Source organism: Pinus tabuliformis, chromosome X (assembly GCF_031772625.1).
Source record: "Pinus tabuliformis cultivar Carrire ecotype Pingquan chromosome X, CPIR1, whole genome shotgun sequence".
NCBI lineage: Eukaryota > Viridiplantae > Streptophyta > Pinopsida > Pinales > Pinaceae > Pinus > Pinus tabuliformis.
This window is the reverse complement of record NC_142308.1, coordinates 560,864,825-560,936,913: the sequence shown is the minus strand read 5'-3', so window position 1 is coordinate 560,936,913 and position 72,089 is coordinate 560,864,825.

Sequence of the window (72,089 nt, the reverse complement as noted above, 5' to 3'; positions counted from 1 at the left end):
ACGTAAAACTTCTGAATCAGGTCGACACCAACCAACAATATTCTGAACATCTACTGTCAATTTACAGAGCTCTAGATAGTCGGTAGCAGAGATAACCCTTCTCACTTAAACAATCAATCAATCAGACAAAAAACTCCTTATGCATTCAATTTTACATTTAGATCTAAGAAGACTTGATTGACGTACAACAGTAAAACAACAACAATGATGAGATAGATCAGTCATTTCTAGCCCCAAGGGTTAGCTCAGTTGGTCAAAATCAATGTCTCGCCGTTCGAGAGGTCACAGGGTCCATTTTTCCCGAAGCCCTTGGGGTTAGGCCTTGCTAGTGGGCTGCGGGGCTAGATTCCTTTCAGGGTCAATCAGACTAGATTTTTTCGTGGATGTAGCGACCACCCATTGACCAAGGTGCTCGTGAACCACAGCAAAAAAAAAAGGATCAGTCATTTCTGAAGAATAGGATTTTCTTTGCATACGCTACTTGGAAGAGTCGAACCTGTGTGTATACGTGCCTTTACCAAGGTGAACCAACGTATAGGTCTACAAATATTAACTCAGAACTTCGCTGTTATTCTAGACTTCAAACATACCCAGATCATGACATTTAAAGAATAAAACATGTGAAAGAAATCAGATCTAGCCCAACCAATATCAGATCATTCAATGATAAGTCATTTCAGGTCTCATGATCTTGATCCAACTTTGAATTCATGGTGCACAAAATATTTCAGATCATATCACAATCATAGCCCCTACAACACAAAATATACTTTAGATAGAGTATTCTTTAGAAACCCTTTCACTTGCACACCTTGGCCCTTTGATCTTCTCCTCCTTATATAGTTTTTGTCCTTTCTCAATACCTCGGACCAAAACCACACTTAGGACCTATGGTATTATTTGACGGGATCAAATAGTCATTACTCCACTCAATATTGTGGGCTAATACCATGGTATTGACCCTCAATATTATTTACTCTTGAATTTCCTTGATTTCCCAACCCATACGCTCTTTTCCTCTTGTGAAAGTGCATGCATACGTAAACAATTTTTTTGTTCTGTGAACATGCATGTATACATTGCTTTGAGAAGGTGAACCTGCATATACATCTTAAACTATCTAAAAACACCATTTTCCTTCAACTTCTTGATTCTGTTCAGTAGACCTTTGTTCCAACTTCCTGTTTCTTCTGTACCACTGCCCTGTTACCTTTGAATTGACCTGTTACACTACAAATTTCCTTTTATCAAATATGAACTGACCTGTGAGCGAGTTTCCATCAAGGACAACACATGTATCATAATGCCAACAATCTCCCCCTTTGGACTTGAGGACAACCATATTGGTGTTGATTACTGTAAGCTCTAGAAACTATTAGAGATATCAAGCAATCACCAAAATACACTCTCCCCCTTTGTCATCAAGGGCAAAGTGCGGACCAAGATATTCTCCCCCTTTGAGATACACTAAGCTGTCCATGCTCCCCTTGAGTACATGCAAAGTCTGCAAAGATAGAAAAGAATAACATGACTCTATAACTCAACTAAGTGAGTGTGACCTCCCTAAGACCAATGACTCATACATACATCAATCACCCAACCAAGTGGAGATATACCAAATTGGATTCATCCACCCAACCAAGTGGGGATATACCAATTGTTTATACATGAGCGAAATATTAATTATTACACCATCCTTCCCATGCATAGTGGGGATACAAATTACATCATATGTCCAATAGGACTCATTCAAAAAATAGACTATGACAAAAGGAGACATATAACACCCTAGATCTTTACATGACTTATGCAACAATTGGTATAAATATCTGAAACCATAGCTGAAGTTAGCAACCATAATGCCAACAATGTAGAATATTTGTGAAGGCTAAAGCTCCCACTAAACTTGTGCTTCTCGTGCACTGTCAACAAATCATTCATCAAGGCATCTTCATCAGTCACATAAAAATCAATGAACAAAGCATATCGGTAGACTGTAATCATCAATATCAGACTGAGCACCCATATCAGATTCTAACCCATTGTTTTTCTATCATAAAAACATATACACTCCTGCAGCCACAGAAACTCACGTATATACGTGACTATCCTTCATGAAACTCGCGTATATGAACCTTCCTCTGCAAAGCTGGACTTAAGAGTAGGATGATGCAGAAACTACTCCTAGATTTTGTCTGAGATATTCAAATGTTTCTCTAGGAAGTGGTTTGGTGAATATATCAGCAACATGTTCTTTGGAGGGAACATACTCCAATTTAACCTTTTGTTCAAGCACTTGTTCTCGTAGAAAATGGTATTTAATGGGTATGTGCTTGGTCTTTGAGTGCATGATTGGATTTTTCGAAATACTGATGGCACTTGTATTATCACATAGAATGGAGATGGGTGGAGTACATGTGATTTGAATGTCTTGCAATGTTTGCATCATCCAAAGTAGTTGTGTGCAACAAAATGCATCAGCCACATATTCTGCTTCAGCTGTAGATAAGACAATTGAACTTTGTTTCTTGTTGAACCAAGTCACTAACCATGATCCCATATAGAATGCACCTCCACTAGTGCTTTTTCTATCATCAACATTTCTTGCCCAACCTGCATCTATATATGCATGAAGAGTAAGATTTGTATCTTTAGGATACCATATACAAAAGTCTTGAGTTCCTTGAAGATATTTGATTATTCCTTTTATTGCTTGAAGAGGTGATTCCTTTGGATTTTGCTTAGAACCTTCCAACAATTCCTATTGCATGCATGATATTAGGTCTAGTACTTGTCAGATAAAGAATACTTCCAATCATAGATCTGTGTTCTGGTTGGTTCATTGCAGGTGATTCATCGTTAGAACTAAGACTGCATCCTATTACTGTTGGAGTACATATGGTTTAGAATCTTCCATTCCATACTTCTTTAGAATTTGCTCGAGATATTTAGTTTGTGAAAGAAAAATACCATCTTTTGTTTGTTTTACTTGTAGACCAAGAAAATAAGTAAGTTCGCCAGGTAAGGACATTTCAAATTATTGCTGCATAACCGAAGCAAAGTTCTGACTCATAGGTTTTTCATTTCTACCAAATATGATATCATCTACATAAACAACAATAATTAACAGTTTATCATTTTCACCCTTTGTATATAAGTTGTTGTTTGCAGAAACTTTTGTGAACCCTTGTCGTTGTAGATATTTGTCAAGGCAATAATACTAAGCTCTTGGAGCTTGTTTTAGTCGATAAAGATCCTTTTTGAGATTGCATACAAGTTTTGCATCATTTCCTAGAATGAATCCTTTTGGTTTCTTAATATAAACTTCTTCTTCTAAATCTCCATTAAGAAAATATGATTTTACATCCATTTGATATACTTTGAATTTTTGAAAACTAGAAAGAGCAAGAAACATTCTTATGGCTTCAAGTCTAGCAATAGGTGAAAAAGTTTCTTCGAAGTCTATACCTTCTTGTTGAACATACCCTTTACAAACAAGTCTTGCTTTATTTCTAATAACCTCTCCATTTTCATTCAACTTATTCTTAAATATCCATTATTTTCCTATAACATTTTTATCATGAGGTCTAGGAACTAATTCCCAAGTATCATTCTTTTCAATTTCGTCAAGTTCTTCATCCATGGCCTTAACCAAACATTTATATTTACTAGCTTCATTTACATTCTATGGTTCTATGGAGGATAGTAATGCTAGGTAACTTGAGGTACCTGTAAGAGTTCTTCTTATCTGTACTCCACACCCTTTTTCTCCTAGAATTTGAGATTCTGGATGATTCTTTTGAAGATACATGGACGGAGTCTTTTCCCTATCTGTTGTCTCTTCTTCTGGTGCTTCATTGGTTTCTTCCTCTATATCATTTTGATTTGATATGGGAAATCATTCACCATCTTCCTCATTTTCATATTCCTCTGTTGATTTCATTTGCTCCAGATTTCTACATGCTTCATCAATTACTACATTAATGCATTCAATAATTTTTCGAAGTCTTTTATTATAACATTTGTATCCTTTACTTCTCGATGAATAACCAAGAATAATTCTTTCATCTGCTCTGGGTTCAAACTTACCAAGTTTTCCATCAGTCCTTTGGATGAAACATTTACTTCCAAAAATTCGAAAGTGTTTTACAGTATGAGGCTTACCATACTAGAGTTCATATGGAATTTGATCACTATTTACATGAACATTAGCTTTGTTGAGAATAGTCATGGTAGCAAACATGGTTTTACCCTAGAAGGTTGCAGGAGTTCCAAATTCATCAAGCATAGCTTGAGCCATTTGTTGAATTGTTCTATTCATTCTTTCCACTATGTCATTTTGTTGAGGAGTTCTAGCGACTGAGAACTACCTTTTTATTCCATGCTGTTCACAAAAGTCAAATAATTCATCTGATATGAATTCTCCCCATCGATAAGATCTAAGACATTTGATATTTCGATCTAATTCGTTTTCAACTAAATATTTGAAGGCTTTAAAATTTTCATATGCTTCATCTTTATGCTTTAGTAGACCTATCCAACACATTCTAGAAAAATCGTCAATGAATAAAATAAAGTATTCTTCTCCACGAGGTGAATTTTTCCTTGTTGGTCCACATATTAAGTCAGTATGGATGAGTTCAAGAGGCTTACTTATTGATCTTTCTTTTTCACTGAAATGAACTCTGGTTTGCTTACCGACTTGACATGGTTTGCATATGGTATTTTCTGGAATGCTGATGTCTGGAAGATCATGGACTACCTTGAGCCTGCATGCTTTTCTTATTTGAGAAAATCTTAGATGCCCCAATCTTCTATGCCATAACCAATTTTCATCTATTTTGCTTAGATAGCATTTTTTTTGTCCTCCTTTGAGTATGTATAAATTATTTGGATTTCTTGTACCTTTTATTACAGTCTTTCCTATATGAAGCTCATGAACCACACATCCGTTTGATCAAAAAACAAATTCATTTCCTTGATCACACATTTGACTGACACTCAACAAGTTATGTTTTAAACCATCAACATACATGACATTTCCAGCTTTCCTTTTCTTTCAAATAAATAGAACCTTTACCTTTAATGACGGCTAGTGTGTCATTTCCAAAGGAGACATTATTTTCCTTTTCTAAAGCATTATATGAATGAAGTTTCTCTTTATCACCTGTCATGTGTTTGGAGCATCCGCTGTCAATTTACCACTGATTCTCTTGTCCTTCTACAAACAGAGCTATGCCACATCTTTCTGATTGAAATTCCTTCTTTCTCCATACCTTGGAATTTGATGATGTTTGCTCCTTTTGAAGTGTTGGCCGAAATTTTCTCCTGCATTTAGATTCTTCATGACCAAAGTTATTACAAAGTGAACATTGAATTTCATATTCAAGAGGAGAAAAGTTATTATAGGAACTTTTCTTGATTCCTGTTACGCTCCTTTGATTTCGTGCTTCTCTAGTCATGATAGTTCTGTAAGCAACACATTGAGCATCCTTATGCCCAAAGTTATGGCATGAAAAGCATTGTCCATTAGAGAAGTTTTTGTGATCATAGTTTTAGTGTGGCATTGTTTACCTTCTAGTTGATGCTTCTATTGATGTTCATCATTGGAGTAAATTGAGCATGATTTACTTGATGAGTACTTTTAGGCTTTTGCTAATGATTGACATACTGTTCACTAGTCTTTGTTGCATCAAGATAACTTCTGGTGGAGGTTGACAACTTTTGTGATTGGGATGATTCTTCAGTATATCCAAGACCTATCTTTATAAGAGGAGAACGTTGAACCTTGATGATTTCATTTAAAGTTTTTGATCCTTTAGCAAATCTAATATTAAGAGATTTTATCTTCCCTAGTTCTTTTCTTAGACCCACCACTTCACATTCTAGTTTTTCATTGTGCTTTTCTCTTTCAGTGAGTTGATGTGTCAACGTGTCTATGATCATATTCTTTTCTTCCAAATATATTTTGAGTTTTGTGATTTCTTCAAGAAATTCTTCCTCTTCTAAGGCATCCAAAAAATGATCATTGTCATAAGCCATGAGTAGTTTATAATCTTGTTCAGTTTCATCTTCATCACTATTAGATAATCCATCAATATCTTCATGAGTATAGTAACTTCTTCTATTAACAACTTGTTTTCTGTTTCCTTTTGCAAATTCCTTTCCTTTTTCATGATTATCTTTATGAAGACATTTTGTAGCATAATGGCCAACTCTACCACAAGCAAAGCATTTGAATGGTAGCTTACCTCTGAATCTTCTAGAACCCCGTTGAAGCTTCTTGAAATTTTTTATCTCATCTTATTATTTTGAAATATATCCTCATTCATTGCACTCTTCCTCTTCTTTTCCCTTAAATGCTGAAGCTTTGAAAGCGGCTTCTCTCATATCTGATGGACCTCCTTTCCTCATTTCAAAGGCAGTTAGAATTCCATGAAGTTGAAAAACAATAATAGATTGAAGAACCTATTTTTCTTCTAGGGCAGATACTTTTGACTCAAATTTAGAAGACAAATATCTCAAAATTTTCTCTACTAAAGTAGCCTCCTTTATCTCTTCACCTAGATTCTCCATACAATTAACAGTCTCATCTACAGGTAAAAAGTAACTAGCAATACCTTTAAGAGTTTCATACTAAATTCTAAGTGTTTGGAGCTTAGCACGTTTTACCTGGGAGTCTCCTTAGTAGCTCTGAATGATTTTGTCCCATATCTCTTTGGCTGTCTTGAGCTGCATGACTTTGACGAATTTTGATTCTCACAACCTTCCCAATAAAGTATTGACTGCTTTGGCATTGGTTTCATATAACTTCTTACTTGTTGTATATGTAGGTATTGCTGCAGGAAATTGATATCCTCCTTCCACAATTTCCCAAACATCGGCTCCAAGCGACTAAAGATAGGCTCTAGTTCTTATTTTCTTTTGTTTGGCCAAAAAATTTAGATTGTGAATTTTTCAGAGGCATTTCTCACAAAAGTGTAACCCATCTTCATGTTTTCACTCATATGTATTTTATTATTTATATATATATATATATATATATATATATATATATATAAAGAGCTGGTTGTTGAACCTTCACATGATTCATCCTTTTCTGGAACTACAAAATCTTTACATGTCGAGAATGTTTCTTTTCTATATATATGTCCATTTTTACTAGCTAGCATATACCGATTTCTACCATAAACCTGATAGAATACTCCTAAATATTTCTTATAGTGACAATACATAAGAAAAAATGGAAGATCCTTTAATAACAAGAGGTTGAATGCCCTCCATCCTAATATTACTTTTTCTTACCAAAGACTTTATCCTTGGTCAACATTCCTTGAGTTGTTGTGCCTCTAATTTTATTCATCATTGATTCCTCAGTGATGTCTAATTTTTTCTACTTGCATTTTATCTCTCTACAAATGTTGTCTTCAAGATTTTTTATTTTAACTTTGAGGAAGGTCATTTTTCATTCGGTGATTTCTTGGATTTATTCTATGTTTTTATGTATCAATTCATACCTCTTATCTATTAATTCTATATCCACCTTCCTTTCCCTATTGACTAGACGGACTCTTTCTCTCATGACAATCAACATGTTTTCCATTACCTTAAAGAACCTTTCTAATATCTAATCCTTATTTTCCTATGAGTGTTCAAGCTCAGTCATATCATTATGCTCGATTGCATGCCTTGGTTCCAAATTGTTCTTTGAAAAAGGTTGTTACCCTTCTTCTGATCCCTCTATATATTGAATTCTCATAGGAATGCTATCCAAGGACAATTACATCCCCGTGATAACTAGTCGAGAGGACTTAATACAATGTCCTCTGAAATCATGCCGCTTGTAATGCAGATCACATCTTTAGTTCAGTCAAATGTCACCTTATGCTGAGGGGATGGGCCCATGACAAGTTGCAAGTGCTCCTGTGGCCACCATGCCTTGCCTCGAAAGAAATTAAGATGGTACCACTTTCGAGTCCATATGTTGCTAGTCGTTAAGCATTAATAAAAAATTTCAATCCCGAGGCACACCATTAACGATCATAGAAGATGAGATATTTGGCAGTGTCATCAATCCTTTCTCCATATTAGTGGATGATTATTATTTTCTAAGAAATGTTTAGGCCGATTTTTATGATTGGTTTTCCAATCTCCCATCCATCCCCTTAAACAATTTTCATAATCTCCCTTATATTCATATTTGTTGGCTGAATATTTGTTTTGACGATTCATGGTAGAGGGGAGTATATTATAAACTCTTGGGCGTGTTCCAAAGGTCCTTGTTGTATTGATGTTCCCTTTTTCGCTAGAACATTAGCCATCGTGTTCAAATTCCTATAAATATTATAAGAATCAATTTCCTCAAAATGTCTAAGTTGTGGTGCTATATTTTGTTGTATTCAGGTGAGAGGGATGGCATAATTTCCTTTAACTTGTTTAACCTATCTAATTACTATCATTGAATCACCAGAAATTATTAATCTCCAAATTCTTTTGGCTTTAGTTATTTCAAGTCCTTATGAGAGAGCCAATAATTATTCTGGATTATTGGTTGAAATGCTAAAACCCTAAGCATATTGTGATTCTTTTTGGTCGTTGGGGTGAAAAATAACCCCTCTAGCTCTTTCCAACCTCATATTTCCATTCAAAATTCCATCAAAGAAAATCCAAAATTGATCTTTGTTCAAGGACAATTTTAGAAATTTAGTTGGATCCTTTTTAATACAATAAAATTTATAAGAGTTGGTCAATGGTTATGATTTCTTGGAAGATTTTGAGTCTTATCGAATTCAATCCATCCCTTCTCCTTTAGGGATAAATCCTCAAATTCATATTTTTTGAATCCTCACACTGAAATGGTTTCAAATAGAATATTTAAATCCTTTGTTTCCATTGAAATAGAAGTTGGATTGTCCTCTTTAAAGATTTCACCATTTCGAACTAACTAAACTGCCCAAAATAAATATTTTGGAAGGGCCTCCCAACAACACACCTATATTGTAGAGGTTTTCCTTTGCTAAGGAATTTTTTTCTCCATAATTCGAACATATCAATCCATTTTACATGGATTTCCTTAATCTTGCCAACCTTTTCAAAAGCTTTCTGCCATACAACCAAAATAAACGGGCGTTTTGTAAAGAGGTAGGGATGTAAAATTAAAGATTTTTTTGCAACTGTGATTTTTTTTCAATTTGGAAATGATTTAACCACTTCACCATTAATGTTAGAATTTGTGTATTAAATATTATTATAATTTAAGGAATTTTTAGTCTTTTATAACATTATATTAAATTTAGACACTGAAATTTTAATTTTAATTTTTTTAATTGAAGATAATTTTTTTTTTTCAAATATAGTTTTTAATATGTCATATTTTTTATTAATCTTAAGTGAAAAATATAATTTAATTTCATGAATCTTTTCATTTTTCTCATACAAAAATAATTATAAAATTACTATATACAATGGAACAAATGTTATAGGAAATTACATGCGCGCCAATTTGGTTTTGTATAGACTTACATTACTAGATATTCAAATGGGACTATTGAATTTTGAGAAGGAAATGCATCATATTTCTAATCAATTTTCTCTGCTTATATCTTATTTCTTTCATATTCAGAAGCTCTGTCCACCTTTACAGGAATATTTGTAGTTTTTGCCTCTAGTAGGGGGCAACAACATCTTAATCTTCAAATTCAATATTATTATATTCTTCTTTCTTATTGGAACTATTTCCTTGATCAATTATCCATATCGCTAACCAAGTTATCCATATCTTTGACCAAAGGACAAAGATGCAATATAATTATGGGTAGTGTAAGTTGTAGGAGATAAAACATTCACGATTTCATTTTTAAACCCACAAACACCATCTACATTGTAAGAGGAACCAATTTCCATCCTTGTAGATTTATAATAAGCGAATGTAGATGCATGAGAAATAAGGGATCTAATTTCATCAATATTGGTGGGGAAAGGACTTTTCTTCTTCAAACCTGTGAGGAGATTTCAATAAATTTCAATTGAAAAAATCAATTAATAAAAAAAAAATTCAAACATGACACTACAATCAATTAAATGAAAGGAAAATATACCCTTAGTATGCTGAGCAAATATGGATAGAGAACCAAACATAGTAGATGAGACACAAATAAAAGATGAAACATTTGGAGGAAATGAAGGGGAATAAGATGAGGCCACTTTAAAATCATTTGAATTTTCTTTTGTAATAGTAATTTGCTTGATTTTCTTTGCAAATCCAAATAACACCTTTGTAACAACTACCTCTTTTTCTAAAATTTATCTAGACACCTACATAATTAAAATCACAATGTAAGACCCCCTCCCAGGCTCACCCAAAGTAACCATGTCAATCGGGGTAAACATGAGGATATATGCTCCTATTATGAGATTTGACCTCCTATGTCACCTTAAGCAAGTGGAATCAATGGAACATCACCTACAATCATCCAACGTCATCAACACAACCCTAAGGAGATAAGTCAGACACTTATACAACATGTCCCTGGGTCCCACTGCTATTCTGCAACTCTTAGGCCATAGCTTATCTCATGTTATGGGAAAGGGAGCGACCAACAACCCAAATTCGCTCTCACAGGCATACCTACCAGCGACTGTGGACCAAAAGTGCTAGTTTTGTTCCAACGACCCTCGGATTTAAGCCACTTTTCTAGCCGAGAATCATGACCTCTGCCCAGAACTTGTTGTAACTTCCAGAATTCATTAAAAATACGATAACAATGTTGATCAATGAAAAATCACCCTCGGGACTAGGCTTGAGCATCCCCAACCAGGACTGTCATTCTGTCAAACACTTGGCATTAATGCAACCTACATTTCTAGGATACAAGACAGAGCATAAATGACTGAAACAACTAATGAAACATAACCAGAAGGATCACCTCCTTCTCCATTGAGATACTACATCATCAATTAGGTCTTGCATCCATTCATTTAATAGTTACAAGTAAATATATGAAATAACCATGACATAATCCAGTGATTCGATAATGCTTATAACTAGCATAAAACCATATAAATATCATATATATGACATCAATTAAATCCACATATAAATCAGTGAAAAATTAAGAGAACTTAGCTTTTATTAATCAAGGGAAAATCCGACCAGGTTTGGGACTTCCACGTACCACCCGACCATAGACATGGCTGAACCAAATCTCTCTTTCAGCTTGTCACCCTCGTGCCATATTCCAAGCATGGATTTGGGATCTCATAGAACAACTAAGGGAATCCAGAGGTTAAACCACCTCCACCCTCATCAAACCATGATCACACCAAAACCGGTGCTCCGATCACAACTTAACAGAACTTGGAATTCCATCTAGAATCCATCACTATCCTTGAGGAATCTTTCGTCTCCTTGTCTCTTAGGATTTATTGCAATCCAAACCCGACTCAATAAGCCCTAAATCGATACTTCTCCCTCGAGCTTTACCATGTATCCTGCCAAAAATCGGTGAAGGGATTCCTAGGCCTTTGGGAATGAACCTTGTGACCACCTCCACCCCGTATTCTGAAATCCATTCGGAACACCAAAGCTCAAAAACCGAAATAAACATCCCAACATACCATGGAATTCATAAAATGACTAGGCTAGGTTGAAATCCATTATCATAACCCAACAAAACCATGCCACTGGCAGCAAGAGAATCATACACCAACATGCAAATCCATGCATGTCCAAACCATCTAGGAAACCACACATGCAAAAGGTTAACTGCAATTATTCTTGTTGAAGCTACTTGATTCTACTTTCCTTTCCCTTTTCCTTGCTTTCCTTCCTTTCCTTTTCTTGATTTCCCTTTCCCTTGCTCCAAACTAGAGTGCTCCAAGAAAAATTTAAGTGGACAAGAGTGAGGGAGAGAGAGAGAATAATGAGAGAGATCCAAAATTGAACTGACCAAAGGTTGAATTGACAAAATCCATCAACTGATCCTCATAATCCTTTTTATGAGTGAGGCCTTTATTTTCTACGTTTTCCATTATTTTCCTTCAATTTTATCCTCAAATGCAACCTATGACCTTTCACCTTACTTTTCTCCTAATTTCCTTTATTCTCATAAATAAATGTGCCGAAAATGCCTTTTCTCCTTTTAATGGCTTTGCCAATTTTCCTTAGCCAGAAGTCACATCCAGTGATTCCCACTAGGATATATTTTCCCAACATTTATCTTGGAATACGTTTCCCTTACCCGTGGTCTTATTTTTCCTTTATTAACTTGTATTACATGAACTTTTCACCAGGATTGTTACAAACCCCCCCCCCCCCCCGCCCCCTTGGGGAACACCTTCCTCAGTGTTAAACCACACCAAGACATCAACAAAACCACTTAAAAGAAAACATACTACCTATGGGGCTGTACAACTTAGCTCGTTGTAGTATTTAGAATGAAGAACCTGCTCAAAAGTAAAACATCATGACAATATGACACTATAAAAACCATAACAACATGACACCCATACCACTTATTGGAGCTTTATAAATTATCTCATGGTGGTATTTACATCCATATACATATACATACATATACCAAAACATCAACAAAACATATGCCAAACATATACCAACATCAAACCAAAACTGCTTTGCCTCAACCGGCAAACAATGAAGGATATATGGCCTACATTTGTTATGTCATCTCCCATGTAGCTTCTTCAGGACCAAAGTGCTTCCACTACACTTTAATTTTCTCTATGGCTCTATTCGTGAGCATGAGATGCTTCCACTACAATATGCACTGAGGCTCCGACTAGAACTCTACTTCTTGCTCCATATGCAATATAGACCAATGAATAACATGATCAACATCCTTTATGTACTTATTAAGAAATGAAATATGGAAAACATCATGGACTTTCAATGTTGGAGTCAGTGCAAGTCGATATGCCACTGGTCCAATCCTCTCAAGGATCTCAAAAGTCTTGCAATACCGTGGTGCCAACTTGGAACATGAACCAATCCTCAAAGAGATTTTCTTGGGCTTGATGCGCAAATACACATGCTCCCCAACCTAAAACTGTTTGAACACTGTGTTCTTATCTACATAAATCTTATGTCTGTCCTGTGCTGCCTTAAGATTCTTCTTTATAACTTGCATTTCCTACTCCATATCTGCCAACATGTCTAGTCCAATAAGTATCGTGTTCAATGGATCACTCCAACTGATGGGAGTTTATAACTCCATCCATACAATGCCTTGAAAGGACTCATCCTGAAGGAATATTGATAACCATTATTGTATGTGAACTCAGGTAATGGAAAATACTCCTCCCGTTTCCTCTGCTGGTGCATCACATACATCCTCAGCTTATCTTCCAAGATCTTGTTGACCCTATATTTCTGACCATTTGTCTATGGATGATAAGTTGTACTGAAGGCCAATTATGTAGTCAAGCCTAAAAATAGCTCCATCCAAATCTTGGAGCTGAAATTTTCATCCCTATCTGACACAATCTTCTTTGGAACACCATGTAGTCTCACCATCTCTCTGATGAACACCTATGCTACCTCACTAGTTGAATATGTAGTCTTCACTGGAATGAAGTGAACTACCTTACTTAACCTGTTAACGAGACCATAATAGAGTCATGTTTCTTCACTGTCCTCAAAAGAACTGTGGTGAAATCCAGAGAAATGACCTCCCATTTCCATTTTGGAATCACAATAGGTTGTAGTGGACCACCTGAATGCTTGCATTTTACCTTTACCAGCTGACAGTCTAAATATATAGCCATGAAATCTGCCACTTCCTTCTTCAAATTCGGCCAATAGTAAACTTCTTCACCGTCGTCAATGTCTTCTGATATCCTGGATGACTTGAGTACGATTTCACATGAAACTCCCTCAAGATATACTTCTTGAGCTCACTTCAATTCGACCCATAGATCCTGTCTCGAAACCTCACCAAGCCATCTATCATGAGATGATAGTCTGCATCTTGATCCCATGTACTTGTACTTGCACGTGGACATGTGCCTAAACCTGTCCTTGCACCTATACTCTCTTATAACATGTTCATGATCTCCATGTATTTTTCATCCCGTTGTCCTGCCTGCAAGATCCTATCCTGTAACTCTGTCGCATAGGAGCTTATAGATGCTATATGACTTACCTGTACCTTCCTACGAAGAGCATTTGCAACCTGGTTCCCCTTCCCTTTGATGTATTTGATATCTAAGTCAAACTTACTAAGGGTAGCTAACCATCTAGCTTTCCTAGCATTTAGATTTGTCTCGTCAAACAAATACCTCAATCTACTGTGATCGCTTATCAATGTAAACCTCCTACCCAGAAGATAATGTCTCCACATCTTCAATGTATGTGTAATCACTGCTAGCTCAAGATCATGTGTTGGATAGTTCTACTTGTTCTCATTCAATTTATGCGACTCATATCACACTACCTTTCCTTCTTGCATGAGAACTCCACCAAGTCCCCTCTTGCAAGAATTTGTACAACTACAAACTCCATGTTTAGATCTGCAATCTTTAGCACTGGTGCATGAGTCAACAACTGCTTAAATTTCTTAAAACTATCTTCACATTCCACCATCCATTCAAACTTCCTACCTTTCTACTGCAATGATGTTATAGGATATGAAATGTGTGAGAAGTTCCTGATGAACCTCCTATAGTAACCTACCAATCCCATGAATGCTCTCACCTTATCTACATTCTTAAGAGTTGCCCATTCCATGATGGCCCTTATATTTTCTGGATCTACTGCTATGCCTTCCTTGGAGACAACATGTCCCAAGTAGTGTACCTCAGTCTGAAAGAAGATACACTTGCTAAGCTTAGCATACAATTGATGCTCTCTTAGCAATCTCAACATTACTGCTAAATGTTTGGCATGTTCTTCCTCATTCTTAGAATGTACCAGTATGTCATCAATGAATACAATAACAAACTTGTCCAAATAAGGATGCAACACACTATTCATCAAACACATGAATGTAATTGGAGAATTAGTCAAATCAAATGGAACAACAACAAACTCATAATGCCCATACCTGGTCCTGAATGCAGTCTTGAAGATATCCTCTTCCTTGATGCGTACCTGATGGTATCCCGATCTCAAGTCGATCTTAGAGAACATTGATTCTCCCTTTTGTTGATCAAACAAATCATCAATCCTCAACAAAGGATACATATTCTTGATCGTTACCTTATTCAGCTGCCTGTAATCAATGCACAATTTGAGAGTACCATCTTTCTTCTTTATGAACGACACTGGTGCACCCCAAGGTGATACAATAGGTTTGATGTATCCTTTGTCCAACATTTCCTTTAGTTCCAACTTCAACTCTACCAACTCAGGTGTGCTCATCCTATAAGGTGCTTTGGATGTTGGAGATGCCCCTGACACCAACTCAATAGAAGATTCTACCTCCTTGTGAGGTGGAAACTTTGGAATTTCCTGAGGGAATACATCCTTAAACTGCTACAAAACTGGGTACCTGCTTAACACCTCTGCATCCTCAACCTCCTTACCCTTTTCAATGGAAATGTTTACTGCAAACATCAGACAACCTTTTCTTCCACTATGCTTAGTCTACATAGCGGTAATCATCCTCATTGATGTAGGCTTCTTCCTTCCCTGCAAGGTCCTCTTTTCTCCACTATCATCCACACACTCAATGGCCTTGTCGAAGCAATCCACTTTGGTTCTGTGAAGGTATAAACAATCCATACTCAAAAGCATACTATACGATCCCAATGGAAATACATTCAAATGCGTTGTTGTAGGCTTACCATTTAACTAAAGTCCACAAGCTCTTACCCAATGGTGAACTCACTTCTTTCTACCTGTAGCCAACTGTATCAACCAAGATTCTGCATGCACTTCTTTTATCAAACCAAACTTATCCACTAGGTTAGGATTAATATAACTATAGTTAGATACATGATCAATCAAAATAGAAACAACTTGATCACAAAGCTTACGTAAATCCCAATGATCGATGCTTGATGATCCACCTTCCTGTTATCCACAATTTCATAAATCTGAGGAATGCTACAACCAACATCACTAATTGTATGTGCCTCCTAAGCATTGTAGATCTAGGATATACCACCACTTTGATACTGTAGATAATCCCTCTTACAATGATCCTTACCACATATCGAAGACTGTAATGGTTTCCTACCACTGCTTCTAGTCTGCTGCTCTCCATGTCCCTTCTCAGTTGTATCGAATCTCTTGTAAGGAAGTAGATTACCTTTCTCACTTGAATCTTGAGGTATTCCTCTCTTTAGTGGCCATTTTCCTTTAGCTTTGTCATTTCTCTCCAAGTTATCTTTCGGCTCAACTTTGTGCTTCGACTACTCATAACAATGCTTCAACTTTTGGATGGCCTCCTCCGACATCTAGGCTCATCGAACTCAATCTCGTCTTTGTATGCATCTTGAAATCCACTGATGAATCTTTGAACCTTGGACTTCTCCTCTCTGAGGTAAGGCACATATCTCAACAACTCCAAAAATCTGCTAGTATACTCCTCATCTGTCATAGAACCCATCCGCAACTTATAAAATGCCTTAGCTTTGTCATCATAATACCTCTCAGACAAGTAATTCTTCTTGAAGAGCCATTGGGACGCATGCCAAGTCAAATCATCATCATTTATGTCCTTTACATTCTTCATGTCTTCCCACCAAATATCTGCTTTAATACCTTTGAGATTGAAAAGGGCTATCCTCGCTTTCATGTTTTTTGAGTAATCATGCAATCTAAAGAATTTACTCATGCCAAGCAATGAAGCCTCTACACCTTGAAATTTATTCATATCTCCATCAAAGGTAGGTGTAATTGCCTTCTTGAACTCATCCGGAAAGTATCCCCTATCATTCCTCATGTAAAGATGATAATGATCACGATCATGATCTATCAGAACCAAAACTAGAGTAATACATGTGTCTGTCACCCTTCCTATTCGGAGTGTCCAACATCCTACCATCTCTGATAGTGTCAAATATATCCGACCTATTCTACTATGATACCTACTACCATATGTCCCATTATTTTTGTCCTCATGTCCATGGCTGATTCGAAGAGGTCCCTACCGCTGCAAATTTGATAAACTCTGAAGTAATATCGCATTCACATATACTTGTTTCTCTTCTACCTACATGATTTTGTCATTGTCTTCTTTGCAACTCCTTATTTATTCCTTTCGGCTTCTCAATGTTTTTTCCAAGTCAGAAGAGTGCCCCACACCATGCTTCCCATCTGATGCATAAGGAGCTTCTATTTGGTCTACCACCTTGCTAGCTATCTGATCTCTTTTCTGCAAGGCGTATTATGTCAACTAAACGAAATCACCATAAATCAACATACCTTATTATAACTTGGGGAGGATACCTTGTCTACAAGATCATCAAATCAAGGTGATGCATGTAAAACATAACCATAATAACATATAGACATATATCAATAAGTGCATCAACGCATAACCATCATACTAACTAGGGACTAGTCATCAATGCAAAGCCATATCAACAATGGATGTTATGACCTCATGCACGAAAACAAACATTACTCCAGTATACACATTGCCTCATGCAACTATCCACCAGCATATGCAAGGCCTAATCAACTACACATATGCATAACCACATGTAGTCAAGCATAAGCAATCAATTCTTGTAATCAACCTACAAGACTGATGCATGTAATCAAATAACCAAGAATGAAACCCTATGTACAAGGATGCAATCAAGCTGCATATAATTGTATAACCAGTCATATAATCATGATGATGCATTCCATAAAACCGACATCAAGTTCCCCATGATAACCTTACTACTACCATGATGAATATGATGTAGTGCAACAAGCACATGGAATGCAAGTGTAAGAGCCACACATGTAACTAACATGCTATTGGATTGAGGTGGATTGGACCCAGTTTTAGAGTTAGCTGCATAAACCAACAAAACTCTATACTACCGGCCCTTTCAGTAACAACCCGCTTAGCACAAGATGTAGTCTCGCCCGAGGCAGTATTGGGGGATGTTAGAACAAGGTTTATGCATCTAGAAGGCTATGTTTCATGGGGTTAGGGAGTTTCTTTAGTTTCAGGCCTGATTTGACCTTCGCAAACCCTTATCCATGAAATCCCAAACTTAAAGTGATTTTCAGCTAAACAGAGTTATGAACTTCGCATAAACGTCTAGTCATGTATAAACTAACATATTACAATAGAACCAGATCTTCGCGGAGCACTTAAGAATAAAATACAGATAATGATATTCAATTGTGCATAAATACAGAAAACACACAAGTATATACATTGGACAAAAAGTTGCTTCAAATATTCTTTATTACTTCAGATGTTCCTTATACAAACTTCCTAGATCCTATGCACATAGCTGCATGGGCCCGCACACTCAACTGTATACTTACCGAGGTCTCTACGCAATCAGCTGCAAGAGCCTTCCCTTATGCAGCGAAACTACATCTTTACATAATTCAGAACTTTAAATTAATTAAACCCCTGTTTAATTAAACTATCAGACCCCAATCTCTTTAGCGGAACTCAAAACAAATTAAAATCTTGTTCAAATCTTATCGCGTCCAAAAAATATGCTAACCAACATGCATCTTCTGGAGCGATATCCATCGGATCTCATCCATACATAATGAATGGCTGGGATCGATCCAGAATTCAACTAGATTAAATCACAGTCCATAAGATATCACGTCCGAAATTTAAATTAAAACTCGTGCATCTTTCGACGTGATTACCGTCAGATCTGACCTCTTTAAGCGGATGGTCACGATTAACTGAGCTATTAACTCAGTTCTATAAATTATCGCGTCCATTTTTGGAATTAATGACTCCGCTTGTTGGCACGCGATGATTGTCAGATCACTTCAACGGTCACGATCGATTCATCAATTAACTCAACTTTATAATTTTCTCGGGTCCGTTTCCTGTGTTAAGGTGCGTGCACATTCACCAGCGAACACCATCGATCTTCTCTCAAATAGATCATCATTGATCCATCCTGTGATTAATGATGATTTGTTAGTGCATTCAATCTTGTTCCACTTTCAACCGGTAACCAACAAGTTAAAGCCTTTGTCTAGACGATCATCAAACAACAAACTCCACTAAAGGTTTTAATTTCACACACACAATTTCTCGTATTTAACAGAGGATTCAGCCTATGATTTAAAGAATCAATGAAATCAAATCACATAATAAAAGATCACACACAAACAAAATTTGAACACAAATTCCTTTCATTCATAATAGTATTTACGTATACATTCAGAACATCTCGTGCTCTGATCTATTCTCACCACTACTTAGTTCTCTCTAACACTCTCTAACTCTCTTTTTTGACTCTCCTCGCAGGCTTACATTTATAGATTAATTACATAATTATGGATTATACTAAATCCATGATTTTTCCATAATTTACTCAACTCATTCCTATTCGAGGATCTCGTAATCCTTAAGATCTCTATGAGATCTACAAATATCAATTATCCATGGTATTCTCACATAGTTGAGAATATTTCACAATTGAACCCTCACACATAGATTTCTCACTCAATCTATACAAGATTCCTAAAAATAATTAAAAACATCACCCCCTAAATCAACCAAATGAACAATAATGTTATGAGAGGATGCTCCTACATCAGACCCCCGATGTAGAAAAAAATCATAGACTTCTGTCTATAAGGTCTGTCACTTTTCTGTAGTAATGTGATAGCTACAAGTTTGAATGACTTGCTACCTCTAGGATTACAAACTATGTTTTGTTGATGGTCCTTCAAAGGAATAAATTCATCATGTAGTCTGGCATTAAATTCGCAGAATAATATCTTCAAAGAATTATTAAACATGATTCTTGATTTTACATACCTCATCATCCTCTGTTATGGAAATATAGACTTGTGAATTGCATGTGGAAACTTGAATACCCATTTTCCTGGTTTCCAAATTTTGAATGAGTCTCGAACTGGTTCTCTGTCTACACCTATAGTTTTTCAGGTAATTTTGTCATGCTGAGATTAGTAAGAACTAAATCTGAAAGTTTACCATCATCATTACTCGAACTATCAACCAAATTTTGCATATATGTAAATAAATTTTCTCCATCGTGCTCTAGGAGTAATTCCTCTTTGTTAATCACATCAACACAGTTTATGTTCTTTATGGTGTCCTTTCCTTCTTTTGTTACAGTTTCTCTGGTCTCAACTTCTTTGGATTTTGCCTCTTTAGCTATTGTTTCCTTCTCTGCAAACTCAACTTCATAGAATGAAAAATAATCATCCTAATTTCCTTCAGGTTCACAAAATATTTATTGATCATAACAATGGTCATTAGCTGTCTCTATAGCAACAAATTCCTTATTTAGTACCATACATGCATTCACTGAAAAACTATCAGTTTTACAAATATCAGACCTTTCGGTCTCTTTTGAAGCTTCAAGCACCAAATTCCCACCATGGAATTTCTGGGTTTCAAAAAATCCTCTTTGTTGTGAGTCAATTCCTATGAGTCCCTCCTTCTCCAACAAAGAAATATGGTTTTTTTCAAGTTTGTTCATCAACATAGCATTCCATTTTTGTTGCAATAGATTCCACTTGACCTGTTTCCTTATTCTCCATCCATGTCTTCAGTCTTCATTCTCTTTCTCTTGAAACCATTCCTGTAGTATATTCAACTCTTCTCTCATCATTGCAATACTTATCCTATGCTCTTCATGACTCATCTGACGTTTATTTGAACCTTTTCTAAGTTTCTCCATGTTCATTTTCACTAATTCTTCAAACTCAAATCAATAATCGAAATTCAATATAAGAAAATATTTACCTCAATCAAATTCTAAAACTGACTCCTCTTCTTTTCCCTTTTCTTCCACTGCACCTCTAATTTTCCTTGTCATATGCTTTCTCGGTCTCTCGTAACGACATTCATGAACTACAACAAACCTCTACAGTAACAAGTCCTCCTTGCTACATGATACCTCACTAACATTCTCTCCTTTGAGCTTAGTGTTTTGGCATCTCTCTGGTTTTCTCCTCTGGAACCATATGAGCACTCTATGCTCTAGGCTACTGCAAATCTTCTCACCTTCCTCTATTGTTACTCTGCACAAAAATTATAAAGGCTAACACTGACAAGTCTGCAATATAATCATACTTCACGCGGAATCTTCTTCTATTTTGATACCACTTTGATGCAGCGAAATTGCATATTTACGTAATTCGAAACATTAAATTAATCAAAACCTATTTAATTAAACTATCAGACCCTGATCTCTTTAGTGGAACTCAAAACAAATTAAAATCCCATTCAAACCTTATCGCATCTGAAAACTATGCTAACCAGCACACATCTTCCGGAGCGATATCCATCGGATCTCGTCCATACATAATGAATGACTGGGATCGATCCAAAATTCAACTAGATTAAATCATAGTCCATAAGATATCGCATCCAAAATTTAAATTAAAACTCATGCATCTTTCAAAGCGATTACTGTCAAATCTGACCTCTTCAAGCGAACGATCACGATTAACTGAGCTATTAACTCAGTTCTATAAATTATCACGCCCACTTTTGGAATTAATGACTGCGCTTGTTGGCATGCGATGATCATCAGATCACTTCAATGGCCATGATCGATTAATTAATAAACTCAACTTTATAATGTTCTAGGGTCCATTTCCTATGTTAATGTGTGTGCACATTCACCAGCGAACACTGTCGATATTCTCTCAAATAGATCATCATTGATCCATCCTGTGATTAATGATGATTTGTTATTGCATTCAATCTTTGTCCACTTTCAACTAGTGACCAACAAGTTAAAGCCTTTGTCCAGACAATCATCAAACAATAGACTCCACTAAAGGTTTTAATTTCACACAAACAATTTCTCGTATTTAACAGAGGATTCAACCTACGATTTAAAGAATCAATGAAATCAAATCACATAATAAAATACCACACAGAAACAATTTTTGAACACATACTCCTTTCATTCACAACAATATTTACATATACATTTAGAACATCTCATGCTCTGATATATTCTCACCACTACTTAGTTCTCTCTAACACTCTCTAACTCTCTTTTACACTCTCCTCGCAAGCTTACATTTACAGATTAATTACATAATTATGGATTATACTAAATCCATGTTTTTTTCCATAATTGACTCAACTAATTCCTATTCGAGGATCTCATAATCCCTAAGATCTCTATGATATCTACATATATCAATTATCCCTGGTATTCTCACATAGTTGAGAATATCTCACAATTGAACCCTCACACATAGATTTCTCACTCAATCTATAAAAGATTCCTAAAAATAATTAAAAAAAACACCTCCTAAATCAACCAAATGAACAATAATATTCTGAGCAGGATGCTCCTGCATCATTCCCCTTCTCCAAAAATACAGAAAGATTGTACAGACTAAAATATATCAAAATCCCATTCTACTGATTGATTGAATTCTCAGACTCGCTAAGACACCCTTTTATATACTTTTTCTCATTACAATACCATGGTCTAAAAACCATGGGCATATCTCAAAACAATACAGAAACTAAGGGCATTTGATCTTCCCAAAGACCGTTGACTCCTAGTGACCTACGCTACTTGTGCTCCGCTCCTCAAAATGTGGAGACTTTACAATATCTTATCAAAACTTGACCCAGGGAGCCCATCCCAATAGGCCCCAACACAAACATGTGACTCATCCCCAAGTCACTCTGCTGGTATATCCTCGATGTGTGCTTTGAGGCCGTTGAATTCAGACTTCAAGTTCTGTTGTACTCTATGTGGCAGCCTGCTGAACCTCTTCGATCAAATTTTCTATAGTTGGCCTTGCAACTACTAAACTCATCATCCTTTGCGTCTGCTAAAGGGCTTTTAATGTTCTTTGGACGTTCGACAATTGATTTGCTTCGTCATTCCATGGTTGCGTCCTTGCTGAAATGATAGAAGCCTTCTGATGTAGATCATCAATCTGGGTCTGTATGAATTTCCCTTCTTGGAGTCTAGTGAACATCTACATAGGTGTTAAGGTCAGCGTTGTTGACCTGGTCTCATCAAATTGTAGTTGTTTTTCATGGATATCAACTTCAAGTTTTTGCATATGTGGGTCCTCCTACAACGAGGCCCACATTTCCATTTTACTTTAAAAAATTTAGCTGCAGTCGTTAACTACAATGAAAATAATTTCCATATCATCTCTAATAGTAGCGTCGTGCTTCTCTTGGACTTCTGGAGGGCTGGTAGGCTGCAGCTTCATTTGAAGCTCATAGATCTATAGTTGTAGCTCAAACAACACCTTTCCTACCTCAGCCTTAGCTTCCTTGATGACTGCTTCCATCTTTTGTAATTCTTCAGCCGAAGCTACCTCAACATGAAACTGAAGCTCTGGAAGCTCACTACATTCCTGTGTTATTTTTTCTCCAGCTGTTGACTGTGCGCAACGACCTCTTCCCATTCCTTGAGCGTCTGCACCTTTTCCTCAAACATTTACTTGTTGTTAGTCTTGACTTCACTAATAACGAGTAATTCCTGATGTTCCCAAACTCTGAGCTCATCCAAGACTCCTTGATGAAGCTGATGCAATGTCTGAATGGGGAGCACTATAAGGTTAAGGCTCGAGTTCTTCATATGTAGGAGGCACTCCAATTCTTATAAACTGCCAACATGTAATTATCCCTACGAAAAGTGCACTTCATGGAGGTATGTGGGAAGTTTTTCTTATAAGGTTGTCACACTCACTTGCTTCAGGCTCACTTGACCCACGCTCACTTGTAGAACACTCATCTGTACCTGAAATTCCTGAGGCCCTGTTGCACCTTCGTCAAGATGGACTGGTATTTCTCTTCTATGTGCCCCCATATGTCTTTTGTCATGGATGGGACATTATCTTCAATTTTATCAAGATCCCCCTCCATAAGGTCCATTGGCTCTATGCTGGTGGACTTGTCTGATTTTTTTTTTATTCTGCGCACCGCTACCACTCCACTTCTTCCTCTTCTTGATAATGAATAGAGACTCAAAGTCCTCCATGCCCATAGAAGGGTCTTTGCTACCCTCTTCCTACTCAGAAGTTTCTGTGCACATTGTGTGCTCTATCTCTGACACAATGGTTTCATCCAAGTCAATCATGACCTTCTTGTGCTCCTTATGGAAATGTTTCTTGGGATCCTTCTTGGAACCCTTCTTGGGATCCTTCTTCTCAGCCCGTGTTTCTACAATGGTCTTGCTTGTAACTCGCACTATCATTTATTCGTCCAGGGCGAGCCAATCACTTGACCACTTACTGATGATAACCAAGATATGTTCTTTGGCTACCAGATAGGGTAGTGCATGCCACTCTTCCATCAAATCCTTGTTGGCACAGATATAGACATTGTGAAAATCGGCCTTGAACTTTGCAACATCACGATACTGATCAAATAGGGTAGGTGATAACCGTGGTCATTGATTAATCACCATGCATAACTTTGTTTCGAACAAAACCCAAAATATCTTATTCTCCATGGCCCTTGTAGGGTCTTTGGATGCCCATAATGAGGCATATCGAGTAGCTTCACAGATATTTGGGTCCACCGTAGGGAACTGCGATTCCTTTGGTGCTTTCCAAGCGATTAACGCAATTAGAAGCAATAGCCATGCATAATGGAATGATGTTCCTTCCTCCTGTGTTTCATGGCAGTCATCCATGAATTCTTGATATAGATAGCTTACCCAGTTGAACTCGATCCCCTGGATTCACTATGAAACTAAGAACACAATAGGGGCCGACAGATCATCTACGCAGCACTTCCTCATAATCTTCCCTACCAAAATAGGTGTGGCAAACCACACAACCTCATTGTTGATAGAGCTAAGAGCGTAGCGTCGGGACTGCTTGACTAGGCCAAAGTCACTCTTCATTTGAGTTGATAGTTTGTTCTCCTCTGACTTACCTATAGAAGAATCATCTGAGTTTCCTCCCTGATAGGGTAGCGCAGTTGTTTGATCAACATCTCATCAATAGGGATGCTTTCTCCCAGCCATAGGCACCCATCATGGACCAACGCCAAAAACTGGTGCACACAAATAGTGTTGATGATACTACGCCCAAAATGGGGAACATACTGCATGTTTAACAAACTTTCCCACTCAATTCCAGCAGCCCACTTCGTAGACTCAACGTGTGTGACACCTACTTCTTCATAATATCCAAACCTTGAGAGAATAAACTCGAATATGAACCTTGTAGTAGTGCTTTCACTGTAATCCTTTACGAGCTATGCCTCAGCCCACCTGGTTAAGTACTCCATCGCAGTGATAATATAACGTTCTCCCATCTTTTTCCCTGGTGGCTGGATAGGTCCAACGAAGTCAATTTCGCATTTATCAAATGCTTGTAGTGTGACTTGTGGATTTAATGGAAGTTCCTCACTTCGTGATGGTCTCCCGGCCCTTTGACATACATCGCATGCATTTCAGTATTCCTTGGAATCTTTATGTACCATCAGCCACCATAATCCTGGTCATAGGATCTTCTACGCAGTTTCCTTTCCTGCATAGTGTCCTCCAGTGACACCACCATGTGCTTCATCTAGAATGTTGTGTCTTTCATATTCAGGCACATATCGGAGTAGAACGTCATCCGACCCCATCTTATATAATTGCCCTACAGTCAAAGAAAAACATGCAGCCTTGAAAACTATTTCCTTCTTCCGCTATGTCATATAACCTTCAGGGGCTACACCAGTAGATAAAAACTAAATAATGTTTATAAGATGCTCATCTGCAACCCTTATAGCAAAGAGCTATCCGTCAAGTAATCCTTCATAAATTTTTGTAGGATCTTCACCATTTTCTATTTGAGAAAGGTGGTCCTGTCCAACATTAAACTTCTAAGGCTTCACTATCACTTCAAAATCATATTCTTGGAAAATGAGAAACCATCTACAAATTCCACCTCCCCCCAAAACACAGGCTTATTGATTAGATATGTCAAAGCAGAATGGTCTGTGTACATTTTAAATTGTGCATCTAGCAGATAATGCCTGAACTTCTGTAGTGCATAAACCATGGCCAATATTTCGTGCTCTATGGTTGAGTAGTCTTCTCGGCCTTACATAGTTTTTGAATGGTAAAGGAAGTCAGGTGATCAACATCTCCTTCCCCTGGTTGAGTTAAGATGACTCCCAATGTTATACAAGACGCATCCACATGCACATGAATTTCCTTCTTCTAATTCGGGAATACTAGGATCGACGGCGTAACCATCTTCTCCTTTAGAGTATCCAATCTCTTCTGACAATTATCGTCCCAAAAAATGTAGCATCCTTCTTTAACAACATCTCCATGGGTGCAATGATATGCGCGTATTCCTTAATAAACTTCCTATAGTACCCAGTATGACCTAATGTCACACATAGCTGCTTTATGTTCCTAGGGTACTCCAGATTGATAATTATGATGATCTTAGCAGGGTCTACCATAAATCCCTGCTTACAAATAACATGGCCAAACAATATTCCATAAGGTACACAAAAAATGCATTTTTTCAAGTTCAAGGAGATTTGATACTTCCTACATGTATCTAACATCAGGCACAGACTAGAGACATGTTTCTTGACCAACCCAAACATTGTCCAATCATCAAAGTATACTTCAAAAACTAATGAATGAATTCCTTAAATGTTGCGACAACCACCCTTGAGAAAATCATAGGAGAATTTTTTAGTCTAAAAGGCATGATTGTATATTGGAATGACCCCCATTTTGTAGCGAAGGTAGTCTTACTTCTATCCTTCGGCGCAATATTAATTTGGTGGTAGCCTGAGAATCCATCTGTAAATGAATAAGCTTCCTGTCTACTAACATTCTCAATAACTTCATCTGTAAATGGCGTAGGGAATGGATCATGTACGCATGCATCATTTAACTTTCGTAGATCTACACAGATCCTGATATCACCCTTTGTTTCCTTCTCTTGGACCACCATAGGAATGACCCATTTGGATTCTTCTGTAGGCTCAATTATTCTATTTGTGAGCATCTTATCAAGTTCCTCCCTTACCTTTTCCTTGTATTTGGTATTCAACCAATATGGGCACTGCTTAAATGGCTTCGCATCAGGTTTCACATTGATATTCATCATACCTAAATATCCTACTATCCCTTTCAAGTCAGAGAACTTAGTTGGAAATAAATACTTATATTCATGTAATAATTTAGCGACCTTATCCATTGTATCTTCATCCCAATAGTGCCAATGTTTGCAAATTTTGGTTTTGCTTTTGAACCAATGTTTACCTATTTTGTGCACATCGGTCAATAAATATCAAGATCCCCACATTTGTTCCACCAACTTCACGTTGTCCCTATGATTGAGGGATATTACTATTCTGTGGATCCTCATCACTTTCTTCCATCGTGACGTTGTAACATTCTAAATCATGTTGTAGTTGCGTACACCAGTTAGGCTATACCCATGTGATAGGCTCTATGGGTGTTCAGAATATTGCTACTTTAATTTCCTAAAGTGCCTCATCGATGCATTCAAACGCATCTTCGAAACTAAATGTCAGTGAGAAAATTTCATTCATCTCTTCCCAATCAGTGGTCCCGTGTCTCATCTTTGTCTCTAAATACCAGTTCCTTGGGATAACATCCAAGGTATGAATAAAGATATGCACCCACTCAGGTTGAGGTATCTCAGCCCATGCCTTAGTCCATCGCAGAAGATGTTCGTGTGGATCATCCTTCCCTATGTATTTTTTAGTGAGTTGGGTGTTCGTGTAGCCAAATCTTAATCACATCATTTTACAATATTCCTTATGCTTGGAAAAATTATCCTTGTACGTACCCCACCACCTTGCAGGCGTACCTCTCAATGCTAGATCTAAGGCCTGGAACTGATGTTCCTCTGGTACATCCATTTCAAAATGGTCAAGAAATATATTGAAATCATCTAATCCATCATAATAGGGTAACTTATGTACCTCAGTAGATATACATCATAGCGACTTTGTAAGTTGATTACATCGTGGCGTAGAGACCTCATGCAACCGATTCTGCTAGTTTTCTAACTCTTTGTCTAAGTCTGATTGGAACGAACTATCATTCTCCCAGTTGATCCTTCCATCGGAAATGTGATTGATCCAAGCTTCATTTAATGCAGTTAACTTACATATGTACGGAATGTCTTCAACTTCATAATAGTCACACTTTGGTTTTTTTATTGCACACCTTTAGTTGGATCCAACAGGACAATTACTCGAAGCTCATTCTTTTCAAATACCATGCTTCGCTTCTTTAAGTTAATGATTGTGTTCATGTCAAAGTCCCAATCAATCGTGAGTAACGAAGCATTAGGATTACTTTCATTGACGATCTCAATAACTTCAAAATTAGCCTATGTTTTTGCGCCTTCAATATCTACAATTACTCCATGCAGGTACCCCATTGGAATTGTCTTTTACTGATTCACCATGCGTAGCTGCATTGGCGACCACTGTAACTTAGGATTTCCCATACGTTCCCAATTTTGCTTCGGTAGTACATTAGCATTAGAGCCCAAGTCTAGGATTACATGGTCCATTTCGAAATCACCAATCTGTGTAGTCAATCGCGTCTCCCTACTAGTTCTCTTCGTGCTTCGATTCACCTATTTGACTGCACGATGTTATGGTAACGATTTATCTTGCTAGAATAGTTATTTATTAGCTCTTGCAGTCCTTCTATTACCTTCTAATCCCGTAATAACTTCATGCAGGTATGTAGAAATAATTTTAACACCATGGGATATGAATCTTGTGTCGCAGTAGGTTCTTCACGTTTCTCCTTTCGTGAGACTATCGATATTTGGTTTTGAGACATAGAAGCACCTGGATCCATAAAAATCTTTCTTTCCTCCATGAACTTCTCTTTTTCTCTATCTAAATCAAACCCAACATTCTTCTCACTTACTTTTTGAAACCATGAATCTAATTATGGTTGTTTTCCTTCGATCTTATCTTCACCAATGGCTACACTACTTTGTGTGACTATATTGATATTTGGATTGTCTTCGTGCAGCTCGGATCTCATCATCTAAATATTTTGCGTTGGCTGTTGGTTCTTCTTCTCCTGCATCTTCACTATTAAGACCAATCAATCTTCTATAACATGATCAAATTGATGACAATATTGACAAGAAGGGTGTGTTGGATTCTGACAGTCGCAAAAGTGTCATAGTTCTTCGCAGTTGTAAAAGATAATATGGCCTCGACCTCTTCCAGCTCCTCCTCCTCGTCCCCTTCCTCGTCCTTGGAATCCTTTGTGAGATGTAGGTGAGAATTGATCATTCTACACACGATTTTCAGCCTGCATTCTACACAATGGAGTTTTGTCCATCATTAGTTCATAGCTTCGACAATTCCTTTGATCATGACCAACTAGTTTACAAAAGTTACAAAAAATTTTCTTTGGAGACTGTATAAATTTCTGTAATAGGGAACAATTATCTATTGAATGTTGTCTTGATACTTGGCATATGCTACACCATGTACTTGCACCAGTGCTTGATCCATCAGAAGATTCTAGCTTTAGTGGGTTAGGACCTCCCATAGCTCTATAATCCCGGAATACAGGGCATTGATCCTTATGATGACCTTCAGCCTTGCACTTTGTGCACCAAACTTCAAGATGTCTCTCTAACTTAACCTCCTTTCCCTTCTTCAGATCTTGTCGCTCCATATGTAGGCTTTCTAGCTGTGACTAGATCTGTTGAACTCCTATATTTGTATCCTTGATTGGTGAAGCTTCTAGCTTCATCGAAATTTCCAACGCTTCGACCTGAGACCCAATCTTCTCCAGAGATAATGGAAATCTTAAGTGAGGTAATAGTGAATCTATATACCATTCCCTGTGTTGTTCATCTGAAATATGAAGGTTAGCTTGACTCAGTAAGCACTTTAGTCACTGATCTATATCCCATGCAGACTCACTAACCCTCTGCTTGATCTCCTTGATTTCGGTCACACAATGAGCTTGCAACTTCGGCTTCCTAAATTCTGCATTCAACGCATCTTTTGTGTTAGCCAATGAAGAAGCTGGATGACTCATACTATATCTAATGTACCAAGTAAACACTATGTCCTGCAATGCGGTAACTAGTTGCACTTTCTTCATGTCATCATCATTGATCTATTTCGCTTTCCACATAGCCTTTACGACCAATGAAAACTAATCAGGATCCTCTTATCCTTGACCCCTGAATATGGGAATTTTCACTATATTTTCCATACTGAATAGCAGAGGTGGAGATGGAGGTGGAGGTGGAGTTGTAGGTGTAGGTGTATGAGGTGAAGGTGAAGGTGGAGGTGGAGTGGATGGATGTGGAATTCCAGAAGTACCCTGATCTACTGTCTCCGCTGCACCTCTGGGCATGCTAAGACTACTTCTTTCTTCTTCACTATCACAATCTCCCAATAAAGGATTGTATTCACTTTCGATAAATTTATCTTGATCTACTCTAAATCGCTTTCCACTTCACGTAAATCTAGTCTGAACCCTCTTAAACATTAAGGTAAAGGCTTAATTCCTTTTTCACACAAAATCATTTCAATCAGGGTTTGTAGTGATTTTAGGTACATACCTCTTAGACCTTTGAATAATTGTCATTCAGTGATGAAACTACCCAAGATATTATCAATCCAGTAATCAACAACCCTTGAAACCTTATAATCAGATCCTTCAAGAGGTTGGACTAATTCTGGAGTCCATGCAATAGGATCGTCATGCTTTCAAGTAGGTTTGCTATCCACTAATTTGGATAGCCACACGTGTAATTCACAAGGGAACGTTGAAAAGAAAACATCGTGCACTTCTGTGTAGAGATATCTCTGTAATCACTTTTCTTTTTAACAAGCACAAATTCCTATTCTCTTGAGCTACAAACTCGTCCAACTTCTGATCTATCAATTTCTTCATTTCCTTCTTAGTTCGTATCCACTTATGCCACATCACACATCCCTTAGATAGATCCAAGTCCCAACAATGGAACCATTTGTTGGCTTGAGGAGGCTTGGACCGAGGTTAAGAGTTAGCTGCACTAACCAACAAAACCCTACACTACCAGCACTTTTGGCAACAACCCACTTAGCACAGGCTGCGGTCTCACCTGAGGCAGTATTGGAAGATGCTAGAACCAGGTTTCTACATCTAGAAGGCTATGTGACATCGGGTTAGGGCGTTTCTTTAGTTTTAGGCCCGATCTAACCTTCGCAAACCCTTATCCATGAAATCCCAAACTTAAAGTGATTTTCAGTTAAACAGAGTTATGAACTTCACGTAAATGTCTAGCCATGTATAAACTAACGTATTACAGTAGAACCAGATCTTTGTGGAGCACTTAAGACAAAAATAGAGATAATGATATTCAATTGCGCATAAATACAAAAAACGCACAAGTATATAAATTGGACACAGAATTGCTTCAAATATTATTTATTAATTTAGATCTTACTTATAAAAACTTCCTAAATCTTGCACACACAGCTGCACGGGCCCACGTACTCAGTTGTGGACTTACCAAGGTCTCCGGGGACTGAGCTGCAGGAGCCTTCCCCTTCACCAAAAATACAGAAAGATCATAGATACTCAAAACATATCAAAATCACATTCTACTAATTGATTAATTTCTCAGACTCACTAAGACACCATTTTATATACTTTTTCTCATTACAATACCATGGTCCACAAACCATGGGCGAATCTCAAAACAATACAAAAACTAAGGGGCTTTGACCTTCCTAAAGCCCTTGACTCCTAGTGACCTACACTATTCGCGCTCCGCTCCTCAAAATGCGGATAATTTACAATATCTTATCAAAATTTGACCCAGGGGATCCCATCCCAACACATGCATCTATGACCAGTACATTCATCCATATCTGTAGCACTAGATATGACCCAAAGAGAGTGCAACTATGCTCTGATACCACTTTGTAACATCCCCTCCCAGGTCCACCCAAAGTAGCCATGCCAACCAGGGTAAACATGAGTAGAGATGCTACTATGATCAGATTCAACCTCCTATGAAACCTTAAGGAAGTGGAATCGATGAAACATCACATATAGTCATCCAACATCATCAACAGAATCATCAGGAGACAAGTCAACCACTCAGATAGCTTGTCCTTGGATCCCACTACTATTCTGAAGCTCTTAGGTCATAGTTTCTCTCATACTATGGGCAAGGGAATGAGCAACAACCCAAGGTCACTCTCACATGCCTACCTGCCAGTGAATGTGAACGAAAAGTGCTAGTTCTTTGCCAGTGACCTCACAATTTAAGCCACTTTTCTAGCCCAAAATCTTGGCCTCTGCCCAGAACTTGTTGTAACTTCCAAAATTAATTAAAATCATGATAGAAATACTGATCATCAAAAATCAACCTCAGGACTAGGCATGAGCATCCCCAACCGGGACTAACATTCTATCAAACACTTGGCATCAATTTAACCTACAGGTCTAGGATATAAGACAGATAATAAATGACTGAAAAAACTTATGAAACATAACCAGAAGGATTGCCTTCTTCTCCATTGAACTACTACATCATCAATTAGGTATTACATTGATCCATTTAAGAGTGACAAGTAAATATTATATGAAATAACCATGACATAAACCATCCATTCAACCATTCTTATAACCAACATAAAACCACATAAATATAAGAGATATGACAACCATTAAATCTACATATAAATTAGTGCAAAAGTAAGAGAGCTTAACTTTTATTAATCATAGGAAAATCAGACCAGGTTTGGGAGTTCCACGTGCCACCCAACCATAGACATGGCTGAACCAAATCTCTTTTTCATCAAGTCACTCTCGTGCCATATTCCAAGCATGAATGTGCGATATAATAGAACAACCAGTCCAAGAACAACCAATGGAATCTAGAATTTAAAACAACTCCACCCCCATCAAACCATGATCACACCAAAATTGGTGCTTTGATTAGAACCGAACAGAACTTAGAATACTATCCAGAATCCATCACTATCCTTGAGGAATTTTCCATCTCCTTGTCTCTTAGGATTTACCACAATCGAAACCCAGATCACTATGCCCTAAACCGAGATTGATCCCTTAGGCTTTATCGTGTATCCCACCAAAATTGGTCAAGGGATTCCTAGGCCTTTGGGAATGAACCTCAAGACCACCTCTGCCATAGATTCCGAAATCCATCTGGCAAACCAAAGCTCAAAAACTGAAATAAACATCCCAACATAGCATGGCATCAGGAAAAAGGCTAGGCTAGGCTGAAATCTATTGTCATGACCTAGCAAAACCATGCCACTGACAACTAGAGAACCATACACCAACACGTAAATCCATGCATGTCCAAACTAGCTAGGAAATCACACATGCAAAAGTTTAGCTACAAGTATTGTTGTTGAAGCTGCTTGATTCCGCTTTCCTTTCTCGTTCCTTTCTTACCTTCCTTTCCTTTACTTTCTTTCCCTTTCCCTTGCTCCAAACTAGACTACTCCAAGAAAAATCTAAGTGACCAAGAGTGAGAGAGAGAGAGAGAGAGAATAATGAGAGAGATCCAAACTTCAACTAACCAAAGGTTGAACTAACAAAAACCATGAACTGATTCTCAGAAGCCTTTTTATGAATGAGGCCTGTATTTTCTTCATTTTCCATTATTTTCCTTCAATTTGCTCCTCACATGCAACCTGTGATCTTTCACCTTATTTTTCTCCTAATTTCCTTTATTTTCATAAATAAATGTGCCAAAAATGCCTTTTTCCTTTTGATTCCTTTGCCAATTGTCCTTAGCCAGAACACACATCCAGTGATCCCCACTAGGATATATTTTCTCAAAATTCAGCTTGGAATATGTGTCCCTTACCCGTGGTCTTATTTTGCCTTTATTAACTTTTATTACATAGAATTTTCACCAGTGCAAACCGATAGGCTACTAGCTGAATCCTCTCAATAATGTTGAAGGGTACACAAAACCGTGGTGCCATCTTGGCACATGATCCAATCTGTAAGGATCTCTTCTTCGGTTTGATGCTCAAGTACACATGTTCCCTAACCTGGAACTCCTTGAACAACATGTTCTAATGTGCATATATTTTATGCCTGTCCTGTGATGCCTTTATATTCTTCTTGATCACCTGCATTTCCTGTTCCATGTCTACCAACATGTCTGGTCCAATCAACACCCTGTTAACTAGATCCCTCCAACTGATGGTAGTATTGAAACTCTGTACATACAATGTCCAAATAGATTCATCTTCAAAGATTCTTGATACCCATTGTTGTAAGCAAATTCTACCAGTTGAAGGTATTCTTCCCACTTCTGTTGCTAATGCATCACATACATCCTCAACATGTCCTCCAATATCCTATTGACCCTATCTATCTTTCCCTCTGTTTGCAGATGATAAGTTGTACTAAAGGCCAAATTTGTGCCCAAACCTACAAAAAACTCCTTCCAAACCTTGGAAGTGAACTTCGCATCCATGTCTAACACAATCCTCTTCGGAACACCATGCAATCTGACCACATATCTGATGAAAACCTGTGCTACATCACTATATGATAATGTAGAATTCACAATAACGAAATATGCAACCTTTGTCAACATGTCCACAATAACCATGATGGAATCATGTTGTCTCACTATCTTGGGATAACCTGTGATGAAGTCCGTGGAAATGACCTCCCATTTCCATTATGGAATTGCAATTGGCTGTAGAAGTCCACTTGGATGTTCACACTCTGCCTTCACACGGTGACAATCAAAACACCTAGCCACAAACTCTACTACATCCCTCTTCAGGTTCGACCAATAATAAAACTTCTTTACTAAAGTTAGTGTCTTCTGATAACCTGGATGACCCAAATATGGGTTGGCATGAAACTCCCTCAAGATCACCTTCTTGAGCTCACTGTTATATGGAACATATATCTTGTCTCTGAATCTCACCAATACATTTGTTGTAAGGAAACAATCCACAACTTGTGCACTTGCACCTGTACCTATACCTGTACTCTGCTGCAACCTATGCATAATCTCCATATATCTAACATCATGCTGGCTTGCCTGCAAGATCTGATCTTGTAAGTCTGTCCCATTGGAGATCATAAGTGCTAAGTGATTTATCTATATCCGTCTGCTAAGAGGATATGCCACCCTATTCTCTTTACCTTTGATATATCTGATCTCAAAATCGAACTCATTGATCATAGCCAACCACTGAGCCTGCCTACCATTTAGATTCGATTTGTCAAATAGATACCACAAACCACTGTGATCACTCATCAATGTAAACCTCATGCCTAGAAGATAGTGTCTCCACATCTTCAACGCATGTATAATCACTTCTATCTCAAGTTCATGCATGGAATAGTTTTTCTCATGCTCATTTAGTTTCCACAACTCATAGAATACCACCTGTCCATCCTGCATAAGGACTCCACGAAGTCCTTTCTTACAAGAATTTATTCATACTACAAACTCTTTGTCTGGATCTGCAATATTTAACACTTGTGCATGTGTCAAAAACTGCTTGAGCTCCTTAAAACTAGCCTCACACTCCTCTATCCATTCGAACTTCTTACCTTTCCTTTGAAATGATGTGATAAGATAAGAAATATGTGAGAAGTTCCTGATGAACCTCCTATAATAGCCTGCCAACCCCATAAAAGATCTCACCTCATCTACATTCTTAGGAGCTTCCCACTCCATGATGGCCCTTATATTTTCTTAATCTACTACAATTCCCTCCTTGGAGACAACATGCCCCAATTAATGCACCTAAGTCTAAAATAAATTATAGGTGTTGAGCTTAGCATACAACTGATGCTCTCTCAACAACCTCAACATTATTGCGAAATGCTCGACATGTTCTTCCTCATTTTTAGAATATACCAATATCTCAACAATGAACACAATAACAAAATTATCCAAATATGGACACAACACAATATTCATCAAGCACATAAATGTAGCTAGAGCATTAGTTAAATTGAATGGAACTACAAGAAAATCATAATTCCCATACCTGGTCTAGAAAGTTGTCTTGTAAATTTCCTCCACTTTAATGTGTACCTGATGATATCTAGATCTTAGATCAATCTTCGAGAACACTATTTCTCCCTTCAATTGATTGAACAATTCATCAAGCCTAGGCAACAGATACCTATTCTTAATGGTCACTTTGGTCATGTGCCTCTAGTCAATGCATAATCTGAGAGTTCCATCTTTCTTCTTCACAAATAATATCAGCGTTCCCCATGGTCATACACTTGTTCTAATGTATCCCTTTTCCAACATTTCCTTCAACTAAAACTTCAACTCTACCAACTAAGGTGTGCTCATCCTGTAAGGTGCTTTCGATGCTAGAGCTACCACTGGCACCAACTCAATAGAAACATCTACCTCCTTGTGAGGTGGAAAATATGTAATGTCCTCAGGATCTACATCCTTGAAAAATTATAGAACTGTGTATCTGCTCAAAACATTTTAATCCTCAACTTCCTTACCCTTGTCACTAGAAATGTGCACTACAAATAATGTACACCCTTTTCTATGACTACGCTTTGCTTGCAAAGTTATCACCATCCTAATTGATGTGGCTTTCTTCTTTCCTTGCAAGACTCTTGGTTCCCCATTTTCATCCAAGCACTCAATATATTTGCCATAACAATCAATCATGTCTTTGAATGCAACCGGTAATCCACTAATGAACCTTTGAATCTTGGCCTTCTCCTAAGTGAGATAAGTCACATACCTTAGTAGCTCTAAGGACCTGCTAGCATACTCCTCATCTGTCATCGATCCCATCTTTAGCTCATAGAATTCTTTTTCCCTGTCATCAAAGTATCTCTCTCACAAATACTACTTCTTGAATAACTACTCAAACTCACTCCAAGTCAACTCTTCCTCGTGAATTCATCTGACATTCTTCACATCATCCCACCAAATGTTCTCTTTAAATTTGAGACTGAATGTAGCTACTCTGTCTTTGATGTTCTTTGAATAATCATCTAACATGAAGAACTTCCTCATGCCAAGAAACCATGCCTCTAAATCACAAGGTCTATTCATCTCTCCATCAAAAGTAGGTGCCTTTTCTTTCTTAAAATCATCTAGCAATTATCCCCTACCACTCCTTCTGAATGGATGATAACAATGATGATCATAGTGCCTATCTTAATCCTAACTAAAATAGTACCAGTTTCTAACCCCTGTCCTATCTAGATTGTCCAACAGTATGACATCTCTGATCATTTCATCTTTATCTGACCTGTGACCACCATGTGATCTACTACCATATACCCCATTAGTTCCGTCCTCCTGCTCATAGCTGACTCGATATGTTCCCTGTCACGAAAAATCTGATAAACTCTAAAGTATCATTGAATTTACCTTTGTTTGTTTCTCTTTTTCCTGCATGACTCTATCATTATCTGCCTTACAACTCCTTATTTATTCCTTTAAGCTTCTTAGTGTATCTTCCAAATCGGAAGAGTTCCCAATACCATATTGCTCTTCTAATTCATAGGGAGAGTATTTGTAGTCTACCATCGTGCTAACCATTTGATAATTTTTGAAGAATCTTCGGCGAAAATCACATAGAAAAACTTTTGTCGACGCGTTTTGAACCATCGAGTGTGGTTCATCGTCAGGACAAGTTGAATGAGCAGATCTCATTTAGCCGTTATCCAATCAATTCTAGATGTTGTTTTTTAGTCGTTGAGTCATGGGATTCTCTGCCCTATCTATTTAATGTGCTAAATGAGATCTGCTCATTCAACTTGTCCTAACGATGAACCACACTGGATGGTTCGAAATGCGTTGACAAAAGTTTTTCTATGTGATTTTCGCCGAAGATTCTTCAAAAAAATTGATATGGATCATAGAAGTCTCAATTCAACATTTGATATTTCTTCCTACAAGGTATATCATATCAGCTAAACCGAATCACAATAACCCAATGTACCTTAGTATAGCTCGGGGAGGATACCTTCAAATCAGCATGATACATGTATAACATAATCATGACAACATATTGAAAATCATATGACCATGTAATCATCATTCTAGCTAGGGTCCAGTCATCAATGCATGACCTTATCAACAATGCATACCATGACCTCATGCATGACGAAAACCATTACATCACTATACACTTGACCACATGAAAACATGAACATGCATAAGAAACATGTAATCAACAACACACATGCATAAACACATATGATCAAGCATGAATGAGTGATACTTGAAACCAAACCTACAAGAATGAAACATGCAACCAAGCATACAAGAATGAAACTTAACATAAAAGAATTTAACCAAGCATACAATAATGATATATGTAAGCGACATATAAAAATATGTAACCAGTCATACACTCATGATGATGCACCCCACAATAATAACATCACCTTCTACATGTCAACATCACTACAACCATGATCAACATTATGCAAATGCAACAATCACTTGGAATGCAAATGTAAGAGACACACATGAAACTGACATGCATGCATGACCAACACATAGCCCATCCAGTCTGAAGGGTGAACCATGCTTTGATACCACTCTGTTACACCCTTCTCCCACATCTACACAAGAAACCATACAACTGAGGTAAACATGAGACGAGAGGCCACTATGATATGATTTGACCTCCTAACTCACATTACGGAAGTGGAACTGAGGGAAACACACCATACCAACATTCAACATTAGAATTAGAGCCCTCAGGAACCAATCCAACCTTTGTGCCAACCAACCCTTGGGTCCCACAGAGCTTTTGGACCACTTAACCTCTCAATGCTCTCATGCTATGGGCATGCTAGCATCCAGGTACCTCTAGACTTTCTCACAAGCCTGCAAGCTAGTGTCTACGGACTTTTTTGCACAATGATGTGCCAGCATCCCTAGGATTTGAGCTACTTTTTCAGGCCCATAGCCCAAGTCAATGTCTAGAATAGAATGGCATCTTCAAAACAATAAGATAATAGCGAAATGATAGTGAAAAATAAATTACTTGAATAAGACCTTGACTAGAAACAATGTAAACTTTGAAACAAGAACTCATACTGCTACCCGTTTTGTAGAGATAGCAAAAAAGTGACCCGATTTTGAAAGGGGTGATGCAGAACACGTGTTTTTTAGAGCATGGTTTTTGGCACTATAAATTTTTTTTATGTACATTTCATTTTAGAATGGTAGTGTTTTTTATGCTGATTTAAAAATGTGGTAATTCTACACCAGGCCCTTTTTTTAAAAGGGTTTTTTTTTTTCTAATGTATGAAATGTAAATAATTATTTTGTAAATTTAATAATTTTTGAAATGGTCTTTTTCTTCATATTTTCTTGTTTTTATTTTAATTTTAATTTTTTTGTAGTGAAGTTTTTATTGTTTTGCATATTTAAAGAAGAAGGTCAATATTTTGAATTTTCGATATTCTACAAATTTATACACCGTTAATTATTTTTTCATTCCACAAGAAATAATTGTTTCTAAAAAACAATATTTTTTAAAAATGGACATAAAAATAGCCATTTTTAACATAAATATAACTAAAAAACTACACATCTTGATAATTTTTTGCTACAATTGACATGCGAAAATCACAATTTTTATATGAAAATTTTCACTAAAAATGGTTAAGTAATAGTTTTTTTTATGAATTTCATGTCAAAAAAATAATAATAATCATTTTTTTCAAAAAATAATGACTAACTTAAAAATTAATGCGAAAATCACATATTACAAATATTGAATGCATAACAACCTTAATTGAGTGTATATTCTTATAAAATGTCAAAGTGAAAACATTACAAGTATAACTACTTAATAGTTACAAAAAATGATCTTTATTTCCAAGCATAACTTAAATTTAATCAATAATGTCACATAATCCAAACTCTTCGCCCTCTAGAGTTTCATCATTGTCTTCTTCCACAATATTTTCTGCCTCCTTTTGCTTATTTTCGTCTTTTAATGGATCTTTGATGTCTACGAATCTCCTAATGTATGTCTTTCCAAACATCCCATGTAATGGTGGTTGGGGTTCCTTTGCCTTTTTTGCCACATGTGATTCACTAAAGTCCCCTTTCTTCAACCCAATTTCTTGCATTGCATCTGGAAGAAATTGAAGAGCATTAATTCTTTGCCAAATGAAATTGCACTGTATTGGATCTTTTTTAATTACAATGCAATTTCTTCTTTTTTGAAGGCAACATGCTAGTTTTGTACCTAATTATCAAGCACAAAAGAAATAATGAAGTAAATTAGTACAATGACATATTAATTAAAAAATAACATATTGAAATTTAATTCCATATAATAAAACTTACCTGAGCCAGAAAATAAATCCAGAACCCAATCTCCTTCATTTGAACATATGTCTGTAAGATAGTTAATCAATAATTGTGGTTTTTGATAAATGTTAACTATCTCTCCTTTTGCTTCTTTGTCTTCATATGTTAGTTTTCTCACAACAGCATCATAAGTCAATATTTGGCTATGACTCTTTCCATCTACCTGATTAAAAATCATAGATATATAGCTATCATCTTTTGCCCAACTATCAATATGAATGAACTCACAATCATTTATAAATAGTTGATCTTCACGGTTAATAAGATTTGAATTTTGCTTGTAACATGAAATAGTAAAAGTTCAATTAACTTGTACATAAATGAATTTTTCAACATTAATCAAATATACATTTTAAACGTCTTACCATGTAAGTTGCATCTTTGAATTTGTTTTCTCCTTGAAGCTTGACAATATCATTGCCAATTGTGTGTCTGAATGAAATGTCACAAATCTCCATAATGGTGATGACGTGACTTATACAAATCCCGCAACCACTTTTCTAAGAGCTTGATAAGTATAAGGGTCACTATCATAGTCAATGTTTGGAATATTGAAACCATGGGGAATATCTACAATAACTAGGGCATAATCCCTTTTAGGTATGAGTTTAGCAATGCCTTCACAGTCGCCTTGTATTACTTGATATTGAATAGTGTCTAGCCAAATGAAATGAGTAAGAGTTGGATCAAGTTCAATTTTCTTAATACGTTGCTTCCTCAGTCTTTCAATCTTTATTTTTTCAATAAAGGTTCTGAAGCTATCTGGTGCTCCATTATCATCCTTCTTCATCTTTTATAAAATAAACAGATATATTTGTAAGTTATAAATTAAAAATAGTACACAGATGAAATAAAAATGAATGTATAAATCAAAATACTTTTTTAAATGCAAGATAAAAAGCTTTTAATGTTGATGTAGAACTTGAATCTGGATAGTTGTGTACAACATCATCCCAACTATCTTCATTCAACAGTTTATCCATTTGTTCTTGAATTTTCATGTAAACTTTGTGACTGCATAGATAAAGTAACAAAAAGTTAATGTAATGATATGTATAACAAATACTACCAAGAACAACATGTTTTATTTAAAAGAAAATTATAATCTAGAAATAAATAAAAGTAATTCAACAAACTTACTTTTGAAATTCCTCAGATATTTCCTTCAATGATAATTCTCTTGACCTCACACGAGATAATATTGTTTTGACAATTTTTTCATCTTTCACTCCTTGCATTTCTCTCCAAGGTGTGATAGTCATATCTTTTGGAAGCTGTTTCATTTCAGGAGCTGATTTACTGTTGCTACATATCAATGGCTTAAAATTTTTAACCTTTTGGTTTTTAATGCCAATGTTTTCCCACATGCTAAAAATCTCATCAATCAACTTCCAAACATCTCGAGTTCTAAATGCCAATTGGAAAATGTTATCAACACCTTTGAATAAATCACTAAATTTGTTGCCTTTTCCACCTTTTGAATTGGTTTTCTCTTCAATTTGATAGCCTATTTTCATACAACATTCCTTTCAGAAATCTGCAGAAACATTTATCCTATCCCCACCACATTTTTCTTGAAATTCACTGTGAATAAATCTAACCCTTTGGATGAAATTCATAGACATCCTATATTCATTATCTGAATTATGATCACATGCCACTAACTTTGCTTCTGTATCTGATAAACCAGCATAAATGATACATTTCATTGTTTCAAAATGTGGGTTATTAGGATATTCCTCCATCAATTGTCTTTGAGCTTCTACAAAATGGTTCCCCCCAAGCACATAATAATTATATTCAAAGCATTTTGAATTATCAAATGCTTCTTTGTTGGGAACTTGAAGTGGATCAACAAGAAGCACATAACTAACCACATGAGCATATGGATTGTACGTCATTAATGTCTTCAAGTTGTGAACATGCAGATGATGTGGCTTTCTGACTTGATATTGACATTGTCCTTCACTTGCCTTATAGGTTTGTCTGACATTAAGCTGAAATGTACGACCACCATCAATTAAGTTTCTCTTTATCAAATTATGTCGAATGGCATTTTGTTTTGTTTTGAGAATGCCATCCTCTAAATCAGCTCCTGGTGTAACGATTTCTTTGCTTTCTTTTGAAGTTTCACTAGGTTCTTGACTGCTGGTAATGACTACTTCAAAATCTTCAACTTTATTTTTCTTTGTCATAACATTCTCAACAAATTTATTCTTGGGCATTGTTACTTTTGGTCTTTTATGGCTCTTCTCAGTTCCAATGTCATCTTCAGTAATGGCAACATATGCTTCACTGTCAGTTTCAACTTCATTGTCCTCAAAAGTAACTTGTCTACCCTTGCTAGATTTATCCACTAGAGGCCTTTTTTTCTGATCCTTTGGATGTAGTTTTGTAGCATCATCAATTACTACATTTTTCTTTTTTTCCATATCTTCTTCTAACACTGAGTAAAAACTGCTGACAACTTTCATGATATCATGCTCTATGAAATGAATGCCTCCCAACTTAATTGAAAAACTTTCAACAAAATTCTGCCAAACAAAATATCATATGTCAATAAAAACAAAGTTAAAAAAATATAGCGAGACACTTTCAAGAACGCAAATACAAATATAAATAACAATACTTACGATGTTTTGTTTCATCTCATTTACAATTTGTTTACACAACTTTGTAGATACCTTTCTTGTGTCATACAATGAATATCATAGTCGGCATTTAATCCTTTCATGTGACTTGGGAGCTTTTGTATGTAAACAACTTCAGCGTCCGGTACCGAACACATATCTATGACTCTTCCCATCACCTCATAAATTCCATTATCATTCAGTATATCAATTCTTGATGGAAATTTCACCTCTTTTGAATTCTTCCAGTATGAAATCATCTTCTTATCATTTGAGGCACTTGAAAGATTTGTAGCCATGAGCTCAGGTGGAGTTCGTTCACCAATGTTTTTGAAGATGCACCTTTAATAGTCTTTGGTCCAGAAAGATTCATAGAAATCTTGTTTGATGCCATTTTCCTGAAAAATTAGAAACACATAAATCAGTAAATAACGAAAACATATTAACTTAAATCCACAATGAAAATATATCATAAATTTTTAATTTGTATAATCAGATAATTGAAATTAAAAAATTATTAACACTAAGAAAATTGCCTGCCACCGCGCGGGTAGGCGGGCCGTCGGGGTGGCGCAGGTGGGCGAACGGGTGGGTGGCACCGAGCGGGCAGGCGAGTGGGCACCATGTGGGTGGGTGGGCTGGCAAGCAGGTGCGGGCGCTAGGTGGACGGGCAAGCAGGTGGGCGGGCGGGGGGGGTGGGCATCGGGTGGGTGAGCGGGTGGGTGGGTGCCAGGTGGGTGGGTGGGCGGGCGGTGGGCACCGGGTGAGCGGGTGGCAGGTCGGCGCCAGTTAGGCGGGTGGGCAGGCGGGCGCCGGGTTGGCGGGTTGGCGCCGAGTCGCCGAGTGGGCGGGCAAACGTGTGGGCGCCGGGTGGATGGGCGAGTGGGTGGGCGCTGGGTGCTCGAGAGGCGGGCGGGCGGGCGTGCCGTGGGGTGGCACGGGGTAGGGTGCCATCCCTCACCCTGCACCTCCCTAGCAGCTCGCCCGCCCGCCCGGGGTGGCCGAGCGATTCTCATAATCGCTTGGCCACCCTGGACGAGTGGGCGGGCCGCCAGGGTGGCACGGGGTGGGCTGCGGAACCCCACCCCAGACCACCCCGGTGGCCCGACTACCCACCCTAGGTGGCTGGGTAATTCGCTGCCCCTCACCCCGCGCCATCCCGACGGCCCGCCTGCCTGCCCATGGTGGCCGGGCGATTCGGAGAATCGCCCGGCAACCCTGGGTGGGCAGGCTGGCCGCCAGGGTGGCTCGGGGTGGGGGTGCCCAGTTTTACTAGGCCCACCATGCTCACGATGGACGTATTGGTTAATTTGGCTCATAAAAAGTATTAATTTAAAAAAAATAAAAATCTAATTCATTAAACTAATTTAATATGAAAATTTTCAAGGAAAAAAAATTAACTAACCTTTTAATTGTGAGAATTATTCATTGAATATGTTGTTGATAGCAATGTAGCTGCTCCACAAATTCACTCGAAGTCTTTCAACGAACGTCAGAAAACCCTGATGTAATGTGAGTAATAGTGATAATGGAATTTAGTATATAGGTGAAATGACAGAGATGTTTTACTGTATAGTGAATGCAGGATTAATTAGTTTTAAAAAATTTTAACATGTTCATTTTTTTATGGCGATGAAGGAAAATATGATAAAGTGAGGGGTGAATGTGGGATTAATTTATTTCAAAATGTATTATAAAAATTAAAAAAAACATTCAATTGTTTAGTAAATATTATATACTTTGACTATTAAAATAATTTAGGTAGAAGTTGTAGTTTACAATTTTAACTTTAATGATTTGTTTCATAAAAAAATTTAGTTTACATTTTTCATTAAATTGTAGAATAAAATAATGAAGAGAAATAAATCTCACAAACTTTTAGGAGGGAAATATTTTTGTGAAACTTTTTGGGGGGAATTTTTGGAGGGAAAATTTCATTCTCTAAGCTATATAATATCTTTAGGAGACTCTCCATTTATATCATTCAACATCTTCTATTTGAAAGGGATGGATTTTCTTGAAAGTGAAGTTTCGATTTATACAGCATCAATATCTTCATCGCGTAACAACTCTATTCATATGGATGAATATAGTGGGAATTCTTCCACTATGAATAGAAAGTCAATTCTTCCACTTAGTCCTGATCCTAAGGACTATGAGATCATTACCGATGAAAGAGGGGATGGAGAATTTCAAATAAATAAAGAGTCACAAATTCCACTTAGTCCGATTTCGAAGGACTGTGAAAATAGCAGCACTTGATGATGAGCTTGATAACAAATTTCACTTAGTCCTAATTCTAAGGACTATGAGAGCAACAATGATGAAGAGCATGATGGTGAAGTTCAAAAGAATGGAGTGTCATGGTGTCCACTTATTCCTAATTCTAAGGACTATGAGAGCAGCAATGTTGAATAGCATGATGACGAATTTCAAAAGAATGGAGTGCCACGGTCTCCACTTAGTGCTAATTCTAAGGACTATGGGAGCAGCAGTGATGAAGAGCGTGATAATGAATTTCAAAAGAATGGAGTGTCAAAGTGTCCACTTAGTCCTAATTCTAAGGACTATGAGAGCAGCAATGCTGAAGAGCATGATGATGAATTTCAAAAGTATGGAGTGTCATAGTGTCTAGTTAGTCCTAATTCTAAGGACTATGGGAGCAGTAGTGATGAAGAGTAGGATGATGAATTTCGAAAGTATGGAGTGTCACTGTGTCCAGTTAGTCCTAATTCTAAGGACTATGAGAGAAGCAGTGATGAAGAGCAGGATGATGAATTTCAAAAGAATGGAGTGTCACGGTGTCCACTTAGTGCTTATTCTCAGGACTGTGAGAGCAATAGTGATGAAGAGCATGATGATGAATTTCAAAAGAATGGAGTATCACAATGTGCTCTTAGTCCTAATTCTAAGGATTATAAGAGCAGCAGTGATGAAGGACAAGATGATGCACTTAGTCCTAATTCTAATGAGTATAAAGGTAGTAGTGATGGAGGACAGGATGATGCACTTAGTCCTAATTCTATGGACTATGAGAGCAGCACTGAAAATGCACATGAGGAAGAATATCCAATAAACATCGAGTCAAATTTTCCATTGAGTCCGAATTCTAAGGACTATGACAATAGCACTGAAGAAGGAGAAGATGAAGAATCTCCTCCAAGTCAGTATTTGAAAAGCACAACTGATTATAGTGTTGATAACATTCCTCTTAATGATGATGAAAATCCTTATACAAATGATGATCCAATGATGGAGATGTTGCCAAGAAATATTGTATCGAGGAGTAGGAGTAAACCTTTTCGTATCAATGCATGATGTTCTAGTTATACAAGGGGTAGAGCAGAATATCTAACGAGAAGAAGTTCTATCAGCGCACTCATTTCAAGTGAATGTTGCCAAAAATATTGCTTGAAACATATGGACTTCAAATTTGCATTAGAGAGCAGGAAGAGATATTTGTCAATGAATAAAAGCATGCAAAATTCATATTTAGTTGGGTGTATGAAATTTACATTGTCAAGTTATGATTATCATATTAGGACTTTATTTATCTATAGAAAAGCTTTCAAAATGTTTCATTCGATTGGGAATTTTTGTCTCTCGAGAATTTAAGAAAATTTGGAAAAGGATCCCACATTTTATTCAGAAGTATGTCATAAAAGACAGTTTGGGCCATTATCAAATACTGCAATGTCATGGATGAAAGATTTCTTTTCAAAGCATGAAGAGTGTATGCCAAATAGAGAGACAATACATATTCTAGATAATTTTTAAAGACGAGAAATCTACAACTTATACAAAGAATATGCAGAAGGTGCTGAGGGACATGGCCAGTTTATTACATATCAATATTTTATGAAGGTATGGAAGAAAGAATTCAACAATGTCTGTATTCCTAAGAAGACAAGGATGGGGATTTGCAGTACATGTGCTTCTCTTAAATAAAAAAGGGACAAATGTGAAGGGTTAGAAAGAGGTAAGCATTCAAAACTTTAACTTTTAAAATTGTATATTCATCAAATATGAAAACATATTTCTTAATGGCTTTCTTTTATATTGTGTAGATTCAATTGTCAAAGAACTTCAGGAGCATCACGAACAACAAACAAATGAAAGGAAAAAGTTGTAGAAGCATCGAAAGAAGTGTTATGATAATCCGAATAAATATTTGGGTTTGATAATTGATGGTATGGACCAGAAGAAAACACTTTTACCACATTCTGTTTGCACACCCAAAAATTTACAGGAGGAAAATTTTATTCAGTATCACTTGGTCGGTTGTATGGTCTTCAATGGTAAAATGTTGCCAAGGGTGTACTTCACAACTCCAAATATTCATAATGATGCAAATCTGACCATAACCATAATTCATGATGTGCTTTATCATTGGTTTGGTAATCTTCCTAAAGTTTTGTATCTAGAATTGGGCAACACTTGCCGTGAAAAAAAAAATCAGGTTGTTTTTGGATATCTAAACATGCTTGTTGAATTGAGAATTTTTCAGAAGGTAAAGGTTGGTTTCCTTCTTTTTTGGCATACTCATGACCATATTGATCATATGTTCAGTCGTTTTTCAGTCACATTGAGGAGGAAGGAAGTTGGGAGCTTGCCATCATTAATTGAATGTATTAAGAAATCATACATGCCAGAGCCTACTTTGGATGTGTTGGAAGAAACTGTTGACATGCGAAGGTTTATTCTAGGATCATATAGTGAGGGGAAATGCATTGAACAACTTAATGACATTAGCTTCCAACATCAATTTCATATCAAAAAAAGTGATGGGAAAACACTAATATGGGGCATTAAGTATTCAACTACTTCATAATGGGCACCATCATCAGGCTTGCAATTTTTGAAGTTCATTCCAGATCATCCAATATTTGCATCAAAAATATTGTTATTACAATCAGTTGGTGAAGTTCATAATGCACGCAGACAAAATAAAGATATAAATTATTCTGATTACCTAGAAGAAATTAAAAAATGTATTAGATATACATATGAGTACTTTGACATTGCTGATTTAGTTTGGTGGGAGTCATTTTTCAATAATCAAAGTGATATCATTTCAACAACAACAAATGAAGATATAGCTTTGAAAAATCCATTTATTTGGTCACCAAATGTGTTGAATGAACATGAGGAAATAAACATTGTTGAACAACGACAATCTCAAGGTATTATTAATTCTTCACAGGCAGAGGAAAGAGAGATGTATATTGGTTCCAGAAGATCTCGGGCACAACGTGAAGCCATGGAAAACCTTTACAGGGGTTTAGTACAGGATATTAAGGAGGGTTGCATGATCGCAGTGCTAGTAGATGGAGATCCCAATGGCTATCCATTCTCGGTTGCTAAAGTTATAAAGTTCTTTACAGAAAATGAGGATGTTACAAGTGTTGAAGTACATTGGTATGCCACAAATACACACCCATTTAATGGTGTGTATAAGCTAGAGATGGTAGTTGACAAAAAAAATGGTGGAAAGAGAAAAAGAAAGGGCACAAATATAAATCATCACCGCATAGACATATTAAAATTGGAGGATGTTGACATACTTGTTTATGACATCAATTTAACAAAGAGAGGAACTCTTCACTTCAATATGATAGAGATTTTGAAAAGGTTGTTACCAGAAGGAACAACGTTGAGATGGGAGTTTGCTGAAACTAGTCGTAGATCTAGAAGAATTTTGAAACTTGAAATGGTGGGCATGCATGTGGACTCAGATGGGGCACTAGTTGATGAAAGAGAAGAATATGGAACATCTTCGTCAGCATCCAGTCACTCATCTAAAGATGTGAATTCTGATGGTGTGCAAGAAAATATGAGTGATTTTGAATAATTGTTTAAGACAGTTTATATAACTGATGTATGCATCGTATCTTGAAATAAAATTTTTGATTTCCATATGGTGTTAAATGAGAAGTTATGAGTCATTTTTATGTTGTTGGATTATATTTCTTAATTATGATAATTTTTATTTTTTAGAATATCTACAATGAAACATTAAATTAGAGATATAATGTATGTTTCATTCAATATACAAATAATGACTTTTGAATTCATTTAGTGATGTAATTTGTTCATAATGTCATGGTTTTTTTATTTTATGGTTGAAAAAATTTCAATTTCTTTTGTATCTAGCATGTTATGGTTGAGAACATGTTGAATTTATACTTAGGAAAGAAAAATGTTATTCTACCAAAAACATTAGTGTGTTCTTTTCCTCATAAACAACTTTGTTATCCACACTAAAAATTTGGTTTTACTAGAATTTTTTTTAAATTTTGAAGATTGACCCTAAAAAAAAATCATCGTTCCAGTATCATCCCTTTTTCGTTTTCAAGCTGTATTTTGCACAAAATTTTCATTTTCACTACCATTTTTAAAACATGTTCAAAATTGTCCTTAAAAAGGAAAACCATCATTCCAGTATACACACTTTTCGTTTTTAGCACTGTTTTTGATGTTTTTTTTCGGCGTTTTTCGGCCAGAGTTCCCATTTTGAGTTTATAGTTCCCATTTCAAAGTTTACATTGTTTAGACCCCTACTAGCCATGACAGGAATTTCGTCAAAGATATCACAAATATGTAATCTATAGGTGTAAATAATAGATCTGAGCATAGGGGTCTCATAGTTAGCTGAGAATTGCTAAGAAACATTGTTGCCTCAACACATCAACTGCCATTTCATCCATTAGGTCATAGATACATTATTCATTCATTTAACAATAGAAACACGATGAGAGCCATGCATAACTACTTTCATAAAACATATATATAACCAACATAATAGCAACAAAAATACCAATGAAATTACAACCATATAAACCAATATAGTACTCATAGAGATACAAGGAGAAATAACCTCATATTGATAATGAAAAATCCAAACCCAGGATGAGACTTCCACGTTCCATGCAACCATAGAATGGTTGAGCCAAATCTCTCTTAAGTCATTCACCCCCATGCCATATTCCAAGCATTAATGTGGGATCTCATAGTACACATCAATCCAAAACTATTTAGGGCTTCTAGAGGTCAACCACCTTAACCCACCAAATAGTGATTCCACCTCATGGTCAGATATTAACAAAAACATCATCAGATCTATCTCTATCCCAGCCATCCAAAGCTCCAAAATGTTTGTTCCAACCAAGGCTCCAAGACTAGTAACTCAACCCATTGTTGTCACTGAGCTCGGGCTTGAGAGCATCACTATAAGCCAAGGCTACAGGACTAGTCATTGAACCTAAGATGTTACAAGGCTCCAGAGGTTAGTCCAAACAAGGCTCTACACACTAGTAACTCAACCCAAGCTAAGGAAACATGAGAACCAACCAAAACAAAATAAGGAAATAAACCCACAATATCCATGGCTATCCAGGAAATGGCAAGGCTAGGCAATCCAATATAAATCCATGCAATCCTCCATACTAGTGACAGATCATGACCAATAATCCACATGCATATGCCATGCATGCCAAAAATAGTGAGAAAAACATACAGGTAACTCGGTACCTGTAAGAAAATACCGTTGTTGCTGTTGATCCTGATGTCATCTTGCTCTTTCCTTCTCTTCATTTTCCTTCTGCTCCAAAAATACAAGTATGCCACACCCTCCAAGAGTGATCCAATAAAACTCTAAGTGTCCAAGAGTATGAGAGAGAGAGAATAATGAGAGAGCTCCAAAACTAAACTGACCAAAGGTAACCAACTGATCCTCGTAAGCCTTTGTATGAATGAGGCCTCTATTTTCTTCATTTTCCATTATTTTCCTTCATTTCATCCTCACATGCAGCCTGTCACCTTTCACCTCCCTCTTCTCCTAATTTTCATTATTTTCATAAATAAATGTGGCAAAAATGTCATTTTCCTTTCCAAAGCCTTAACCATTGCCTTTGCCAATTTCCTTAGCCATTAAAAACTCACAAGTGATCCCCATCACTACGATTTTGCCCAACATTCAACTTGGAATAAGTTTCCCATCAAAAGTGGTTATTATTTTTCCTTTTTTAAAATTTATTACATGGAATTTTCACTAGGGTTGTCACATAATTTGTGACTAAAGGTGGGGTGAAAAACTATTTAAATTAGTATTTTTCCCAGTCAAAGGAAATGTCACATTGCCAAGGATAGTACCATTGACAAAAGAAGTATCATTTATACAAACATTACAATAAATAACACAAAAAATATTGGCATATAGATGACAACAATTTAAGAATAAATATCCTTGATTTAAATGTAGAACTATGAATCCTACATTTTTTCTATTTTGAGGTGGCAGTTGGAGTTTGAACATAAATTTATGGCTTATTAAACATTAGACTAGTTGAATTAAAGCAAAAGTTGTTTTCGAGATGGTTTTTGGACACCATTTTGTGGCAAGTATGAATCTAGAGGCTTTGGCCAGAGATACAATGTGATGAGGAGGTAAATTTGGGAGAGAGATTGTACATTGAAATTATGTGGCCATAAGGTTGTGCAAAAAGATAAAAAAATGCATGGATACCTTCTTAAAATTGTTACCCTAGGCCTTTCTTCTTTGTTTTAATATTTTGATCAACTGTATATTCGTATATTTAACTTGACTTTTACATCTCTTATTGAATTTTTCTCATCCATTTTCCCATAATTTGTTACATATCTTCCTTTGTTTATCATATTTTTAATCTGTGCAATGAAAATCCTAATTTTATTTTTCCTTGAATTAAATTGTAATTCTATTATCGTAGCAACTTGTAATAGTTAACTAAGTTAATTTGACTTAGTTGGCTTAGTAAATTCGATTTGGAGTCTATCTAGAGTCATGTAGAGTGATCCCTAAATTTTAGGGGCCCAGGTTGAGTTCTTATTGAGTTGTAATTATTTAATTTAGTTAAACTAGTTCTAATTGTTGGAGGAACTAGTGAGAGGTCGAGTGAATTGTATTAGATTTAATTCCCATGTAGTGTTTAATCAGATAACTAATAATTCACTCAAAAATAACTCATGCATCCCAGTTCATAGGAAGACCCAATTGAGATTAGAGTTTAGGGACACTGTAATATCAGTTGTAAAATCAGCTAAATTAAACTGATGATGCATGCAATCACAACAAGGCATATGGATGGATTGCACAGTTATGAGTGAGGAATTTCCCAATTAAATATGGGCTAATTCCCAAGGGCACAACGCAAGGAAGTAGGAGCTTTTCAGGCAACATATTTGGCTAATTTTTTGGCTTGAGCTGATTTGTGAAGCAGTGAGATAGTTTTTACTTGTGCAAAGATTGTTTGGTTTGAACAAGCATTGTACTTTCTTCTCATATCTTCTGGTTAATGCAATATACAGATAGCAGGTTTTTTCACTATTGCTTTCCCCATAAAAATATTGTGTTATGCGTGATTGAAATTCTTCCTTTTCTGCTTTGTGATTTCATCGATCAATTTTTGTTTCCGCTGATGAGTAGATTAGATTCAAGTCTTTTGTTCTAGCATATTACATAAGCAATTTGAATCTACAGTAAAAATCTACATAGTATCAGAGATGAATTCACTCTAGAAGAGGAGAATACGATTTTGTGGTTGCAGGAGAATTCGAATTTGTAGTTCATACTTCAGAGCAGACAATATGTATTTCTACGGTTTGAGACTTGAGTATGCCTTGGCGGGTAGCTTGAATTACATAAATTGGATGAACATGATGGAGGCAGTGTTAGAAGACAATGGGCTTAAAGAATTCATAGATAATGATATTCCTAAGCCTCCAACAACTGATGCACAGGATCTGGAAGAACGGAGAAAGTGTGTGGCTAAGGCGAGAAGAATTATCCTAGGAGTTCGAGATCATATTATCTTGAATCTCCATGGCAAGGAAACTCCATATGCTATGTGGAAGGCCTTGATGGACCTGTTTCAAAACAATAGTGACCATAGGAAGCTGTAACAGAAAGACAAACTCAGAAAGATCAAGATGGAGAAGGGTGAATCTATTCCGAAGTACTTGACCAAGTTCACCCAATGTCAAGATGAGCTTGGAAGTGTGAGGGTTACTATTGTAGAAGACGATCTAGTAAGCCTAGCACTTCTAGGACTTCCTAGAGTTGGCGCAACTACCAGGACTCGATTAATGGGAGGGAGAAGCTACTAGAGTGGGAGCGATTATGGTCAAAGAAAGGGAAGGGGAAGTCATCCCATTCCAAATAAGATTCTTTTCTGGGTGGCAAGAAGAAGGACATGTTGAAAGTCAAATTATTTCACTGCCACAAGCTGGGACACTATGCCACAAAGTGTCTGCACACAAAGGCTGATAAGAAGCCCTAAAGAGGACCGACACGTGAAGATATTGCTTCATAGATTGAACTAGATTTCATCCTCATCACTTGCATGGTGACATTGACGATGGGTAGTGTGTGGTACCTAGATAGTGGGGCCTCATTCCAAATGACCAACAAAAAGGAGTTCTTCAGTGAATTTGAGGAGAAGGACCTCTAGATGCACATCGATATGGGAGATTATGGGAGGTATAGCGTGACTGCCATTTTTATTGTTACCTTTTAGAGGGAGTCTAGCTCTCCCCACACATTGAAAGATGTGATATATGTTCCAGGTGTGAAGAAGAACTTGGTTTTTTTTGCCATGTTGGAGGATTGAAGCTATGATGTGATATTTAGTAAGGGAAATTCTGTCCTTGATCACATAGCCTGAAGACAGGTGAAGCGGATTGGGTTTCGGGTGAAGAACCTCTACAAATTGGAGGCAGAATATTGTGCTGCTTTGAACACTAAAGAAGAGAAGGTGTGTTGTGGGGGAAAGTATCCAACTCGGAATGACCCTAACCCACTCTAAGGGTGACAGTTCCTTAGCAACAGCTGAAAGCAAAGCTATCTAAAGTTTCTTCTTTATGACATGCAAGAGATAAAAGGAAGAGATCCACTTACCGATGTCTTGCGCAAATGGTCGATCCAATCTCCCTTGATTGCCGCTTGCTCCCAGCTCCAAGTCTTTTCACGGGCCCAGCTACACGAGATCCTGCAAACAAGACAAAGAAAGGAAACTACAAGAAGCATGCATGCATAACTGATTCAAGGATTAGCATAAATCAAAGACGCAAGTAAGACAATACACCATTGAAACACATGCGAATAGAAGAACCTCAAATGCTTTATTAATATATGGAAGTAAGGTTCAGGCGGTGATACAACCATGAGAGGTCCAATCCAGCATCACCTTCCCGACGGAGAGAAATCTCTTCTTCACCTCCCTCAAGCAATCACCCAATACTCTCAACTGTAAACCAACAGCAATTCTCTGCACAAAATTCCGGCCTCCAGATCCCATGGGATGAGATCCTTATATAGAGTTTTGGAGTGAAGATAAGTCAGCTTGATGTGTGACTTGTTGTCCTCTTCAACTCCAGTTGTTCTTCAGTCCTTCACTCAGAGTTTCTGCCTTCCACTTGGAGTTTTAGAACCTCTTAACTCATCATTAGGTGAATCTTCTGATCCAAGTGTCAATTTAGAAGCTTCCTGGGCACTGGCACATTGAGAAAAGATTCCTCCACATGTCCAAGTACGGTCAGCGCAGGTAACCTTTGTCCTACTTGCTCTGCAACGCAGGTAGCCTTTGTTGTACCTGCTATGCAGCGCAGATGCCTAGTGGAGCAGCTGCAATGATCCAAAACTGACCTGTTTTTGAGTGTTTTTCAGTGGAGAACTGAACTGTAGTGCTGTGGTTTGCTGACCTTGTTCCTCTAGGGGTAGGAACAACATGTTTAGGGACTTTGGATCCCTCAGATTATTGACATTTCATGCTCCATGCTGTTAGGCACAAAAATGTCTATAACAGTTGCCCCCTAAAGTATGAGGTCGTTTATCGGGTGAAATGCTTTATTAGGAGGATCCGAAGTTCATTCAATCGTCGGGAGGTGACCTGTAACAAAATACAATGCAATACATTATCTTTTCATACTTTCTTTTCATGATCTAGCTGATGCGGGCATTTCCCATGCTCAGCTTTATAAATACATTTGCTGTACACAAACAGACGATCGTCTGGTAACAGACTGATAATTCTCTGCTTTTAATTATCATCCTTTTAGTAGGATGACCATCTGCTGCACATGTCTATGTTTTTATCTCCTGAATATATATCGCAGCCCGGATGGATGAAACTAGATCCGGGGTCTTCAAACTTCCGATCTTCACACTAAGTACAAGTCGATCCATGTGAGAATTTCTTGAAGTCGAACATGGAAAGACATCGCTTGATTACCAGTCATTAATGTAAACCGTTAACAAGCGCGAGAGGAATCACCGATAATGATGATGATCCTCAAGGTACTGCAGCACAATTCACGTGGCATGAATATAGGATCTGACGTCGAACACCACGCAAAGTCTTCCGGTCGAAGGTCATTAATGTATACCTATCGCCGGAAGTGAGAAACTTGCCATTGAGGCATGCAAGCTTCAAAGTACTGAGGGGGTGTTCCTAGATCAACTTCTTGGATAATGAGCTAATGTCGACAAGAAGCGATCCGTCAAAGGAGGGCCTTAATGAATCCCACATCAGTGACACGGAACGGAGCTAGTGATGATGGTGAAAACGATCTGTGAAATATGATTCAGGGTGGCGGTCATGGAAGGATGAAAGATGATGTATGGTAGTGGATGGGACCCGGTTGACACTTTCTGAATGACATCTCTTGAACATATAACGACACTGATGTGATGGATCGGTAGCATTACCCCATGTATGGATGGTATGGCGAGACCATGGCGAAGGGACCGGTGAATGATAATAACCCAACCCGATATTTACGGAGGCAAAAGTGTCATGTTCAAGAGCGACCTGCTACCATTAAGCTTTGAGGTTCTTCCCAATTTTTCCCCAGTCATTTCTGACCAGTACCTCTTTATTTTTGTCAAGCTTGAGGAGGATAACATATGCTTGATCTATAACCTGCCCTTCGGGCAAGCCCATCGCTATGTTTTTAATGAGCTTAGCGATAGGGAAACTCGTTCTCGTCTAAAGACAAGTTTGTCGCTATCTAATATTTTTAACGAGCCCAGCGACAACGACAACTCGGTCCTTTTCATTTTTAGAGAGTCTGAAAAGGGTACATAAAGTGGACTCCAGGGGTCCTTTTTCGTCATCTAATCCCTTAAGTCCGAAAAAGTATAAAACAATACAGAAGGGATGAATGTTCGATATCTTTATCGAGCCGAACTAGACAAGCGCTCGATCTTTTTGCGCAATAATCCCTCAGGTCCAAAAAGATCAAAATCTAGAGGAGGGATAGCTCTTCCGGTCCTTTTAACGAGCTGGAAGGCCAAAACTCGGCAAACTTTTCATATTTTACGAGTCATTGAAAAGAGCTCAAAGAAGACTCGTCTTTTGAGGAACGAGTGATAAACAGGGATAGCAGCAGATTCCAGGTACAGGTTGGAATTTTCCAATCACGGCAGTATTACAAGGATGGCTAGGTGAAATCACTCTTCGCAGCTGTTCCTCAAAATAGGTAAACAATCAAGTGGAGGTGAATGATCGGCCAAATTAAAGGTGGAGGTGACAGTGCACAAACACGACCAAGGCTTTTATGGCTGTTGATTTTAAGGTTTCAAATGGTTATTTACCGGTTCATTTTTTCCAGTGAGCTTGAACTCTGGGGGAAGCTTGCTCACAAGCTTAACATTTATTTTTTAACGAGCATGAACTTCCGCATTAAAACTGCTCGGTTTTTGCGTTTATTTTTTAACGAGCATGAACTTTGCCAAAACTGCTCGTTCTTACCAGTCATAAAGTAGGAAGGTCTCATGGAAGATCGCTATTTTTTAAGGAGCTTCATCTCCCTACATATTGCTCCATATCCTCTCTTCATGCAAGCTGGGTATCGGCCCATCCTACGGGTTCCTACCTAAAACTAAAAAGCCACCCGCGCTTGCATTCCAAGAGGTTTGCATGCCCCCAGGTGTAAGTCTAATTTCAAGGTGGCCCCAACTTCTCCATTAAAAACCTTTGTTTTCAACAGGTGAGGCTTACCTCTTTCAGGTTACCCAAAGATTGTCCTGCTCATCTTTCAAACAGAATCTATCTTCGGCGATGTCTATCATTAGGTTATCCAAAGATGGTTACAATTTGTGGCAACAACAGCGTCTCTATCTTTGGGGGCTGCCCCTACTTATCCTTTAAAACATTTGTTTTAATGGGTGAGGCTGGCCTTTTACCCAAAGCCGGTACCTACTTGCTGCCACAAACGGATCCCCTTCTTTGGTAGAGCCTACCTATTTAGACAAAGGTGAATGACGCGACTAACGTTAGACACTTAACTTTAACAAAAGAATCTTATTCTAGAACAACCCCAGTCCCAATTACCCCTTCTGAGATGCCCAGTCTCTCTTTGTCTTCTTGGCCTTCTTCTCTATTGAAGATGGCTCAGAGGAAGCTCACAAAGATGAAGGAGGGGACGGGGTACGGACTAGTCATATTCTCCCGCGGAAATTCTACTTTACACCTAAGGTTTTTTCTGCCTCCAGAGCAGACCAGGATGCATGCCCCCTGGGCTCCTGCGTTCCTTTCCCGAATCACTCGCCTTCATCAGGAAGAAGAACCGGGGGAAGAGACCTTTCTTGATCGAAAAGATCATTTAGGGTACGTATGTGACTATTGGCAATGCGTGATCCTGGAAATGAAAGTTGGTCTACGAGCTTGACCATTCTTCCTTCGTATGGAAAACACATTATTCGAAAGAGTGAGGAGACTATTGCTTCCATGCAATATATGTAGTCTCGTCCAAGGAGTAGGTTATAATCCAAGGATCCTTGGACGACCATCAAATTCATCTTGACAGCCTTCCCTTTCAATGTAATAGGCACATTAGATAGAATCCCTAATGGTCGACTGGTTCCCCTGTCAAAACCTGAGAGATTTCTTCTCTCAGGCAAAAGCGCTGGGCAACCCAGTGCTTTCCAAGCAATAGAAGACAGGATACTCACAGATTCCCCTTCATCCATGATAGTTCCAGCCATCACCATTTTGTATACTTGGACTGTAATTCTAAATGGGATACTGGCTGGTAACCGGGGTCTGCCTAGTTGGTTCCAATCAAAGGACACAACCAGGTTGCTTGGTGGTGGGACCGAATATACGGCCGGGTATGATCCTGATGAAGCTCCTTCCTGCGATAAAGGAGTGGGCACATTGCCCTGATGTTCATCAGAATCGGTGTTGACGAAAAGAATATGGACGGTGTCATCTTTATTCTCTTCGGTAGGGGTGTCAACTGAAGATGAATCCTCAGTGACTGTGGTATTTGAAGATGAAACTTCTGAAGGGAGAACCGGGTCAACTGTCGTTTCGACCTTTGGACTTTCGTCCGGTCCGGATTCAGTAGGTTCACTTTCAGTGACTGACACTTCAGCTGGCCCTCTAAGCAAGACAGCTGTATTTTCGACCAACGAAGGACTTGGCGCGAGTTTTTGATATCCAGGAGGAAGTAGCAACGGTGCAACCGGTTGATCTTCCAAAACTCTCTTTGCTTCGTCTAAAAAGGGACAACGGCGAAGGGTGTGATTGCCTTCACACAGTTCGCAGGGGAATCTCATTCCCCTTCGTCGTCTGCGACCTTCACTTTCGTTGGCCGACGGTAAGCATTCGACCTGGTTGTCAGAGGTTGACGCTTCTGAATCGTGCAAACGAGGGGACCAGTCCCTTAGTATCCGGGGAATACTGGGACAATCACTGTGGAAGTGGTTCCCTCTACATATGACACATGGCGACTTGGGTCCGGTCTGTGCTGTGTGTGGGTTTTCGTTAGATACCTTCTGCTTGCCCCAGGCGCCTTTGGCTCCTTCTGCTTCTTTTCTTTCTTCTTCTTTTCCTTCTTCTTTTCTATGGGAGCCGCGCTTTTGGCGGCTTGGCCTTTCGAAGAAGAAGGATCGGAGGAAGGCTCATAAGAAGTGGAAGGCTGGAGGGTAGTTCTAGACTGGTCTAACTGTTGACTCGACTGTTCAGGAACCGTGGTGGTCTGAACTACAGCGGTTGAGAATAGCCAAACTGGCAGGCCGTTTGTCAGTCCTGGAAGCGACAATGTGGCCATGTGGGGCGCACCAACTTCTCCCCAAGAGGAGAAAGGGCTAGGGGTCCCCCCCTGTGGGATCCCTTGGTTGGTGTGTTCCATGTTCTCAACTTTAAAGATCAACGTAGGAATCAAGGGTAATTATGTTCCGTTTAAGATGAATTTTATATAACGACGCTTTAGACACAACTTGCTTTTTCACTTTTTAAGAGTCGAGAAAAAGCTAAAGATGACTCTAGTTTCCTTCGATGTATTAACGAGCCCGAAGTGACAAATTCTCGGATGGACTTTTTCAGTTATAGAGTTTGAAAAAGGCCAAAAGAAACTACTCTGGAGTTCTAGGCAAGGGTGTGCCAAACCTTTCACGAAACCACAGAATACGTTTTACGGTACGAGTGGTCGATCTTCGTGAATGCTGTGTTCACTGCATCGCGATCAGTAGGGTGGCCGACACGGCTTCCTATGGATAAAGGCTTTGTTCCTATAGGGGTCCCCCAATATACGCGACGGTACGCGGGGGCACAAATCCGTATTAGCGCTCTCGTCCCTCAGGAGGAATCACCCACCTTCGTAGAGATCGATAGTCACTATGTTTAACGACGCCGGTTCACGTCTCTACCTAGACCTCTAATGTGTGTCGTTATATTTCAATGCGTTGTTAGATAAATTCAGTTCTTTTTAGGTTGATCTTGCTTAGCAGTTTGCCTTTATGGATCACCACGTGATGTATGAGACAACTCCTAAATGCAGTCTAAGAATGATAAGCAAGCTTTTTTCAATTGTTTCAACTTATGAAAACCTTAACTACTGAAGGAAAAGAAAGACATCATCTTTTCAAACAGATCATAGAGCACACACTGATGCACTTTTCCTAAATCGACATGCAAACTGTCAAAATGCACATGCACAATGCAAGTATTTCTTTTCTTCTTTCTTAATGTTTGGTGTATGACAAAAAGAAAGTTGTTGTACGATTTCGAATTCAATTTCAAGCGAAAGCAAACAAGTATTTGTCCAATAATCAAAAGAACACCTTAAGATTCACTCGTTTCAAACACAAGAAATACTGAAATTCGAACCATATAACGAAAGCAAATGCTCAAGCAGCTATGAACAGCAATAAACTAACTCTTAGAATCACAATGACACTTTCTCACAGGTCTAGATCCAAGAGGTCACAGCAAGACTAGTTCACTTTCGCTATGGGAAACTGTGAATGCAAGCAAGAAATACAATAAGAACAATCACGGTTTCATCATACAACTGAGGCGGAATGAGGGCAAAGAGAAGTGGTTTCAGCTGGGTATACAGGTTGACAACAGGCTGCAAAAACAGTACTGAAAACTGGGCAACAGACAGTGGAGAATCCAAATTGCACAAAGCAAAACTGGATCAGCGCAGGTGCTGCACTGTCAATCTGAGATGCAGCGCAGGTAGCCCCTTCGGGACCTGCGTTGCAGTGCAGGTAGCCTTTGTGGCAGCTGCACTGATGAGACAAGTCACGTCTCTCTCAGATTCCGGGTCACAGTTTGCTCAAAAATGAGCGGTTTTTGGCCAAATCAGAAGCTATCAGACAAGTATACACTAGAGGATGATTAAGGGAGATGAACACTATCACAAAGAGCTTAAAAGAGTCCTTGTGGATCAGCTCTTTAAATCATGAACATGCCCAACACTGGGCTAGAGTAGCTGCCCTCTACTTTGCATTCGAAGGATTCGAATGCAGTTCGATTCGGTACTCCCTTTGTTCAAGAGATAAATAGCAAGAACACACAAGCTACCAACAAGACACGATCCCCAGCGGAGTCGCCAGTCTGTCGTGGGGGAAAGTATCCAACTCGGAATGACCCTAACCCACTCTAAGGGTGACAGTTCCTTAGCAACAGCTGAAAGCAAAGCTATCTAAAGTTTCTTCTTTATGACATGCAAGAGATAAAAGGAAGAGATCCACTTACCGATGTCTTGCGCAAATGGTCGATCCAATCTCCCTTGATTGCTGCTTTCTCCCAGCTCCAAGTCTTTTCACGGGCCCAGCTACATGAGATCCTGCAAACAAGACAAAGAAAGGAAACTACAAGAAGCATGCATGCATAACTGATTCAAGGATTAGCATAAATCAAAGACGCAAGTAAGACAATACACCATTGAAACACATGCGAATAGAAGAACCTCAAATGCTTTATTAATATATGGAAGTAAGGTTCAGGCGGTGATACAACCATGAGAACTGAACTGTAGTGCTGTGGTTTGCTGACCTTGTTCCTCTAGGGGTATGAACAACATGTTTAGGGACTTTCGATCCCTCAGATTATTGACATTTCATGCTCCATGCTGTTAGGCACAAAAATGTCTATAACAAGGTGTAGAGCTAAGACATCAGTGAGTTGTGGTATAGAATATTTGGTCACTTGCACCACGAAGCTTTGAAGATCATACAAAACAATTCTACAGGACTTCCTAAGGTTACACTAGAGTAGAGAGACGCATGCAAAGGGTGTACATTGGGGAGTACACCAAATCTTCCTTTCATGACAAAGACAGTTGAGCGCAAGCGATTCTTGATTGAGTTCACTCAAATGTGTTTGGACCATTCTCGACAATATCCATGGCCAAGCACAAGTATTATGTAATATTTTTTATTTTTATTTTTCTCATAAGTGTTGGATTTTCTTCATGCAGAAGAAAGATCAAATGTTCTCTAATTTTTGTGAATTTAAAGCACTTGTCGAGAAATATACTGGAAGGAAAGTTAAAACTATCGAAAGTGATAACAATGGAGAATATGTGTCGAATGAATTAAAGAAATTAGGTACTTCAGAAGGCATTGGAAAGAAGTTTATAGCACCTCATAGCCCATAGAAGAATGGGGTGGTTTAAACAAAGAACAAAAGAATTGTGGGAGAGGAACAGGCTATGTTACATGATCAAAGCCTACCATTGTACTTGTGGGATGAAGCATGCAACACAACTATTTATTTGCATAATGGAAGCCCTCATCGAATTCTTGGGATGAGTACACTAGAAGAGGCTTTTTCAGGGAAGAAATTAGATGTGGCACACTTCAAGATCTTTGGTTCATTAGTCTAGTGCCATGTTGCCAAGGATGCATGGAAAAAGTTAGAGCCAACAGTTGAGTTGGGCATATTTGTGTGGTACACTGATACACCTCACAGCTATTGAGTGTAATTTCCAACCAACAAGATGACAGTGGTTTGCATATATGTGAAGTTCAATGCAGAGAAGGCCATGAGATGTTCCCCTGAGAGGGAGCTTCAGCTACATGCAGTTGAGGAGATTTTAGCTCGAAAGGCATAACCTCAGGATGATGTGGAGAAACCACATGTAGAGGAGCAAGGAGTGGAAAGACCCACTCATGTAGAGAATTCCAAAGATGAGAGAAAGTGCACAAGAGAGGCTCACAAGTTATTGCATGATGCTAGAGAGAATGCGGGAGCACCCACATCATATCACAGGAAGAGGAGGTCACCAGAGAGGTACACTGGCTAAATGGTTCTGATGAGTGAGAGTGTATATATTGAGCCATCTTCATTCAAGGATGATCCGAGTAGGATCCCTAAACATTTCCATAATTGTTTCAAATTATGTCAGGCTTCAAAATCTTATGAATGATGAGCTTATCAAAAAAGACCTCTGGACAATGGTAATTTGTGGCCAGCATGAAACAACGAGGACCCTCAGTCAAAGCGTGCTGACCATTGGCCCATGGAGACCACACATGGATGCAAATTGGCAATCAGAAGCCTAGTTCCAAAAATAGAGGTAGTTTCTGATATGCGATTAGTGCAAAGCATTAATCGCATATCGCAGGGAAAAACTCTTAGTAAAGGAAAGCCTCGAGTGCTCAGTCATGAGGAAAACAGGAAACCATGCAGAAACAGTCAAAAGGTCGGTCCCACACACAAAACCGGAAGGATATCACGTGTACTTCGAGCGATAAGCGGGTTTGGCCGAGTTCAGCGCGATGCCACACACCAGGTGACACGCGTCTAGCAGATGAGAGAGAAAACCACTTACATCGTGTGAGTAACGGTCGAGCAACCTACCCACGAGATATAGATGGAGACTGTAGGATCTGGAGGCTCCAAATCAATGATGAAGAATCAACCCGATGGAAGATCGGATTTGACGGGGAAATAGACTGAGGTACATGAGATTTGAGGTCCGACATGACCGCTGAGCTGGCAGAGGAATCGGTTTTGCGAGCGATCTTGGAGCAACAAAAATAATGACTGTTCAAAGAGAATTGACACTCAATTCGTGGGGAAACAGGTGGCCACCTCTCTGTGAAGCTTTACACAGCGATGATGACGCAGAGTAGGGGAATTCTAGTGGACAGAGGAAGGAAATCCAGAGAGCCAAGAAGCAGAAATGAATAGTCAGGGAGCAGATTCGCTTTAAGCCATGAATAGACAAAAAATAGAGGGGGAGATAGAAGTAGAGAAAGAAGTGAATTGTAGAGAACAGAGAAGCCGAGCTGACCTGCAGAGCAAATGCAACATCGAGCAGATAGAACAGAGAGAGTCCAAGAGTCAGTGAACTCCAGAGAAGGCTTGAGAGGTTCAAGCAACTCCTCTGTGTATTCCTGTCAGGTATTGAAAACCAAATTGGACTCATACCACTGAGACCAATTGAGGTCGAGATTCAGTAAGGGGATTCTGTGTACTCCAGAGACTTGGGGGATCCAAGTACAATCCTAGTTATCATTCTCTATTAAGTGAGACTCAAATAGAGCTCCTTATTGTAAAATATATGATTTAAGACACAATAGAAAAGCCACCACTAAAGGTTGGACCAGGAGACGTAGCCCTGGAGGATTGGGTGAACTCCTTATTAAATTTGTTGTGTTTTTGTATTTTCTTACTGTGTTTCTCTTACTGTTTCAAGTGCCTTTGTATTTCGCAATCTTATTGATCCATTGCTAAAAATAACATAGGCACACCGTAATACCTTCATTAATTAACTGAGATCATTCACAAGTGATTTTCAGATCAAGTGGTATCAGAGCAACTAGGTTGTTTAAGGTTAGACAAGCTTGTGCTGGATTTTGTTGATGAATACTAACTAGATCAAAGCTTAAATTAGGAGAAGGAGAGTTGGTCGAAACTAACCCGGAGATTGGAAGAGTCTATCCTTAGAAGAAAATGTCAGAAGAAAGTCCCTTGGGACCAGATCCCTAATTTATCGATATTTTCCTAGCCATGAGGTCCATGGTAGAGGAAATGTATAAGGACTTCAGTAAACATATAGATGAAGATCCATCAGGCTCCAAACAAGAAAAAGGAGAAGAAGAATATCTCCTCCATGACCACTCAAAAGGAAAAGGGAAAGAAGAAAGCTTTCGCACACCTCCTAATAGCCCTGAACATAAAAAGAAGACATCTTTGATTAAATTAGATGTTAAATTTGATTTACCAATATATGATGGAGAGTTGAATGCAGAGAAGCTGGATAATTGGATCAGACAAATTGATGTTTATTGTAGAGTATTGACTCAGACAAGAGTAAGATTCAGCTAGCCAGCCTATGCCTCGGAGGCATTGCCTTGGTATGGTGGTGTTAAAGCCCCAAAAATCGGGTCTACAACAAGGGGGATACCTACCCGGTCCAGACCTTGGTTAGCAGATCCTTTTCCGTTTGGTATAGTGGGTCCGACTGGGAATATGTGACCAGTTTCCCAATTTATGTGTGTGTGTGTGGAGAATTGATATTTCTTTTCTAACGATTTCTAAATGGAATGCCTTTACTCTAACTCTAATCTAATAACATGCAGTTGTATTCTAATAAACATAAACATCTAATTCTACACTAACCCGGGGTGTAATCCTTCTGTTATGCGATCTAAAATGATTTCAAATAACAATTGGTAATAAAGATCATTTAATTGTTATGAGAAAAGAATTCAATAGAGATGAACCACTTCGTATAAAAAGTTAGACGAAACAATTGTGAAAAACATATCGCATAATAAGCTACTAATATATTAAGCATAAATAAATAGCTATCACTGTACAGAAGTGCCAAATGATAAATCAAGCATTCACGCATCAATATATAAACAACTAAACATAAGTATCACTTTAACACAAAGGCAGAAATGGTTAATAGATAAAAGTACCATTTATAACTAGTCCTACTCATGTGCTTCAAGCGATAATGATTTATCTATCCTTAATCCAACATCCACTGAGAGTACAGAAGTGCAACATCAGTAGTAGATATTAAAAGCAGATATCAATAAATCCCGTTCCATTCAATCATCAAAACCTCCTAAGAGGGTACAAAAGTGCATTTTATGGGGACAAGTTTTTGATAAATTTCAGGACCCTTCTCTAAATGCATGAGAAGGGTTTAAATACTACTAACTAAATCTAAAAATAACTTATTACAAAAATGTAGGATGCGGTTTAAATGACCGTCCTCATTTCAGGCAAAAATAAAGCAAAATTAATACTAATATTGAATCTAAAACTAACAACTAACTATTTCTGTATCTGATCCTTGAAATCGCAAGCATTCAACATTTGCTTGAGAAGAGTCGGCTGACCGACTTCCGATTTTAGTTGTGCTGTGAAAACAGAATCGGCAAGAGTTGGCGCCATCTTCTCGGCATAATTGATGATACACTTGAGAGTCATGCACTGGCTGTGTGGTTTTACCAAGTATGCCCAGTAAGAATCCCAATTCAACTTAGTTAATCTTTTGATTGATTCTGCCTTTTCTTGAGCCTTCTGTCTCCAGCCTGTTTGTAGTTGTTGTACTTTCGGTAGATACCCTAGAGTGGTTTCTGATATTAGATTTGCCCTGTGCAAATTTTCATTTATGCAGTCAATAACACTGTTTGTTGTTGTGCCTGCTTCTTCTGCTGTTTACTCTGCTTTCCTGATTCGTGCGTCCCATTTGTTAAAGAGAATTTCTTTGTGATTGTCATTGATTATTGGTGCGCCTACTTTTTTCCCCTCCTCTGTTTCTTGCCAAGCCAAATATTCAGTAACTCGTTTATCAATTAAATCATAATCATGTTGTAAATCCACGACTTGATTAGTGATTTTATCACTTATTTCACAATACGAGTTCCACTGTGATATTCTTTGGCTCAATGTTTCCTGTTGCTTTAGTAGTTGTTCGTTCAAGGAAATGGATTCTGTGATGAATTCTGTAAGTTTATGGTCATCCTTGTGCATCTCCTGCATATCCTGTAACTGTTTTTCTCTCTCAGCCAAACTGTTCTGGTAGCCTATCTGCATTCGTTGGAAGTCCTGTTGTAGCCTTTCAAGCTGTTTCTGTGCTTCGTTGTTGGCATTGGCTTGTTGCAACTGTTGTTGCAAAACTTGTGTCTAGTTTTCCTTTTCTTTTAGCAGTTTTTGTACCTCAGATGCTTTATCAATAGTCACTGAGGCATATGCTCCTGCGATTTGAGATAATTTGGTGAGATTCTCAGTGGGATCGGTAGTAGGATCTTGCCATAGGACGTCTAATTGCTTTGCATCATGAGAGAGCACGTTTTCCAATTTCCTTTTCTTCCTTTGTCTTCTCACTACTGCCTTGTGTTGTGGACTATAAAATATATCAAGAGGAGGAATCTCTTCTATCTTGAGTATAAGTTCAGAGGATGGGGTAATAGGAATATGTTCCATATCTGAGACATTGCTAATTGTTCCTGTGACTATATCTTTTGTTGTCTGTACATTGCTCATAGGTGTCTTTGTGCTTTGTCCTTCAAGATTGATCAAATCATTGAAGGTCTCCCATTCTTTATCTAGCTCGGTTCTGACTGATGGTGGCTAAACGATGAGAGGGGGAGGATCTATTTGTGGGGAGGTAAAATCCTGTTGCTGTGGAAGCCACCTTCGGATCTTTTAGAATGTTCAGATGTTTCTTTCCCGGACTTAGATTTAGATCTGTCCATGCCTGAACTTCCACTAAGACTAATACTTGGAGTTGGTTCCCTTACGGGTTCTAAGCATAGTTTTTCCAAAGGAATACTAGCTAACCTCCTTTCCCTGTATATCTTGAACTGTTGAAATTCTTCTGGAGGGAATTGCATTTGGGCCGAATGCAGAATTTCTTCAAGTGTTCTTTTATTTTGAAAAATGTCATCAAAAAGATCATCTTCTCCAGAAAAAACCTTCATTTTGAGTGCAGTAGTGAAATTCTTAGCAATATCATGAGGGTCGAACGGTCTTCCTGGAAACTTGAATAATTGTAAACACGTTATGTTGTTTACTTCCTTAAATGCATGACCTACATCAAATAGTGAAAAGGCCCGACAGGCTACAGGAAATTGTGGCCAAATAGCCTTCTTTTTGTCCTTCAAATCTTTAGTCAAACCTCCTTCTCCACAGGTTTGATAAGCAATTTCTCGTGCCATGAGTTTATTAGGGACATACAAAGGTAAGATGTGAGGGGAAGCGACACTTCCGAATACCCTGACATATGTAAACAGTTCTTCTCTGAACCATCTCACGACAGAGATTATGTCTACCTCTGCTTCAGGAGAGCATCTTTATCATACAACATTTTGTACACAGGCAACATGATTCCATGACAACTCTTGTAGAAATACAGAGTGAACTTAGAATCCCACAATTCTTTATGATAGATATGAATGGGTAAGGGGTCTTGAGTTGTCCATTTCCAACCCATCAAAGGAAACTTGGAAACATAACAGATCGCATCCATTACATACACAGATAAGTAGAAAGGGGGATAAATTCTCTGAGAAACAGTTCTTTTAGACCGGTAATTTACAATGGCCGTGGCTAAGTTATCAGACAATATTTTAGCCCAATCCACAATAGTAGCATTAGTGGCGGCATCCAATAATGGTAGCCATTCAGATGAAAATTTGTTAATGTCTGGCTTTCCAAAAAGTCTACAGAGCATGGCAATAGCAAAGCAATACGGGGAGGTGAGAGAGTCGGTACTATACATACCATGTTTATCCTTTTTTAGCGGTTCATCCCTCCTCAACCAGTCTTTGGTGCATTCTGCTAGGTCTTGATTTTCTTTTGCAAATTTCTCCATGAACTATTTGTTATAAGTCACCTGTGGCTCTGGTAAATGATACATGAGCCTCAAATCTTGTGAAGCGAATGAGCCAATGAGTCCTTGACCCTGAGTCTTAAACTGTCTGTTTCTAATATTAGCACTGTCCAGTATCCATTTAACCATGTCCATGTATGGAAGAATTTTGGGCCTCGCTGCTATTCGGTGTAAGAATGAACAAGCTAGCTCTGTAATGGATGCCTTAGAAGAACCATGTGAGCCTGCAATAGCCGCAACTTCCATCACTCTGGGATTCTCTTCCTCAAGTAGACTATACATGCCTTCCCAAGTAGCAATACCAGCGTCTCTGTTACAGGTAGTGTCTATATACAAGGGTGCCATTTCTTTGTCTTTGGAACTTGGAGCTTTGCCTTTCTTTCCCATAATGTTCTGAATACTGCTTTGTATATTTCTCTGTTCTCTGTTCCTGTAGTTTACAAGTGAGGTGAGAATAATGATAAGGAAAGGTGACGGGAAAGTTTTAAATGCTGAAGACATATAAAATACACCACCTTACATGAAATGACTTTTCGATAAGCACAAAACCATATTCCATTAATGACTAGCAACTAACTCATTAATTAGCATTAAAGCGCATAACTAGGTCTCGGTTTATGGAAAATACTTTTTCGAACCACGAGCCTGAAAGATCTGCAATGAAGCGATTTTGCGATTTGCTTCGCAATATCACAGATCGCAACATCGCAAGATCGCTACATCGCAAGATCGCTATATCGCAAGATCGCTATATCGCAATATCGCTATATTGCAATATCGCAAAATGTGTCAATCATTCGTTAATTTGTTTTCCGCGAAATGCGATTTGCGATATGTGCCATTGCATATCAGCAGTTTGAGATTTTTCAGCGTAAGCGGTGTTTGATGCATGCGATGCGATATATGTTTGTAGTCTCGCATTGCGATCTCGCAATCTTAGAATTCAGCTTGCAAGGAGGTATCCTGTTATCCTTTTTGCGATATGATTTTTCTTAAGGAAAGATTTTGTCTTACCTTAACATAAAACTTAAGCTTTTTAGACTTTTCAAGGATATTCTTCTAAGCTTATGACGGTGAGTTTTATTAAAAAAAGGAAATTCAAGCACTAATTAATTTTTTAAATTTTTGACTAAGGGTCTCCACTTATTTAGTATTAAGAATAACACTAAATAAGAAGGGGGGTTGTTGCTGGCCACAACAATTGGCGATTCACTTGGAAGAACCAGTTATCTCTGCTTTTCTTTTGGATTTTCTAAACTTCCAAAACAGAAAATTTTCCAGAAAATTAAACTCTATTATAGAAAGACAAAGTACGTTATGCTTTTACCTATCAATGATATTTTGTTTCTTCTATTTTCAACTTTGATTATTTACTCCCTTAAGCTAGTCCTTGTATTTACATCAGTAATTACTTGGTTTATAAAGATGAAAACAAAGCCTTCTCTGTAAATCAGTTTTGAATATGCTCATTTTTCGTAGGTAGAGCCTCTACTGCCAGCAGGCGTTTATAGTCTCGATAGGGTTACGTGTTACCTAGCAATGATCCTGTATCCCGCTTAGAGAAATTTACAACTTTCAAAGAGAAATCCATATCCACACTTATTGCTTTCATTTTCTTTTTTACCCTTAAAGAACAATGTCTTGGTTTGATAGCCAATTTATGACCCAGTCATTCACTTGATTTATGGCTTTGCTGAACAAGCTAGCTCGTGATGAGACCCCTTGTCTTTTGATTGCAACAATCTTAAGTCATTTCCCTGTTGTGGTATGCAGTGTTGGAAAAGCCAGCAAGCTATAATATCTATGATCATGATAAGCCAGATTGTGATGAGACCTCTTACTCTTTAAGTTAAATTGTATCATTGGATTATTCTCTTAACGTTGAAGTTTCCTAGGTAGGGAGGAAGTCATTGTTTCCTTAAGACAGCTCTGGACGACAATGGTAGAGTTTTTGGAAAGAGCTTTTCTACAGAGAACCTTCATTTTTATTATTGATACCTTTCATTGAACTGATATAAAATAATTTCTTACTAAAGGTCGTTTTTTGTCAAAATTTACAAAGTTGAAACTAGTATCATTTCTAGGCCTAGAGTCTTTAACTGTATCTTTCAATAATAATGATCAATTTTCTAAAAGAATTCTATTTATACAAGTGAAAAAACAAAATCTAAAAGAGAATTTGTGTCTTTTTCATAAATCTCAAATGTAACCATTTACAACCGGTTTTATTATGGAAACAAAAACTAATCTACAAAATCGAAGGATGATCTCCTATGGAAAATATTTTTTGAGGATCTGTCCATTAACAGGTAAAGAATATCTTTTTCCTGTTAAATCCTGTAACATAAAAGTGGACGGACCTATGACTTCTATGATTTGGAAAGGGCCAAGCCACATTCTTTGAAATTTCGTATGTTTCCCTTTTTCCTCATGAGCCTTGTCCCATTTTAAAACTAGATCTCCCATCTGAAAGTCTTTTCTAGATATCATGTTTGAATCAAAAGAGGCTTTTACTAATGCTTGATGATGAGCGTGAGTTATTTTGGCCTGTTCGCATTGTTCTTCTAACTTAATTATTTCCATCTGCCTTAGTTGTAAGGAAGAAGTTGGTGCTTCATCAATATCTTGAACCAAGGCTAAAGAGGGAATTGCCAAATGAGTTGGAAGAACCACTTCTTTCCCATAAACTAAATTGAAGGGGGAAGTGCTGATGGAGGCTTTCTGCGTTATTCGATCTGCCCATAAAGCATATATTAAAGACTTATTCCAATTTTTTTTATTTTGGTCAATGGTTCGCTTAATAATTCTGATTAAGTTTTTATTTGTAGATTCAGCTAATCCATTCCCCTGTGGATAGTAATTGGCGAAGTATTTAAGCTTGAAACCCCTTTTGAGTGCAAATTTAGTCATTGCATTACCAGAAAAATATGATGCATTATCAAACATTAAAGCAGAAGGCAGCCCAAACCTGGTGATTATGAACTGATCTATGAACTCGATGATATGTTCAGCATTAGCCGTCTTGAGTGGAACTGCTTCTACCCATTTAGTAAAGTAATCTATTGCTGTAAGGATATATCTATGTTGTTTAGAAGAGTGAGGAACGATCTCACCTATTATGTCCAACCCCCACTGATCGAAAGGCTGCTCAATATTACTTGGTTGTAGTGGCAAGGATGGTTTCTTTTGTCTCCCAGCAGTAGTTTGACAGACTTGACATTTCCTCACGTAGTTATGTGAGTCTTTGAATAATGTGGGCCAGTAAAATCCCGTGCATAAGATTTTATGAGCAGTAGCGTCTCCAGCATAGTGTCCGCCTGCTGGCCCATCATGGAGTTCCTACAAGACTTTTTCAGCTTCAGATTTCTCAAGACATCTAAGGAGAACAGAATCATAATTTATTCTAAAAAGAACATCGTTCACGAGTTGATATTGTTTGGCTTTCAACCTTAGAGCTCTTTTCTTGGTATGATCGAGGTTTGAAGGAGCGTACCCATTCTTTAGATAATAAATGATATCAGTGTATAATGACTCAACATCGTTTAGGCTTACCTCGTACATTTGTATCTCTGCAGATGGAATTTCGGACATAAGCGATGCTCCGACCAACATTTTGCAAAAGCCTTGACCTTTTACAATACTTGCTGGTTTGATTTCTACGTCATATTCCTGTAAGGTAGTAACCCAATTGGCTCTTTTCTCACCCACATCCTTCTATACTAGAAGATTTCTTACCGCTGGAAACGGTACTATGATTTTTGTATGTGTTTTGAGTAAAAAAGGTCTGAAATATTTAATTGCTTTGAAAACAGCATAAGCTTGTTTCTCCACATCTGAATAATTTAACTCAGCCCCTTGTAAATTGG